This window comes from Pan troglodytes, chromosome 4 (assembly GCF_028858775.2).
Source record: "Pan troglodytes isolate AG18354 chromosome 4, NHGRI_mPanTro3-v2.0_pri, whole genome shotgun sequence".
Lineage (NCBI taxonomy): Eukaryota > Metazoa > Chordata > Mammalia > Primates > Hominidae > Pan > Pan troglodytes.
The window spans coordinates 96414511-96486599 of NC_072402.2; the positions used below are offsets into that span (position 1 = coordinate 96414511).

At 40.2% G+C, this 72089-nt stretch overlaps 1 protein-coding gene and 1 long non-coding RNA gene across 4 annotated transcripts; one reads left to right on the top strand and one right to left on the bottom strand.

Annotated features, from left to right (window-relative positions):
• Positions 1 to 32308: 32308 nt before the first annotated feature.
• On the top strand, positions 32309 to 59271 carry RGMB (repulsive guidance molecule BMP co-receptor b). 3 transcript variants are annotated; one of them, XM_016953549.4, is made up of 5 exons: positions 32309 to 32392; positions 33120 to 33440; positions 36741 to 36994; positions 42368 to 42876; positions 55864 to 59271. In XM_016953549.4, the coding sequence occupies exons 2-5, from the start codon at positions 33436 to 33438 to the stop codon at positions 56530 to 56532; spliced, it is 1437 nt and encodes a 478-aa protein (XP_016809038.1). In that variant the 5' UTR covers positions 32309 to 32392; positions 33120 to 33435; the 3' UTR covers positions 56533 to 59271. The 3 variants fall into 3 exon arrangements, with proteins under 3 accessions (XP_016809038.1, XP_517848.2, XP_063667502.1); XM_517848.9 differs by having other exon boundaries at positions 33365 to 33440; XM_063811432.1 differs by lacking the exon at positions 32309 to 32392 and adding an exon at positions 32971 to 33053 and having other exon boundaries at positions 33365 to 33440.
• LOC107974787 (uncharacterized) lies at positions 32385 to 36031 on the bottom strand. Its single transcript, XR_008548037.2, has 3 exons — positions 35394 to 36031; positions 33600 to 33956; positions 32385 to 33020 (listed from the first exon to the last, which is right to left on the bottom strand). It is a non-coding gene; the product is annotated as an uncharacterized LOC107974787 (long non-coding RNA).
• Positions 59272 to 72089: the final 12818 nt, after the last annotated feature.

The window sequence follows — 72089 nt, forward strand, 5'->3', positions numbered from 1 at the left end:
TAGGAACTGCTCCAGTCTACAGCTCCCAGCACGAGCCATGCAGAAGACTGGTGATTTCTGCATTTCCCACTGAGGTACTGGGTTCGTCTCACTGGGGCTTGTTGGACAGTGGGTGCAGTCCACGGAGCATGAGCTGAAGCAGGGTGGGGCATTGCCTCACACAGGAAGTGCAAGGGGTCAGGGAATTCCCTTTCCTAGCCAAGGGAAGCTGTGACAGATGGTACCTAAAAAATTGGGACACTCCCACCCTAATACTGCGCTTTTCCAACAGTCTTAGCAAAGGGCACACCAGAAGATTATATCCCGCACCTGGCTGGGAGGTGCCCACACCCACTGAGCCTTGCTCACTGCTAGCACAGCAGTCTGAGATCGAACTGCAAGATGGCAGTGAGGCTGGGGGAGGGGCGCCCGCCATTGCTGAGGCTTCAGTAGGTAAACAAAGCAGCTGGGAAGCTCAACGGAGTGGAGCCCATGGCAGCTCAAGGAGGCCTGCCTGCCTCTGTAGACTCCACCTCTTGGGGCAGGGCATAGTGGAACAAAAGGCAGCAGAAACTTCCGCAGACTTAAACGTCCCTGTCTGACAGCTTTGAAGAGAGTAGTGGTTCTCCCAGCACGGAGTTTGAGATCTGAGAATGGACAGACTGCCTGTCAAGTGGGCCCCTGACCCCTGAGTAGCCCAAATGAGAGACACCTCCCAGTAGGGGCCGACTGACATCGCATACAGCCGGGTGCCCCTCTGAGACGAAGCTTTCAGAGGAAGGATCAGGCAGCAACATTTGCTGTTCTGCAATATTTGCTGTTCTGCAGCCTCCGCCGGTGATACCCAGGCAAACAGGGTCTGGAGTGGACCTCCAGCAAACCCCAACAGACCTGCAGCTGAAGGACCTGACTGTTAGAAGGAAAACTAACAAACAGAAAGGAACAGCATCAACATCAACAAAAAGGACATCTACACCAAAACCCCATCTGTAGGTCACCGTCATCAAAGACCAAAGGTAGATAAACACCAGAAGCAATGGCAACAAAAGCCAAAATTGACAAATGGGATCTAACTAAACTAAAGAGCTCCTGCACAGCAAAAGAAACTACCATCAGAGTGAACAGGCAACCTACAGAATGGGAGAAAAGTTTTGCAATCTACCCATCTGACAAAGGGCTAATATCCAGAATCTACAAAGAACTTAAACAAATTTACAAGAAAAAATCAAATAATCCCATCAAAAAGTGGGCAAAGGATATGAACAGACACTTCTCAAAAGAAGACACTTATGCAGCCAACAGACACATGAAAAATTCTCATCATCACTGGCCGTCAGAGAAATGCAAATCAAAACCACAATGAAATACCATCTCACACCAGTTAGAATGGTGATCATTAAAAAGTCAGGAAACAACAGGTGCTGGAGAGGATGTGGAGAAATAGGAATGCTTTTACACTGTTGGTGGGACCATAAACTAGTTCAACCATTGTGGAAGACAGTGTGGCTATTCCTCAAGGATCTAGAACTAGAAATACCATTTGACCCAGCCATCCCATTACTGGGTATATACCCAAAGGATTATAAATCATGCTGCTATAAAGACACATGCACACATATGTTTGTTGCGGCACTATTCACAATAGCAGACTTGGAACCAACCCAAATGTCCAACAATGATAGACTGGATTAAGAAAATGTGGCACATATACACTATGGAATACTATGCAGCCATAAAAAAGGATGAGTTCATGTCCTTTATAGGGACATGGATGAAGCTGGAAACCATCATTCTCAGCAAACTATCACAAGGACAGAAAACCAAACACTGCATGTTCTCACTCATAGGTGGGAATTGAACAATGTCCGAATTGAACACTTGGACACAGGGTGGGGAACATCACACACTGGGGCCTGTTGTGGAGTTGGGGAAGTGGGGGGAGATAACATTAGGAGAAATACCTAATGTAAATGACGAGTTAATGGGTGTAGCACACCAACGTGGCACATGTATACATATGTAACAAATCTGCACGTTGTGCACATGTGCCCTAGAACTTAAAGTATAATTTAAAAAAATACAAAAATAAATAAATAAATGAAGCACATAGGATTATTAAAGCAAGTTTGCTTTTTAAAACAAAAATTATATAATTACCTTGTGACATTTAAAATATATGATGGACTACATATGCCTAAATCTAACCATAACAATAAGTTCATTAAAATGTATTAAATGCCCCAATAAAAGGCAGAGGTTTTCAGGATAGATAACACATAGTCTAAATAAATAAATGTATGTTATATTAAAAAATAAAGTTTGAGAATTATAATGTAAAGTGAATCAAAAAAGATATACTCTGCAAACAAATGACAAAAGAAAAATTAAGAAAAGGACTATTACCAAAGATAAGAGGAAAAGAAGTTTAATGATGATAAAGAATTTAATTCATCAGAAAGACATAATAAGTCCTACAAAATACATAAAGCAAAAATTGACAGAAATGAAAAGAAAAAAAATTCTACCATCTTAGTTGTTGATTTTAATACCCATCATAGCAATTGATAAAACAATCAGACACAAAAAATAATCAAGGAAGTCACAGTTGAAATGATTAACACTATCAAACACCTGGAACTAATACATATATAAAGAAATAACCATAAACATGAAACTAATGCCAGGAAAAATAGAGTATTATGTTTAAACAACTGAGAATAAAATGACTACCAATTTAAAATTTTTCACAGAGTTAAAAATCACCATTTACAAGTAAAGGTAACAAAAAGATATTTTCAGACACTCAAAGACTATGAGAATTTACCATTCACAGACCTATGCTAAAAAAATTAATGTACATAACCAAAATAAATATAAACAATAGAAGCTAATAAAATGTTCACTATAATTTGTGAGTTCTAAATAGTAAAAATAAAGTTCTAAATAATAACAACCTTAAGGAAAAATGCTTAATGCATATTTAAAGCATACTAACACTATTGTTGTATTCAGAAAAATAGAAATACTGAATAAAGGAAGAACTCTTTAAAAAGATTATAGGTAAAAATGTGTCTTAACATTTTAAGAGTAATACTAAATAAAAATATAATTTATAGCTTTCAATTAGCAAAATAAAAAAAGTTATCAATCTAACAGAAATTAAGGAAGGTGAAAAAAACACAGAATGTATAGTAGGATAACAGAAACAATCCCAAATATTTGCATTGCCACAAAACTGTAATAGTTCAAATTATAAAAATTACTGATTGATTTTTGTTCATTCTACTGTATACACTGCTTTCAAAAAACCTAACTGAAGCAAAACCAAACTGAAAAATCAAAAACAAAAGTAAAGAAACTGAGATACTATCCAAATACTACTCTTGTAAAAAGGCTGAGTTACAATATTAGGATAAAACAAAATACGGTTGGAAGTCATTAACCAAGAAAAAGAAGAGCTCTATATAATAATAAAAGGAACATCTACCAAGAAGATATAATATTCACTAGTTTATATGTACCTAACAACCTCAGCATAAATATATAAAGCAAAAGCTTTCAACTACTTCTATTAGAATACTGCATTAAAGACTTGTTTTCATTGCCACCTAAGAAACTGACTTATTATGAGTCACCTCAGATAAATCAGTTAAATTCTGTTCTCTCTTTGTGAATTGATGATATTCATGCTTATTTTACTAAGTGAAATATTTTTGTTTCTAACTAGGTATTAATAAAGCTTAATAATCAGATATATACTGTACACACACATATATGTATGTATGCACATTTATATATGTGCAAACTAGCAGACACAGAAGAGAGGGAGAAAAGAAAAAGCAAAAGAAATAGAAAAGGTTAATTATAAAAATGTAGGTATCATCAGGTACAGAGGCTTGCACAGAAGGAAATGGATAAATAAAAATTAGGGACAAGGAAGCACAAAAGTCATGATGGACATTGTAAAGAAAGAGCTGCTTACAAAGATCTGGATCCAAGGAGTTACAAATAATAGTTAAGATAAACAAAAAAATCATTTTTTCGGCTGCTTGTGTTATTTAAATCATACAGTTAATAGTAAGTAATCCTCTTATTTTATAAATGAATAGTTTATCAACATTAAAACAGACATAATCCTTGGCTCTAAAGTGTTTCCCGAAGTCTCTTTTTAAAAATAATAAGTTTTGGTTGGATTGTTTATCACGAAATCATGCCACAAGTCATTTACTTTGGTGGAAGCCTTTCCTAATTTTGAAGTCAAAAATGAGCTGCATCACAAAAATATGTAAATATGACAGTTTAAAGAAAAATGATGTACTTTGGTGCTTTGAGAACAGAGGGAGTTAAATAGTAATTCCATTCATGAAGATGGTTGTTGAGTTCGTTCTCATCACTTTGACCTGTCACCAATGTGTGTGACACTACTTGAAGCTAAACAGGTGAATTCATGATTCCCAATCTCTCTTTAGCTCTCAGAAAACAACGTACATTGGAAAACTCTTCACTGAAAAAGAGCTATCTGAAAGGCTGAGAATTTGTATAAAATAAGCTAAAAAATAATAATAATAATAAGTTCCTATCTTCCATAAAGCTACCATTTAAGGCAGACAATACTGATAAGGTCAAAATATTAAATTATATCAATAAAATGCAAGAAAATATGTTTGTTATTTAGAGATAAGAGAAATTAAATATTTCCTTGCTATGAGATTCTTGAAAGTAGCATCTATGTCTCTTTCAGCTCTGTTTTTCCAGAAACTAACACAGGGCCAGGCATAAAATAGGTACTCAATACTCCATTGTTGAGTGGGATTAAATTAAGAAAGCACTGGAGTGTTTAGCTGGATCTAAAATAAAAAGGGAACACTAGAAAAGCCACATGTGGAAAGGCCAAGAGGGATGACTAGAAACAGCTGTGGTCAGAGGCTCCCACTAAGAATAATAACAGTGAGTGAATCCTGCACCAGCAACCAAGGTATCCAGGTTCTCTCAGTGGAACTGACTAGGCAGTTGGTGCAACCCAAGGAGAGCAAGGAAAAGAAGAGTGGTGTGATGGCCCACATGGGAGCCACACAGGGCAAAGGGAGCTCCCACCCCCAGCCAAGGGAGGTGGTGAGTGATTATTCCACCCTGCCTGGGAAACGATGTTTTGTCCACTGATCTGTGCAACCTGCAGAACAGGAGATCCCTCTTGAACCTACACCACCAGGGTCTTGGGTTCCAAGCACAGAGCTGTGCAGATTCTCTTCAGTCACTCTGCTGGAGACTGCCTAAGACTAACAAGTTCCCGGGGGGAGGGTGGGCCATCATCACTGCAGCTGCCTGCTGCCTAAGACAACTGAGTTCCCTAGGGGAATTGTGGCAGCCATCACTGCAGCTCCAGTCTGCACTTTTTGCACTACTGGTGCTGGGTAGACTGGGTGGTTTGGACCTAGGAAGAATTCCTCACAGTGCAGCACAGCAGCTGTGGCAGATTGTGACCAGACTGCTCTTTAGGCTACACCCTGACCCATCCCTCCTCACTGGGCAGGTCCTCCCTTCAGGAATTTCAGCAACACCAGCCAGGAGTTTAGGGACAGAACTCTGATCTCTCTGGGACTGAGACCCCAGGGGAAAAGGTGGCTACAATCTCCGAAGATCAGCAGACTTAGTCTTCCCTTCCCCCTGCTGGCTCTGAGGAATGTGGGCAGCCCAGATGAGTGGGATTTCCCCCAGCGCAACACATCAACTTCACCAAGGGGAAGCCAGAGTGCTTGTGCTTTGTTAAGCAGGTCCCAGATCCCATGTCTCCTAACTGGGTGAGAACCCCCAAAGGGGTTGCCAGAAACCTTATAGAGGAGCATTCCCGCTGGCATCAGGTCAGTGACCCTCAGAGAAAGAGAACCCAGAGGAAGGAGCAAGCACCCATCTTTGCTGTTCTGCAACCTCCACGACTGACACCTCCAGGTGCAGGGGAGACTCAGGTGAATAAGGTCTATTGTGGACCCCCAGCAAACCACAGCAGCCCTTCAAAAGAGGGGCCTGTTAAAAGAAAAACAAACAGAAAGCAACAGCAGCAACAGCGTCAACAAAAAAGTTCCCACCAAAACCCCATCCAGAGATCAGCAGCCCCAAAAACTGAAACTACACAAATGAAGAAAAAAAATCAATGAAAAAACAGTGAAAACTCAAAAACCCAGAGTGCCTCTTCTCCTCCAAATGATGGCAACACCTCTCCAGTAAGCACACAGAATTGGACAGAGGCTGAGATGGATAAATTGACAGAAGTAGGCTTCAGAAGGTGGGTAATAACAAACTTTGCTGAGCTCAAGGAGCTTGTTCTAATCCAATGCAAAGAAACTAACAATCATGATAAAACATTACAAGAGCTGTTAACTAGAATAATCAGTTTAGAGAGAACTGTAAATGACCTGACGGAGCTGAAAAACAAAACACAAGAACTTCACAATGCAATCACAAGTATCGATAGCAGACTAGACCAAGTGGAGGAAAGAATCTCAGCGTTTAAACACTATCTTGCTGATATAAGACAGGCAGACAAGATTAGAGAAAAAAGAATGAAAAGGAATGAAAAAACCTTGAAGAACTATGGGATTATGTAAAAAGACCAAACCTATGACTGACTAGGGGGTACCTGAAACAGACAAGGAGAACAGAACAAATTTGGAAAACATAATTTAGGATATCATCCAGGAGAACTTCCCCAACCTAGCAAGACAGGCCAATATTCAAATTCAGGAAATCCAGAGAACTACAGGAAAATACTCCAGGAGAAGATCAATCCCAAGACAAATAATCATCAGATCTCCAAGAACCATCAGATTCTCCAAGGTCAAAATGAAAAAAAAAAAATGTTAAGAGCATCCAGAGAGAAAGACCAGGTCACCTACAAAGGGTGCCATCAGACTAATGGCACACCTCTTAGCAGAAACCCTGCAAGCCAGAAGAGATTGGGGACCAATATTCAACATTCTTAAAAAAAAAAAAAATTTTCAGCCCAGAAATTAATATCCAGCCAAACTAAGCTTCATAAGCAAAGGAGAAATAAAATCCTTTTCAGACAAACAAATGCTGAGGGAATTCATCACCATCGGGCCCACTTTGAAAGAGCACCTGAAGGAAGCACTAAATATGCAAAGGAAAAACCAGTACCAGCAACTGCAAAAACACACTGACAATGTGTGTTTGTTAACACTATGAAGCAACTACATCAACAAGTCTGAAAAATAACCAGCTAACATCATGATGAGAGGATCAAATTAACGCATAACAATATTTACCTTAAATGTAAATGGGCTAAATGCCCCAATTTAAAGACACAGAATGGCAAGCTGGATAAAGAGTCAAGACCCACCAGTGTGCTGTATTCAAAAGACCCATCTCACCTTTAAAGATACACATAGGCTCAAAATAAAGGGATGGAGGAATTTTTACCAAGTAAATGGAAAGCAGAAAAAAGCAGGGGTTGCAATCCTAGTTTCTGACAAAACAGACTTCAACAAAGATCAAAAAAGACAAAGAAAGGCATTACATAACAGTAAATGAATCAATTCAATAAGAAGAGCTAACTATCCTGAACATATATGCACCCAATACAGGAGCACCCAGATTCATAAAATAAGTTCTTAGAGACATACAAAGAGACTTAGACTCCCACACAATAATAGTGGGAGCATTTAACACCCCACTGTCAATATTAGATCACTGAGACAGAAAATTGACAAGAATATTCAAGACTTGCACTCAGCTCTGAATCAAGTGGACCTGATAGATATCTACAGAACTCCCCACCCAATAACAACAGAATATATATTCTTCTTGGTGCCATATGACACTTATTCTAAAATTGACCACATAAATGGAAGTAAAACACTCCTCGGCAAATGCAAAAGAACTGAAATCGTAACAAACAGTCTCTCAGACCACAGCAAAACCAAATTAGAACTCAAGATTAAGAAACTCACTCAAAACCACACAACTACATGGAAATTGACAGCCTGCTCCTGAATGACTCCTAGGTAAATAATGAAATTAAGGTAGAATTAAGAAGTTCTTTGAAACAAATGAGAACAAAGAGACAATGTACCAGAATCTCTGGGATATAGCTAAAGCAATGTTAAGAGGGAAGTTTATAGCACTAAATGCTAATGTCAAAAAGCTAGAAAGATCTCAAATTGACACCCTAACATCACAACTAAAAGAACTAGAGAACCAAGAGCAAACAAACCCAAAAGCTAGCAGAAGACAAGAAATAACCAAGATCAGAGCAGAACTGAAGGAGACAGAGACACAAAAAGCCCTTCAAAGAAATCAATGAATTCAGCAGCTCGTTATTTCAAAAATGTAATAAAATACATAGACCACTAGCTAAACTAATAAAAAAGAAAAGAGAGAAGAATCAATTAGACACAATAAAAAATGAAAAAGGGGATATCACCACTGACCCCACAGAAATATGAACAACCATCAGAGAATATTATAAACACCTCTAGGCAAATAAACTAGAAAATCTAGAAGAAATGGATAAATTCCTGGACACATACACTCTCCCAGGTCTAAAACAGGAAGAAGTTGAATCCCCAAATAGACAAATAACAAGTTCTGAAATTGAGGCAGTAATAAATAGACTACCAACCAAAAAAGGCCAGAACAAGACAGATTTAGAGCTGAATTCTACAACAAGTACAAAGAGGAGCTGGTGCCATTTCTTCTAAAACTATTCCAAACAATTGAAAAGGAGGAACTTCTCCCTAACTCATTTTATGAGGCCAACATCATCCTGATACCAAAACCTGGCAGAGATTTAAAAAAAAAAAAATTCAGGCCAGTATACCTGATGAACATCAATGCAAAACTCCTCAATAAAATACTGGCAAACCAAATCTGGCAGCACATCAAAAAGCTTATCCACCATGATCAAGTCAACTTTATCCCTGGGATACAAGTCTCATTCAAAATATGCAAATCAAAAAACGTAATTCTTCACATAAACAGAACTAAAGACAAAAACCACATGATTATCTCAATAGATACAGAAAAGGCATTCAATAAAAATCAACATCCCTTCATGTTAAAAACACTCAATGAACTAGATATTGATAGAACATATCTCAAAATAATAGCTATTTATAACAAACCCACAGCCAATATCATACTGAATGGGCAAAAGCTGGAAGCATTCCCCTTGAAAACTGGCACAAGACAAGGATGCCCTCTCTCACCACTCCTATTCAACATAGTATTGGAAGTTCTGGCCAGAGCAATCAGACAAGACAAAGAAATAAAGGGTAGTCAAATCGGAAAAAAGAAGTCAAGCTCTCTCTGTTTGCAGACTACATGATTCTATATCCATAAAATGCTGTCTCGGTCCAAAAGCTCCTTAAGCTGATAAGCAACTTCAGCAAGGTCTTAGGATATTAAATCAATGTGCAAAAATCACAAGCACTCCTATACATGAACATTAGACAAGCAGAGAACAAAATCATGAGTGAACTTCCATTCATAATTGCTACGAAGAGAATAAAATGCTAGGAGACAGCTAACAAGGGATGTGAAGGACCTCTTCAAGGAGAACTACAAACCACTGCTCAAGGAAAAAAGAGAAGACACAAACAAATGGAAAAACATTCCATGCTCATGGACAGAAAGAATCAATATCATAAAAATGGCCATGCTGCACAAAGTAATTTATAAATGTAATGCTATTCCTATTAAATTATCAATGACATTCTTCACAGAATTAGGAAAAAAACTAGTTTAAAATTTATATGGAACCAAAAGAGAACTGTATAGCAAAGACAATCCTAAGCAAAAAGAACAAAAGCTGGAAGCATCACTCTACCCAACTTCAAACTACACTACAAGGCTACAGTAATCAAAACAGCATGGTACTGGTACAAAAACAGATACATAGACCAATGAAACAGAATAGAGAACTTAGATATAAGACCACACATCTACAATCATTTTTCCTTTAACAAACCTGATGAAAACAGCAATGCGAAAAGTTTTCCCTATTTAATAAATGGTGCTGGAAGAACTGGCTAGCCATATATCGAAAATTGAAACTGGACCCCTTCCTTACACCTTATACAAAAATTAACTCAAGATGGATTAAAGACTTAAATGTAAAACCCAAAACTGTCAAAACTCTAGAAGAAAATCTAGGCAATACCATTCAGGACATAGGCATGGGCAATGATTTCATGACAAAAATATCAGAAGTAGAGGGGCATGGTGGCTCACACCTGTAATCCCGGCACTTTGGGAGGCCAAGGCAGGTGGATCACCTGAGGTCAGGAGTTTAAGACCAGGTGGCCAACCTGGTGAAACCCTGTCTCTACTAAAAATACAAAAATTAGCTGGACATGATGGCAGGTGCCTGTAATCTCAGCTACTCAGGAGGCTGAGGCAGGAGAATCATTTGAACCTAGAAGGCAAAGGTTGCAGTGAGCCAAGATCGCGCCATTGCACTCCAGCCTAGGCAACAGAGCGAGACTCCACCTCAAAAAAAGAAAAAAAGGAAAAAAAAGTCAAAAGCAATTGCAACAGAAGCAAAAATTGACTAATGTGATCTAATTAAACTAAAGAGCTTCTGGACAGCAAAAGAAACTATCATTAGAGTGAACAGACAACCTACAGATTGGGAGAAAAATTTTGCAATCTATCCATCTGACAAAGGTCTAATATCCAGAATCTACAAGAAAGTTCAACAAATTTACAAGAAAATAACAAACAACCCCATTAAAAAGTGGGCAAAGGACATGCACAGACACTTCTCAAAATAAGACATTTATGCAGCCAACAAACATACGAAAAAAAGCCCAACATCACTGATAACTAGAGAAATGCAAATCAAAACCACAATGAGATACTATCTCATGCCAATCAGAATGGCAATTATTAAAAAGTCAAGAAACAAAAAATGCTGGTGAGGCCGTGGAGAAATAGGAACACTTTTACACTGTTGGTGGGAATGTAAATTAGTTCAACCATTGTAGAAAACAGTGTGGTGATTCTTCAAAGACCTGGAACCAGAAATGCCATTTGACCCAGAAATCCCACTACTGGGTATATATCCAAAGGAATATAAATCATTCTATTAAAAAGATACATGCAAATGTATGTTCATTGCAACACTATTTGCAATAGAAAAAACTGAATCAACTCAAATGCCTATCAATGATAGACTGGATAAAGAAAATGTACATATACACCATGGAATACTATGCAGCCATGAAAAAGAAAAAGATCATGTCCTTTGCAGGGACATGGATGGAGCTGGAAGCCATTATCCTCAGCAAACTAACACAGGAACAGAAAACCAAACACCACATTTTCTAACTTGTAAGTGGGAGCTCAACAATTAGAACACATGGACACAAGGAGGGGAACAACACACACCAGGGCCTGTCAGGCATGGGGGCCAGCGGGAGGGAGAGCATCAGGATAATTAACTAAGTATACAGGGCTTAATATTTAGGTGATGGGTTGATAGGTGCAGCAAACCACCAATGGCACAGGTTTACCTATGTAACAAACTTGCACATCCTGCACATGTATCCCAGAACTTTAAATGAAAGAAGGCAGGCAGGCAGGCAGGCAGGCAGGCAGGCAGGTCGGCCAAGCCACGTGTTGTGAAGAATAGTGAATACCCCTAGTTGGTTATTTCACCATCCAGCATCTATTCATGTTCCTCTGGGTAACAGTGCCCTGATGCTACCTCTCCCTCCCTCTCAGCACATAGGCTCCAGGTGAGCCTCCACATTTAGCTTAGGGATGTCAACACATTACCCTGGGATGTATTGATTGGTTCAGTGATGGGCACATGATTCAATTAGAGACAAAGAAACATTTCTAGGAACCCTGAGACAAAGGTTCTTACCTTTTTGCATGGGATTTGAAAACCAGACCACAGAAACCAGAAAAATCTTGGAAAGATTTCTAGGATTATAAATTTAAAAACAAAAAAAGTAACATTCCTGCTGGTCATGAGGAGAGAGCCATCCTGGGGTCAAAGTCAACCAAGACAATGTGGACATGAGAGATAGGAAGAAAGCCCCCAGTTCCAGTTGTCATGGATTCAGCCTCCGGATGCAGCTGGCCTATGTATCTGTTGGTCAGTGTTATTTTGAAACACAGCTTACAGAAAATAAAATAGAACCACAGGAATTTTTCTCTATATTATATAATCTTGTATTTTCTCTACTGTCACCGGAACCTATTACTATATCTCTTCCCTTTTTCTTCACTCATCTGTGAATCACAATCATCTTTATTTTCTGTGAGTCTATTCATTCTACCCCTTTTCAAATGTACTTATGATGCAGAATTGTCTTGTTTGCGGGCCTGTCTCCCTTCTGAAATACGAGTTCCCCCAGGAAAGGGGTTATGCCTCATTAATTTCATATCCACCAGCCTACATAGTTTAATTTACAGAACATAGTAAGTGCTCACACTAATTTTGGGGACAGTGTGCAGTGTTGTGGAGAGAAATTTGAAGCAAGCACACCTAGGTTCAAACTAGCTACTTGTCTAAATTACAAAACATCTTAACACTGCAGAATCCTCATGTAAAAAATGGGCATAATAATGTATCTTCCATCATTGCTGTGAAAATTAAATAATGTTTGAAATATCTCTATATGATGCCTAGCTCACAGAAAGTCCCCAATAATTATTAGTTTTTGCAACCCCATTCCCAAAAAAAATTGTATAAGTTGATAATTCAAGGAAGAGATAATGAGAATATGATAAAAGACTGTTATAAGCAAAAAGACCAAATTTAGGAGATAATGTGAATGTAAAAACAACAATTTTGGGCAAAGGACTAAATAGAATGAAAAACACAGATAATTCAATGTAATCTAGAAAAGATTTGAGGACTCAGAGATGCCAGTGACAATTTCATCATGATGTGGAAAATAAGCACAGACCATGTTATCAGGTTGTTAAGAAATTCTTCTCTAAGGTTGTAATGATATAACTAGCAGTAGTAATGGTAAACCGTAATTTAACTGCCGTGAACTTCTTAATTAGTCAGAGGCTAATTCTCTGTTAGGGCCTCCATCAGCCATTCCAGTAATCAATTGCCCAAATTAGTTGTAATCATTGAGCTCATTGATAAACAATTTCACGATAACACAGAGCACAGGGCAACAAGAACGAAAATGAAACTGCTAAATATCCAAACTAAGTGTATTAGTCCATGTTCACACTGCTTTAAATAAATAACTGAGACTGGGTAATTTATAAAGGAAAGAGGTTTGGCCAGGTGTGGTAACTCACGTTTGTAATCCCAGAACTTTGGGAGGCCGAGGCAGGCGGATCACTTGAGGTCAGGAGTTCAAGACAAGCCTGACCGACATGGTGAAACCTCATCTCTGCTAAAAATTCAAACATTAGCTGGGCATGGTGGTGCACACCTGTAGTCCCCAGGAGGCTAAGGAAGGAGATTCATTCAAATTCGGGAGGCAGAGGTTGCAGGGGACTGAGATCACACCACTGCACTCCAGCCTGGGCTACAGAGCAAGACTCAGTCTCCAAAAATAAATAAATAAATAAGGAAAGAGGTTTGTTTAATTGACTCACAGTTCCACATGGCCAGGGAGGTCTCAGGAACTTAAAATCATGATGGAAGGTGAAGGGGAAGCAAGGACCTTCTCCACCTTATGGCAGGAGAGAGAAGTGCAAGCAGAGAAGTGCCGGATGCTTATAAAACCATCAGATCTAGTGAGAACTCACTCATTATCACAACAACAGCATGGGGGGAACCACCCCCATCATCCAATCACCTCCCTCCCTTGACATGTGGGAATTACAAGATGCGATTCAGGTGGGGACACAGAGTGAAACCATAGCACTAAGATGGAGCTACCCAGTAGAAATTACCTTAGTACTGCTTAGTTGATACTATTCTCTCACTAACTACTTGAGGTCTCAAGTCTTCCTGTGAAATTTCCAATGAACCCTTATAATGAGGTTTGCTGACTGGAAACATCAAAAATAAGTCTAAATATCAAAGTGAAGTGTAGGGTGAAACATCTGTTCAATGCATAGACAACGCGGATCAATGTGTGAGCTATCTTAGCCCATTAATTTCTTTTTTATTATTAGAAAAAAGTTAAATTTAACTATGACAATGCATTTCCACTGAGGATGCGAGCAGTGCCAATAAGGGCCAATGAGATCATTTATAGATTAGCTATAGTATTAACCACATCTCTATTCAATCAACATAAATACATATACACGATTTAGACAGAGTTAACATCTTGGCTATGGAACTCTTGACGAATGTGTATTTATGGATGGCTAACATTTCTTGAAAATTAACTTCATACTTGTACACAGCCAAACTCTTTTAATTTTATTAGAATCATTTCCAAAATAAATCACTTACTTGCCTGACTCTTTCAATGAAGAATATTAATAACTCAAGTTTATCATTATGATTATTAAAGCCTTCATTTTCATAATCATGAGATTTAATAGTAAGTCAGTGACCACTGAAACCAATCACCTTCTAAATGCTTAAGTCACCTGATTGACAACCTGCCAAGATGCCATCTCCCTGAACCTGTACCCATTTACTTATGACAGCTCACTTCTTTCTTTGGCTGCCTATTGATTTTTTCAGTTTTGTGAATTTCTCGTGTATATTAAATCAAAATCAGTACCTTTATACTGGTTACCTTTCGGTTTTAGTGCTAACGTTCGGGGCCATTCAAATTTAAACCCTTTTCCAATTAGAGTTCTTCAAATATCTGAAAATAATTATCATGGTACACAAAGTCTTCTCTTTTTCTTCATTTCTCATTCGCTTCATGAATCATTATTGTCTACTTTGTGCTGGACCCTACTCTAGATGTTGGGAATATATGTAGTATTAAATAAGACCAATAAGTTTCTGCCTTCATCAAACTTACTGGTGTAGAAGATAATAGACAAGAAAATAAATAAGCAAACAAGATCATTACAGATCACAGGAAGTATCAAGAAGACACTAACTAAATAGGCTTCTGCTCTGGAAAGTTACTGGGAGACACTGAGTGCATAGGGAAGGCTCCCTATCTGAGCAGAGACCTGAACGTTAAAGCTCCACCCAGAAGAAAAGCCAAGAGAAAAGCCCTTTAGACAGAAAAAACAGTAAATTAATTCACTGTCAGAGAAGGAAACTCTCAAAATCATCAAGGAATATGAAGGAGGCAGCTGTGGCTGGAGAGGTAAGAGTGGGGGGGTAAAGGGCCTGAGATAAGGGGGAGAGGGAGGCAGTACCTGATCAGGTAGGGACTTGGTAGAAGCCTTCCATTCCCTTCTTTCATGCACGTCCGTGTGATGAGACCACCAAACAGGCTTTGTGTGAGCAACAAGGCTGTTTATTTCACCTGGGTGCAGGCGGGCTGAGTCCGAAAAGAGAGTCAGTGAAGGGAGATAGGGGTGGGGACGTTTTATAGGATTTGGATAGGTAAAGGAAAATTACAGTCAAAGGGGGGTTATTCTCTGGCGGGCAGGTGTGGGGGTCACAAGGTGCTCAGTAGGGGAGCTTTGGAGCCCGGATGAGCCAGGAGAAGGAATTTCACAAGATAATGTCATCAGTTAAGGCAGGAACAGGCCATTTTCACTTCTTTTGTGGTGGAATGTCATCAGTTAAGGCAGGAACTGGCCATCTGGATGTGTACCTGCAGGTCACAGGGGATATGATGGCTTAGCTTGGGCTCAGAGGTCTGACACCTTCCAAATGCAATGGCAAGTGACAAACATGAGAGCAATAAATCTGAGGTACATTTCTGAAAATCACTCTGGCTTCCTGAACCTTACAAATTCCTGTAACCATTTCTCACAGGAATGCTTGCTTCTCTAATCCTGCTCTAGGTATTCTACATTCTCCTCCAGAAGGGAGTCTGTAAATGAAGGCAGAGCTTTCCATGTGATCTGATCATTCAAAGTTAGGTGAAAATAATTACCTCAACTCCTTTAATGTTCTCCTCCTTTACTTAATACAACTCAAGATTAAGATTTCCTTCGGGGTATTCCAGGGATAGAAACCAAATAAGCTTATCAGAATCTAAAGTAAATAAACCCTGTTTGAGGGCTTAAAGGCAGCAATTCTCAGTCTTGCCTGCCCATTGGAAATATCCAGGGACCTTCTAAAAACCCCTAGTGTGCAGACAACATCCCAGGCCAATTAAATCAGAATCTCTGAGGGTATTCTTTTTCAGATCCCAAGATGATGTTATTATGCACTCAAAGGACAAACACCACGAGAGAATGGCTAGCACTGTGCTCCCCAAACTTTAACATATAGACAAATCATCCGAGGATCTTGTCAAAAACATATCCTGATTCAGTAGGTCTGGGGTAGGCCCTAAGAATCTGAATTCTTAAATAGCTTCCAGGTGATACCTTTGCTACTCATTTAAGAACTAAACTTTGAGTAGCAAAGGGCTTAGCCCAAAGGTTCTCACAACATGCACCAGAATCACCTGGTGGCAGGGAGTGGGGGAGGGGCAGTTGTTAAAACACAGGTTGCTGGGCCCCATCCTCAGAGATTCTGATCCAGTAGATCTGAGATGAGGCCTGAGAATTTTCACCTCTAACAAATTCTCAGGTGATGCTGATGCTGTTGGACCAGGGACCACACTGAAATCCACTGGACTAGTTGATTAGCAAAAACCACGTGAACTGTAGGCTTTCAAGTTTGGAGCACAGACTTTATAATTTTAACTTCCATTACCCAGGATGCTTTTCACCTATTTTCATTCTTCCCTGAATTCCATTTGGGCACACTGTTATTGTACATTCTCCTGAGGAAAATGCTAGCTAAAAGGAGTTTTATTTGGGGAAGGAGAAATGTGACAATAATAGGCCAGCAAATGTGCTTTGGATGAGGAAAGGGAAATGTATCTGAAACACTGAAGCTTCCCCTGATATGTCTTATCACTAAAAGCAGCTTAGGCTAAATTTTGAATTGTCTCTTTCTCATAGATTTTAGCTGTAGTGTGCAAACAGTTTTCCCATTTAACAAAAACTTTAATGTTCTGCATTATGTTTTCATTGTGTGTCTGCCTCTCTGATTTCTTGTTTGCTTTGTTCCAATGCATCTTTGTGTCTCTTTCTTGTGAACATGCTGCATAATGCAAACTAATAAAAATATATGCCTTCAAAGTGTGGAGAGTTGAGTGCCACAAATAGAAAATAAAGTGAATTGTTCTTCCAACATAAGTGCTTCTGAGGAAGCATTTTTTTTTCTGAAGAATATTTTTCCCTCAGGCTGATTTGCATACCAGGAAAGTGACATATATATTATACTTCATCTGTTATATATATTTCCAAGGTGACATCACTTATTGTTTTCTTTGTATTATGGTAGGACAATTATTTAAATTGTTCTATTAATAAAATGTGTTTTAAGTAATGAACCAGGGCATCTCTATTTTCCCTATATAAATGTTTATTTACTCAATAAATTTTTGTTCATGTCTAGGACTTCAAAATAATATGTGATAAAATATCTATAAAGTAGATATTTTTAAAACTACCACACTTAGCAATTTTCTGTGCATCAGTTAAGAATTCATATGGTTATGATATAATCAAAACCTTTTTTAAAAACCCTAAAACAATTATGATACAATTCACCTCAAAATAGCATAGAATCTTATAGCTCTAAATTGTGGTATGACAATGGTAGCAGCAAACTTGTCAAATCAGATGAGAGAGTGCATGATTAGAAAACTCCAAGTGTTCTATCAATCACTTATTATTCCCAGAAAAAAAGGGACAATAATAGAAGATATACTGAGACAACATAACAGGATTTTTTTCTCCTATTTAATTTAAAATGTCAAATTACTTTTTAAAACCCTCTCAATTAGAAATGTACTCTGAAGGATAACCAAAAAAAGTCCCTTTGAGCTGTATTTTATTGTTATTTTTAAGAAAATAGAAACCAAAGTTTTGGCTTGAAGACTTACCTAGAGTAAATCTATTCTGGCAGAAACCCAAACAGATACTAGAAGTTTCACATCAGAAAATGGGATTTGATTGACATCCCGCTTGAAATCCATCTTGATAGTTTAAGAAAATCATTGAGTTAACAGAGAGTGCCTTGCAAAAACAGTACAGAAAAACCAAGGAACATTCCGAGACTCAGATTCCATGAGATAAATGTTAAAAAGGTAAATTTTGGGCAATGAGTTCAAGATACGTGGCTTCATTATTTCTTTATTGACTCACTGGGATTACCCAGTATTGACCAGCAGCAGGAGTCATAGCTGGAAATGCATTCCCAAAGTCACTAGGTTATGAGTATTGCAGGTGCATGCGATCTGTTTGTTTGTTTTTAAGTGAGTTTGTATTTGCAGGCAGCCCTTGGGGACAATTAGAATTTTGGCAGCTGAGAAGGCAAAAAGACTAACAGGCCCTGCAGCCAAAATGGCTTTACATAGAAATTCTTATTAAAGCCAATACTAAGTATACACAATTTCGTCTATGACTAAGATCCTAGAGATGGAAGAAACAAAAATTAAATTATTGGTTAGAATGACATTGCTATAAAAGAACATGGCATTTGGCCCCCCTGAAAAAAATCAAACCCCAAAAGTAATTATAAATGTAAGGTATCCTGACTGGGAGAAAATGCTACTTAGAGTTCCACAGAGGTCCTTTAGAACCCAGTATCATTCAACATTTTTATTAAAAGCTTTGAGTGGAGATGTTAACACTAATCAAACTTATAAATGGTTAGAATTACAGTGTTTTAGAAAATTAAGATTAAAGTCGAATATAAGCATGAAAAGTTTGAGAAATGGGTGAAAAACAATAAAATGCAACATTCAATAAAGGAAAAATGTGAAGTGGTTTACACAGAAAATGGTGAGTACTACAAAACACTAACAAGAACAAAACACCGAAAAGTATGAGAAAAACGAAAGATATCAATAATGTGTCACTAACACAAAAATGCTATATTTTATTCTTCATTTAAAATAGTATTTAATACATTGAGTGAATTTCATTTGCATCTCTTTGCTTTAGGACAAGTGAAATTTGAAGTTCATTGTGGCAGAATTATGTAATAACAGATAGTCCAATTACATCATTCAGAAGAGAATAGAGGAATTAATAAAAGGTTAAGAAAGAAATACCTTCATGGCAAAAGTTATAGAAAGTTAGGCCGGGTGCGGTGGCTCACGCCTGTAATCCCAGCACTTTGGGAGGCCGAGGCGGACAGATCACGAGGTCAGGAGATCAAGACCATCCTGACTAACACGGTGAAACCCCGTCTCTACTAAAAATACAAAAAATTAGCCGGGCGCGGTGGCGGGTGCCTGTAGTCCCAGCTACTCGGGAGGCTGAGGCAGGAGAATGGCGTGAACCTGGGAGGCGGAGCTGGCAGTGAGCCGAGATCACGCCATTGCACCCCAGCCTGAGCAACAGAGCGAGACTCCATCCCAAAAAAAAAAGAAAAGAAAGAAAGTTAATAGTCCAGAAAAAGAAAAGGCGGCAAAGGGGAAATTATAGAACTCTTGAGTAATATATAAATAGAAAGTAGTAGTAAGTGTAATGGTTAAAAGACTTTTTAGAGCTATACCTATGGGTTTGCATCTAATATGGTTTGGCTCTGTGACCCCACCCAAATCTCATTTTGTAGCTCCCATAACTGCCACATGTTGTGGGAGGGACCTGGTAGGAGATGATTGACTCAATCATGGGGGCGGGTCTTTCCTATACTGTTCTTGTGATAGTGAATGGGTCTCACAAGATCTGATGGTTTTAAAAGCAGTAGTTTCTCTGCACAAGCTCTCTCTCTTTGCCTGCTACTATCCACATAAGATGTGACTTGCTCCTCCTTGCCTTCTGCCATGACTGTGAGGCCTCCCCAACCATGTGGAACTGTAAGTCCAATAAACCTCTTTCTTTTGTGAATTGCCCAGTCTTGGGTATGTTTTTATCAGCATTGTGAAAACTGACTAATATATATCCTACCTCTTCAACTTCTTACCATGCACAAAAAAATGAAGTCACGATTTAGTAAGTTTCCTCAATTCTCTAAATTTCCTTATCTGTAGAATATAGAAAATGAAGGTATCTAGGATTGGACAATTATTGTGAGAATTAAGTGTGATAATACATTTAGTGCAGAGTTTGCATTGGTTTCTGGGTCTCATTTCCTTCATTAATTAATCAAATTTAGTTAAAATGATGCTTTTCTAAAGTCGAAGAGAGACAATGCTAGAGTAGATCCCAAATATGAGTGTTTTGTTTGTTTGTTGTTTATTTTTGTTTTTAATTTTCTTTCCAGAAAAACCAAAGGAAGGAGATCACCAAATATAGAAGACCAAGTTATCCTTTCCCTCAAAATAAAGGGAATGTTCTAACTCAGGTTCCCAAATTTGCAGACAAAGCTTGTTTATGATATTTTACCTTTCAGAAGTGCCTTTTGTCCTTGGAATATGGATTACTCTTACTCTTTCTATCTTCTGTGCCTTAAATTAAACTTCTCAACACATTCTTTCCTACCTAAACCCTGTATATTCTCATCTTTTCTCATTCCAAGATACATATAATCTGCGGTCTACTTTTTTTCCAGCCTCTTCCCTTAAAGGTCCACATTTCTTATCACTTCTCTGACCACTTTGATCAAACTTTGGCTTTCCTGGATGTCATATGAAATATGAGATATTCTATGAGGGGTGTTGAGAGGACTTTGGGAGAAATCTAGACCAAGAACCTGTAATGTTATAACTAAACACACCATTCCATGTATTTTATTGTATGTAATTATCAAAAATATTTTCATGTAACTTTAAGAGAATTTACTAAAGAAAGGTATAATTTTCCTAATTTAATGTACATCTAAGTGTCTAAAAGGGAGAGAACACATCATATATGTAGATAGGTGTGAATATGATGTCAATCATGGTAAGCGCCTTGCAGTCTTTCATGATTCATGAAGCCTATCACTGAGATACAGGATATCTGGTGGCAGGTGAAGGCTCCAATTTTGTTGAAATAGATCGTTTAGTAATGTGAAGACTGTTAAAAATGAAACTATTTATATAACAAAAAGAAAATAATTCATTGCCTACATCTGTCTGCTGAAATTTAATAAAAATTGGTTATTCAAATGACGTATTTTTACATGCAATGTGAGAATTCAGGGATGGATGCAACAAACACAAAGAAATAATGGAGAAATTCTCACTAGGAGTTCGAACAAATCTTAAATTTAGTAAGTCCAAAATTAAACTCGTGCTTTTCCCCTGACAATGTTTAACTTTATCTTAGCCCTGTGCTCTCACTCGCTTGTGTTCAAATAAATGGGGAACCACAAAGAACCATCCCGCCCTTTAATATTCCAAGATAACCCATCTCTACCTTCCTGATGACTCAGTTAAGAGCCCTCTCAACTCCTTCTCACCACTCTCAGAAGATAACCTGGTGACATTCTTGCCTATCTGCCCTTCATGCAAGGCCTCTTTTCTTATCTTTGAGATCATCCTAGTTAATGAACTATCTCCCTGTTACAACAGACTTTATAAAACCGTCCCCTTAATTGTCTGGTGCATTTTGTCTAGAAAAACCTATTTCAACTCTTAGTTGATGGCAATTCCAATTTTTTCTTTTTTTTCTTTTTTTTCTTTTTTTTTTGAGAGAGGGTCTTATTCTGTCTCCCAGGCTGGAGTGCAGTGGCACAGTCACAGCTCACTGCAGGCTCAACCTCCCTGGGCTCAGGTGATCCTCCCACCTCAGCTGCCCAAGTAGCTAGGAACACAGGTACACACCACCATGCCCACCTAATTTTTGTTTTTTGTGGGTTTTTTTTTTTTTTTTTTTTTGTAGAGATGGGGTTTCACCATGTTGCAGAGGCTGGCCTTGAACTTCTGGCTCCACCTTGGCCTCCCAAAGTGCTAGGATTACAGGTATGAGCCATAGTGCCCAGTGGCAATTCCATCTTGATGGCAGCTCAAGCCAAAACCCTGGAAGTCATTCTTGACTCCTCTTTTTCTCAAGCATCCCCATCCAATCTACCAAGGAATCCTTTTGGTTTTAACCTCAAAATACATCCAGAATCCTATCACTTCTAACCAATTCCATTGCTAACCCTATGGTTTGAGCCATTACCATCTCTTGCATAGATTATTTTAAAAACCACCCCACAGGCCTCTCAGCTTCCACTATTGCCTGGCTATAGTATATTCTCAACAAAATTACATGAATGAACTAAAATTCAGATCATGGCATTTATCTGCTCAAAATTCTCCAAAGGTTACCAACTTCAGTCAGAGTTCTTACAATGGCTTAGAAGTTCTCTATGTTGTGGTTTCTCCATGACCTCTCTGAACTCATCACCTACGAGTCTCACTTGAATCTGACAAAACTAGCCTCTTTTCTCTGTCTTGAATAGCCAAGGATGCTTCCACCACAGAATCTTTGCACTGGCTATTTCCTCTGACTTAAATTCCCTTTTTTCAGATAGCTACATGGATCACTCTATCACCTCTTTCAAGTGTTTGCTCAAATGTCACTTTCTCAGTGAAGGCCATTCTAACCACCCTTTCAAAACTTGCACATACAAACTGGCATTCTGCATCCCATTATCATGTCCTATTTTTCCCAAAGCACTTTACACCTTTTAATATATTATAGAATATCCTCATGTCTATGATTATTGCCTATCTCCTCCTCTAGGAGGGAGAAGGATTTTTATGTTTTATTCATTAATGCATATCTCAGTTCCTCTTTTCTGTTTCATTGCTATATCCCTAGTGCCTAAAAGAGTGTCTGACACAGAGTAGGTAGTTCACTAAACATCTGTTGAAAGATTGATTAGCCAAACAACTAATTGATTGGTTGAATGAATGAATAAATGAATATAATAATACTATCTGTTTAAAGTAATAATAAGTGCTGCAGCTGCAGCTGTGCACTGATAATCTGAATTATTTCCCATTCTGATTGTATTCAACTTTTTCTCAATACCCCTAGTTCTCTTTCCAGGCTCTGAATGTGGTAAGAAACCATTAGTATTGCTGTGTTTCTAGTACCATGGACACCACACATGCATTACCATAATCACACAGCCCTACACAGGAAAATAGTGAGGAAATGGCATAAGCTAAGCTGTGAAGCAGACAAGAATATGTCCATCAGATAATTCTGATTGTGAATTCATTAAAAACTAGAAGACTCCGATGAAATCAGTTGGAGTGTATATCAAAATTATACTCTCAAGATCAAGCCATAGGCTGCTAGGCATTTAATCAAGCCAAGAATATTCATTCTTGACAAGTACTATATAAACTGGCAGAATGTAAATTGAGGAAATAAGAGACTCTTTAGCCCTCTCTTTTATTGAAAAGAGATTCTTGATTGGTCTAGGAGGGGACCACAGGATTAATTTAAAATTTGTAACAATAATTCTTAAGGCCTTTCTTTTAACTAGTTCATTTTCAATTTCCCTATTAATTACACTGACTTGATTTATCATTGCCTCAAAACTTTTATGACGAATCTCTGTGCATTTTAACATTAGAACTCTCCAGTAAGTAATATAGAACAAAGAAGTCTAGTGGAAACAACTGTACTTTAGAATCAAAAAGACAAAGTTCAAACCCAGTACTAACCATTTATTGTGTATCTTTAGGAGGTTATTTTTAATTGTGGTAGGAACATTTAACATAAGATCTACTCTCTTGACAAATTTATAACTGTACAGTTTGTTAATTATAGGTACAATGTTGTACAGCAGATTTCTCGAACTTATTTGTCTTGCTCAACTGAAACGTTGTACCCGTTTGACTAGCAACTCTCCATTTCTCCCTCCCCCTGCCCCTGGCATCCAACTTTCCACTTTGATTCTACGTATTTGAGTATTTTAGACATTTCATGTAAGTGGAATCATGCAGTATATGTCCTTCTGTGACAAGTTTATTTCACTTAGTATAATTTTCTAGAGGTTCATCCATGCTATCACATATTGTAGAATTTCCTAGTTTTTTAAGTCTCAGTAACATTTCACTTTACTTATACACTACATTTTCTTTATCCATTCATCCATCAATAAACATTTAGCTGTTTTCACATCTTGGCTATTGTGAATAGCACAGCAATGAACATAGAGATGATAATATCTCTTCAAGACCCAGATTTCAGTTCTTTTAGGTGGAAACCCAGTAGTGAGATTGCTGAATCATATGCAGTCCTATTTTTAATTTTTGAGCAATCTTCATACCATTTTTGATAGCAGCTGCACCATTTTGCATTCCCACCAATAGTGTGCAAGGGTTTCAATTGCTGCAAATCCTAGCCAATATCTCTTGTCTTTTTTTTAATAACAGCCATTTTAACAAGTGTGAGGTGATATCTCATTTCTCTGATGATTAGTAATGTTGAGCATTTTTCGTACACCTATTGGCTATTTATATGTCTTCTTTAAAAAAAATCTATTCAAGTCTTAAGCCCATTTTTTTCATAAGATTATTAGGACTGATTTTGCTATTGAAGTGTAGTTCCTTATATATTTTGAAGATTAACTCCTTATCAGATATATAGCTTGCAAATATTTTCTTCAATAGCACCGTTTGCCTTTTCACTTTGTTGACTGTTTTCTTTGCTGTGCAGAAGCTTTTTAGTTCAATGTAGTTCCACTTGTCTGTTTTTGCTTTCATTGTCCATGTTTTTGGTGTCAGATCTGTGAAATCATTGCCAAGACCAATCAGTAGTATAGAGCTTTTTCCCTATTTTTTCTTCTAGTAGTTTTACAGTTTCATTTCTTATGTTTACATCTTTAATTCACTTTGAGATGATTTTTGTGTATGTTGTGAGATAATAGTTCAATTTCTATCTTCCCATGTAGATATCCATTTTTCCCAATTCCATTTGTTGAAGATACCATTCTTTTTCCATTGTGTATTCTTGGCACCCTTGTCAAAGATAAGTTGACTGTATATTTGTTGATTTATTCCTAGGCTCTCCATTCTACTCCATTAGTATATATGTCTATTTTCATGTCAGTACCGTATTGTTTTAATTATTGTTGCTTTGTAATGTACTTTATATTTATGTATTATATGATATATTATATATACTAATATTTATATATTGTAATATATTGGACAGGTTTTTAAATCTTTCAACCTAAATTTTTTCATCTATAAGAACAATAATCTGTGCTTCAGAGAGAGGTTATGAGGATACACTTAGATCTCCAGGAACCAGACACCAAGTGGATTTAAATTAAATAGATTTAAATTAAATAAATGCCCTTCGGTTCCTTATTTCCGGGCAGTTTGGAAACAATAAAAAAAACTCCTTCATTCAAATGCCAATTGGAATTAAAGGACTCTGCCTTAGATTGCTAAAAAGTCTTCTGGGTATGGTACTTTCTGCCATAGTTTTTTCCTATTCCTTGAACACTCCAAAATTGTTTTCACCTTGAGACACTGCCCTCTACCTTGAATGCTTTTCCCCATTTTACTACATAACTATCTTGTACTCAGGCCTTAGCATGGGATCTCAGAAATTTATTTCCATTAACGGTGGCTCTTTCTCCCCCTTTTACTCTCTGTCATAACACCCTGTTCCTTAAGCTCTATAGCATTATTGAATATTGACTTGTTTGCCTGCTTATATTTCCTTTTTTTATTTTTATTTTTCTTGACAGAGTCTCACTCTGTTGCCCAGGCTGGAGTGCAATGGCACCATCTCGGCTCACTGCAACCTCCACCTCTGGGGTTCAAGAGATTCTCCTGCCTCAGACTCCCAAGTAGCTGGGATTACAAGCATGCACCACCACGCCTGGCTAATTTTTGTATTTTTAATAGAGATGGGGTTTCACTATGTTGGACAGAGTGGTTTTGAACTCCTGAGCTCAAGTGATCCACCCGCCTCAGCCTCCCAAAGTGCTGGGATTACAGGCGTGAGCCACCTCACCGGGCTGCCTGCTTTTATTTCCACCACCAGAATGTACATTCATGGGAGCCTTGTTGAATTGTTTACAGCAGTATCCCCAGGACTTAGATTGCCAGGACCATTAGTCAGTGCTCAAAAACATTACTTAATGAAAGAAATTTAAAAATTTCTATTTGAGGATGAGTGAGCATCAGATTCTTTTTTGACAGGGAGCAAGTATGCTGGATGCTGACTGCTTACCAGGGGATGTAGGGGCAAGAAGCCCCATCCTCTCTGCTAGTCCCTACCCCCCAGGGCCAGGGGAAAAGGAAACTTCATCTATTTCACACAGAACTCTGCACCAGTCATGCATTCCTCACATTCTTCATTGATGGACAGACCCAGCTGGGACAGCTGAAGAGCGCATTAACAACTCGATAGCAAGAGTCCAAACCTTAGAGAATCCCTTCCTCCTCCCAAGTTATCCTCTTCTTTTGAAACCAGCCCCACTCCTAATTCAGCCGGATTTCTGTCACATAAATTTCTGACAAACATGCGCTATTTTTATTCCTGAGTTCATTCTCAGGCTTGAGTTTAATCTTGCTTCTGGAGCAAACCCTACCTGAGCCTTCTCATGTGGCTCAGACAATTTGAAATGATAAGACAATGAAATACAAGAAGACAAGAAAAAAAAATTTAATATGTTTGTACTTGTAATTATTTGACCACTGATTTCTTGGTCCTATTATTTTTTCAATTTTGTTAAGTTGTGTTAAAACATATCTCCTTGGAAATTTTGCTAGTATTGGTAAGATATAAATACCTATTATCTGTATATTAAAATATGCAGGGTTTTTTAAAATGTAAACCCTTAATTAGGAGTATTGGCTATAAGAATCAAGAGTATTCAATTTCCCATATGTCTTAGATTTCATGGTACTTTAAGGATTGCTGCATATTCCATTCTGTCGTGTTTTTATAATATTCTTGCCATTGTATATACAGGTGAGTGCGGGAATACAGATTTTGCCTATGAAAGAAACTATGAATTACAGCAATAGGTCCAAATTGGTTCTCATATGGGCACCTTCAGTTATTTACTTCACTGAAATGGTTCTTTTCTAACTTCATGGAGTTCATTTTTATAAAGCAAATGTAATGGAGAAATATGGATATCTTTGGGATGTATAAACTGCCTCTTTAGACTTAAGATCTAGAAAAGACTGTATATGTGTGTGTTCATATATCTGGGTGTGTCTACATGATTGCATTGTATCTGGAATAATCAGCAGATACAATTAAAAAAAGTCCAGTCCTTGCTGTTTTATGTTCTACTATTTTAAACTGTGCTGAATGGCTAAAATGTTTTCACTTTGGGTTTTTTTTTTTCCCTAAAAAAAATGAGACTTATTAGAAAAAAAAAAACTAAGCACTGGAAAGGGAGAGAGGCCAAGGAAAGAGGGGTGTGTGTGTGTGTGTGTGTGTGTGTGTAAAAGGAAAGCATGGTGAAGGAGCCCCTTCCAGCCCTTATTCCATGAATGCAAAGAAGGAAAGATGCTGGAGCCATTTTTTCCTGGCCAGCCTGACAGAAAAGGAACCACTAAGCTGAAGGTACATGGAGGATAGGGGTCAGGTCTGTTTTATTCACTGTTGTATAATCAGTGCCCAATTACAATGCTTAACAGCTGGGAAACATTTGTTGAAGAATGAAGGAATGAAGAGAGGGAGAGGAGAAGAGGGAGGGAGAGCTTCTATATGCCAGCCAATGATGGAAAGATGAAGAGAGAAAGTTCTTCATGAGAAGAGCTTTTCTAATACTAAGTGGACCAAAAATAAACCTTTTATCCCGCTACTTCTTTATAAATATTGACTTTACTAATTTAATGTGTATTCATGTGCCTTTTCCTTGTACACATACGTAGGAATACTTTAGAACTGCAGGATTTCTCTTGAAAATCAGGCTTGCATTACTGATAGAATATAATAGTGTTCATCTTCTACAGGATATCCCTTTTTTTTCTTTTACTTTTCTTTGTTCATTGGGCTTGTGGTTAGACATTTTATTTTTTAAATTTGCAATTTACCAGAATTCCTTTCCTTAACTATCACATGAGCCAATCGTTCAAGACAACTGTCCTGTATCTTTGTTTGAGGGTGGGGAGGAAGCAAAGCAAATCCTCACCCTTTTAAAAGTACAAGTAGGTCTTAGATCTTCTGTTTTCACTCTATTTAAACACTGATCCTATAAAACAAAACAGAATTTTATGAACTTCAATGTTTAATTAAACAAACATTTATTAAATCACATCTAGAAAGCAACATTTTCTTCTAATATTATTTTATAAGTATTCTTTTTTTTTTTTTTGAGATAGAGTCTCATTGTATTGACCAGGCTGGCCTCAAACTCCTGGTCTCAAGGGATCCTCCTGCCTCAGCCTCCAAAGTAGTTGGAACTGCAGGCTCATGCAGCCAAATGTAGCCCATTTGATATTCTGTTCCTTGCCAATAACACTATTAGTGCTACTAATATTTAAAATAGTGTAATTTATTAACAATAATAATTCTCAAACATTATGAGTAAACAAAGGAATTATTAAGTTAGGCATCAATCTGAAAATAATTTAGAGAATAATTTTTTAAAAAACATGCAAGAAAAGTAAAAAAAGGAAAACTAGAAAATGGATTCATATGCTTCTTGATAATTAAGATAACTTCCACAATTGCAAATGAAAAAATACTTAGGAACATCAGGAGTAAGCAAGCTATGATCTTGACAACTGAAGGGTTAGATGTACACGTTAGCTGAATGTTCTAAAAGCTCAAGTGCTATCACCTTTCAGTGAATATTCAGAAGATGGTGCATATACATGTTGTATCAGCAAAAAGTTTCTTTATAGTCAATAGAAAAATGCTAAGTCAACTTTACTGAAAGGGGACTTTTTGTCCCTTCTCTATTCCCAACTTTGTTCTATTTTGCTTGATGTGACGAAAAAGAAAGATCAAGGCCAGGCGTGGTGGCTCATGCCTGAATCCCAGCAGTTTGGGAGACCAAGGCCAGTGGATCACCTGAGGTCAGGAGTTCGAGACCAGTCTGACCAACATGGTGAAGCCCTGTCTCTACTAAATACAAAAAATTAGCCGGGCGTGGTGGTGCATGCCTGTAGTCCCCGCTACTTGGGAGGCTGAGGCAGGAGAATCGCTTGAACCCAGGAGGCGGAGGTTGCAGTGAGCCGAGATTGCACCATTGCACTCCAGCCTAGGCAACAAGAGAGAAACTCTGTCTCAAAAAAAAAAAGAAAAGAAAGAAAAATCTAAATGAGATAAGGTGGCAATGTTGTAAAGGATTGAGCAAGATTTTTTAACAATGGGGAGAAGAAACAAGCCATGTCCTTTTGCCAATGAAACATCCAAGGTTTATTTAGAAATGTAAATGTTTTAGCATATTTGAATGAGGCAATGGGAGTGTTGAGATTGATACAACTGAAAGCAACAGAATACTGTATAACATTTTGACTATAGTTACTAACAAAGTATTCTATTCTTGAAATTCACTGAGAGTAGATGTTAATTGTACTCACCACAAAAAAAGATAAGTATGTGAAGTAATGCATATGTTAATTAGCTTGATCCAGTCATTCTACAATGTATACATATTTCAAAACACTATGTTGTATACCATAACTATATATAGTTTTATTTGCCAATTAAAATATAACTTCTGTTTTTAGAGACAGGGTCTCACTTTGTTGCCCAGGCTGGAGTGCAGTGACCAGACCACAGCTCTCTGTAACCTGAAATTCCTGGGCCCAAGTCATCTTCCTACTTCAGCTTCCCAAGTAGCTAGGACTACAGGCGTGTGCCACCATGTCTCCTAATTGTTTAAAATTTTGTAGTAACAAGGTCTTGCTATGTTCCCCAGGTTCATCTCTAACTCCTGGACTCAAGTGATCCTCCAGCCTTGGCCTCCCAAAGCACTGGGATTACAGGTGTGAGCCATCATACTGAGCCTAAAATATAACTTAAAAAAAAAAATGAAAGCAACAGAATTAGACAAGCTCACAATATTTTGCCACCACTATTGTTTAAGGAAACTTTTTTTCCCAAAAAAGTATCCCAAAGGGATACTTAAGAATCCTCTTTAATAGATAACTTTTAACAGTGTGCATTGTATGAAAGCCAAGCCATTCTAAAATTCTGTTGTTGAAATTGAAGCAAGAGATTTGTAATTTAAAAGTTAGTGCTTCATTATGAGATTTTACCCTTTTTTGCCTTAGTTGCATAGAAAGTTCTCAGAAAACAGACAAGCTTACCCAGAGGGAGAACTAATGTTCAAGTTTCCAAAGTGGGTGGTGAATTGAAAATCATGAAAAATATTATGAAACTAAAGAAAAATTAAACGTATGATTTGATGAATGTATTTATGTGATGATTGACAAGTTAGCATCCAGGTTCCACTGAGCAATATTTATGGGAAAGGAGTGGAGGAGACAGGGAATTCTGGCAGCTTGTGCCTGCTATTTATGTACCGTTCAGCTTAGCAGGAGAGGGAGGAAGGACTGGGGCTGCATTAAAAAACATCCTCTGGGCTGGCTCACTGGGCTTGCTTTGAACTCTTGTTCATCATTATTTTATGCTGCAGCTTGTCTTTGTGTTGGTGGAAGGGAAAAGAAAAACACAAGAGACTAGCCTTTAGTTTCTAAATCAAAGCTGTGCTTTGCTGACTGCTGGAGTGGCTTTTCAAAAGCAAAACAAGTGGGGACATTAAAATTCCTTGCTTTTGTGAACCAGGAGCTGAGTTGGGTTTTTTTTTCTTCTTCTTCTTTTTAAATTCTCAGATGCAAAAGGGTATGTTTCAATGTGTCTTACATTTACCTTGAAACAATCTCAGTATTTTTTTTTCCATTTGACTGGCACTTGGAGAAGATAAAGCAAGGTGAAAAAATACTAAGGAGGAACCTGCAGAGGTTTGGAGGAAGGGCGTTCATTGTCATCGAATTTAAGAAAGAGAAGGATATGTAAATTTTACTAATTATTGCCTCTTACACATCCTTTCTTGATAGTGACCCCAAGGTCCAAAGACGTTAAATCAGTTGCCTAAAGCCCAGACCCAGAAAGTCAGGACTAGACCTTCCTCTGTGGATTCCCACTCGTCCTCTTTATACTGCCCTATGCTGCCTCTAGCGTTAGCCGGAGAAACTGTAAGGAGGGGTTGGGGAGGAGAAAGCAAAGCAAAGCTGGAGAGGGTCGTAGATTCTTGCCTAAGGAGGCAAGAAGTGACCTCCCTGAGTCAGGATACTTGAGCATTTGACTTGACTAAGAGAAGTAGCCCGCTAGTTCCAGGCGTTGAACGCGCCGATTAGCTGCCGCTGAGTATCTGGGATGTTTTTTGTTTGTTTGTTTTTCTACTTTGGAAGATCAATGTAAGGTAGAAAGTTAATCGCTTTCTTCTTGCCCTCCACGCCTTCCACGCTGATCGAAGCGACCGTCCTCCCTCGAACATTTCATGGGCTCATTCTTTGTAACACACTTGCTCTGGGCCTTAGGTGTCTCTTTAAACCCTCTCTCCCCTCTTTATTTCCAAATCTTTATCTTTGGCTTTCTTAAGCTGTAAAGGCACACTGGCACCTTAGGTGGTCAGGTAAGATCGCTGGATTCCTTATTTCGGCGAAAGTCCAGCGGACCATTCCCGCCACTGTACCCATTTTAGAAACACTTGGAAGACCCTTAAGGATCATTTACGGAGAGAAAGGGGTGCATTCTGCGGCTGCCGGCGGGCAGCTAGAGAACGTGGCGGGGGGGCAGCGCATCTGGCGCCTTGGCCGGGGCGCGGAGTGGGAACAGCCCGCACGCGTCCGCTGCCGCCCTGCCTGGCGACGAGTGGCACAATCGCCCACCAGGAATCGGCTGGTGCCGCGGGTGGGCGAAGGCAGCGCCGCCGGCCCGGAGGGCGGCGCGGAGGGTGGCGCGGAGGGTGGCGCTGGCGGCGTGAAAGGCGTCTTTGTGCAAGATTGAGTGTGGTGGGGGGAAGGCGAAGAGAGAACTGATCCAGGACCTGGACGCGGGGGTCTGCGGCGCCCCTACGCCCCCAGCCGTCCGCAGGGCCGGAATGAGCCGGGTAGCGCCGGCAGGGGGCAGTGTGGCGATAGAGGGGTTGCTAGGGGGAGGGGAGGGTCTCTGTTCACCTCTATTTGAGGCTGACTGGGGAGAAAGCTGCCTGGAGGAAGCTGCTGGGGTGCGGGGGGCTGAGGGATTTGGCTCCCCGCCCTCTCCCCTGGATGGCGGAGAAATCGGGCTAGCTGGAAGGGCGCAGATCCTCTCCCAGAGCTCATTCCGGAGTCGGAGAACTGGGAGAGCGGCCCCCGAGGCGGAGCCTCCCTCCCGCCCCGAGTCCCGCTGCCCCCCACCTGGGGGAGAGGGGCGGGCGCCGCGCTGCCTTCCCTCCGCGCCTCGGCCGCGTGGCTTGCGGCTTATTTTCCCAGCTGGCAAGCGTCGCGCTGCAGACAAGGGAATGCCTGTGGTGAGTTGTTTATTTTGTTGAAGTTTGCGGTGGGCCCGGGGGACGTGGGGGGCGAGCGGCAGGCAGCGGCAGGGACTGTTTTGTTTAGGTCTCCATCCACCTGTGTGGTATAAATCTGCCAGCCTCAAGGCGGCGGGGGGCCGGAGTGAGAAAGCTCTGACGCTCCCAAAAGCCCCTTTTCGCAACTTACAGATCTAGGACCACATTTGATTCTCCACGCCTGGAACCGGCTAGATCCTAGTTTACGCTCACCCCGCCCTCCAGCCTCCCATCAACGCTTCCCGCACCCGCTGTGTGCAGGGCTGGCGCTCCGCAGAGCAAACAGCGCCCACGACCCAGGGACAGCTGGCCACCGAAGTCCCTCCCCGGCGCCCTTCCCCGTTCCTTGAGGATAGGGGAGCTGAGGTTTTCATGTGAAGGGCGCCCATGAAATTCGTGGGAACTTGTTCTGGCGTCTTCTGGAGTGGAGTTCTTTCAGGGGTTTCGGGTCTGCCCGGGACTACAAAATGGGATCCTGGGTTGGCTGGAGTTTCCCAGACTAGGCTGGAGAGAGGTCGGCTGTTGGCTCGCGGGAGAGCCCAGAGGAACCCCTTGGGTGATGGCAGTCAAGACCGGCGGCTGCGTTTGCCTGGAAGAAAAGCCTAAATACATTAGCGAGCTGGTAAAGCTTTTAAGGCCTTCTTGGGAGCGAGTGGCTGGCTAATGAGAGGTTAATTTTGTTTCGAAGGGAAGGCTGCACTGGTTTCCTGAGATAAATGGACAGGAAGCGCATTACCTCCGCGCGCTGGCAAGCGGCTCCCAAATGCTTTTTGCACCTGCCGTTTTGAGCGGTGAGAGCAGCGGCGGAGCCCGCAGGGATTGCGGGGGCCCGTTGTCTACGAGCGAGTGATGAGCCCCCCGCAAGCCCCGGGCTCTCTCCCTCCGCGAGTGCATTGCTCACGCCAAGCTCTGGGACTCTTCTCTCACACCCAGGTCCTGCGTGTTCCGAAGTTCAGGGGCCCCCTGATCCCGCTGAGCCCTCTCCAGGAGCGAAAGGGTTAAGAATGATGTAAGTACAGGCACTCGATTTCTCAAGTCGCCCGCTTGGCCCTCTTCCAAGTTGTACTTTCCTTATTTTCTCTCCTTTCCTTTCCTTTCCTTACTGTTCTAACGCTTTTTAATAAACTTTCACTCCTGCTCTGAAAAAAAAAATGATGTAAGTACAAACCACGAGCTGCTTGACGCTGAGCTGTTGGACTCCGGGCTATTTCAGCCGCTGCTTTGGGTACACAGTGGCCGGGGAGCAGCCGGGGAGCCCTTACTCTAGAATGGATTGCACAAATCGCAAGCTTAGGTGATCTGTTAAGCAGTCAGAGATTCTCCTGTTAGATTTCTGGAAATGGAGACATATTAACTGGAGAACAGTTAAAAACATCACGTATAGGCTCAGGAAATGAAACTGCATCTTGTTTAGAATCCATTAGTGTTTCTGGCATGTGTTTTAATTCTGTCCACTTGCATGTTCATGCCGTGGTATGCTTTGCTGGATTCTCTGGATGTACTGTTCAGGTTTCCTCCTTCCTTTCTGAAAACAAAGAGGAAGGGAGAAAGAGTACCAGTGGCAAGAAACAGGGTGGATGTGTGAATTACACAAGTCATCAGTCACTTCATGATTTTTTTTCTGATTAAAACATAAAACTTTTATAAGTCACCGATTTTTTGTTTGTGTTCTAGCTCCCTCCCCGATTTTTCTTTGTACAATCTAAAATCGTTTGTAACTTGCAGCTCACGGGCTTGAGGAGTGGCTGCGGTATAAGCGACTATTCACTACGCTCTTGCTTTCCAAGCCAATTCCTGATCTTGTGAACAGTACGAATTTACCCGCGAGTGTGTCAACTGACCTATGTCTTGAAAATAGGAACCACCTTGCGGTTTAATTGTGAAAATTAGCATTTTCCTCTAGCGGCTGAACACTTATGCAGCAATAAAAAGTGAATTGTTAGGCTTATAAATCTCGAGCTTGTCAAATTTTACAACAGAGGAGCAATAAAGCACCTTATAGAGGTGAAGTTTTTCCTCTGAAGAACAGTTCCGTTTAACGACACCAGGATTTGCAATGACTCGAGGACGCCCTCTATTGATAGGAAAATCTAGAGCACCCGTGTACTTATGGAACAGGATATAGGGGGAGGGGAGTAAAAAATCATAGAAAGTCACCAGTGGAAAGACCCAAACCAAACAGAAATTATTGATCCTTAACTATTGAGTATATGTTTTGAAGTATGATCAATAAAGTGAGATGCTTTTATAGGGGTCGAATTAAATCTTAGATTAAGAGAAAAAAATTTAGTCTTTGTTAGCCAAATACTTTGAAAATCAGTATTATGTTTGATTACTTTTTTAAGATGCTTCTTAGTATGTCATGAACTGTATCTCACTAATTATATGAAGTAATTGCAAGATAGTAAATTTTTGCTCTAATAATACTTAGTCCGCAGCATTATCTAAAAATGTCATATAACTTCCTCCCCAAAAGTCATTTCTCCAGGCAACTGTGAAGCTATTATTAAGCATATTATGGATATACACAGGCTTGGATTATATTGTGGATAGTGAAAGGTGTGTTTACCCCTTAAGTCATCATAGTATGTAACAAGTAAGTAATGAAAAGTTACAGTAAAAACAGATAGGCATCCTTCATTAGGGACCTAGTGGTTTGGGCAATTCAAAATGTGTCTAATGAGTGAGCTGGTGAGACCGAAGGTTTGCCCCTCAATTATCCTAGTCCATTGATTAGCTCATTTAAACATGTGTGGAATATCAGCATGTCCGTGGTTGATAAGAAATTCCTAATTAGAGATTCTGAGTAACACAGCGGGTACAGTTGCCAACTACGATTTGGATGTTAGTGGATTTTAAATGGCAACCCTGTGCTGTTTGGGGAAAGGCAAAGGCGACGGCGGTATCAAGGGTCTCTCAGCCTTGAGGTCATTCTTGAGATTAGATACCACTTCACACCTACCGATAACAAATTGGAATCTATCATCAGTCTCATAACTGCTTTTCTGTCTCCACTTGGCAGCCTCTTTCTTTGTAGACAATTGTCTTTTTCCTCACTTTTGGACACATCCGATCATAAAAGGAGAAAGTGAGCTGCCATTGAATTAATCCGTAGAAATTTGTGGAAAATTTAAATAATCTGTAGAAATTTCTGAAAAAGCCACTGAGCAACAACAAATCGTGGCATAATTACACTGCATAAAAACTCACCACTCTCATTAATTACACTGTAACCGAACGTTGAAGTTTGCCCACTCTTAGACCTCTCCTTGCCGCTTTCAGGAAGGGAAATGTCAAAGAAACTAGAACACCTGAGCCTCGCACAGCTGCCAGCGAATTCCGGCGGCAGTTCGCGGGTACCTTCCCAGCCCATCCTATCTGCTCCGGACCGCGGGTGACATTCAGATTTCCAACACCTCCCCGAGCTTGCTTTACCAGACACCCTCAAACGACTCGGAACGCGGTTCCGCAGATGTGATTGGCTGAAAGGGGACCTGCCGCGCGGCGCTCTGTAAAAGCGCCTGCTTCCTCCAAGGAGGTGGAGCTGAAGCTGGCAGAGCCAGGGCAGGGAGGGGTAATTAAATTAAAAAAAAAAAAAAAAAAAAACCTTGGAGGGAAGATGAATCGGATCACATTAATTCAAGGAGAGGTCAAAGGCCGGTACCTTTGTAACGCCGGCGAGAGTGAGACTTGCGGTCGCCCATTTCTGTTGGGCGCGAGGAAACAGTAAATCGCGGAAGGGGGTAGAGGGGGAAGGAAAGGGAGCGCGAGGCAGCTTGCGGCGCAGGAGAGAGGACTTGCAGTCGATGGACAGGGAACTCGAATTACACTGAGCGGGCGGGGGAGAGGGCCCTCTGGGTCCTGCGATTGGCAGGCTGAGTCGGGCTGACGTGCGGTCACAACCAATGGGGAGGAAGGGAGGGACGCGGCGGGGGATTATGGCGTCGTGGATTGGCGGGCACAGGGCGGGGCGGGACGGCAGTGCGGGACTGAGATTGATCGACCGCGGGGGCTGCCGCGCAGAGATATCCGGGCCGCCGGCGGGTGCTCGCTAGGGCTGGGCTAGCCGCTTGGAGGTCCACGCCCGCCGAGCCCACGCTGGCTGGGGCCGGGGTGCCGGCGCGCTCGGGACTCGTTTCCGCAGTCGCTCACGGTCTTTGTGTCTTCTCTTCCGCCCCTTTCCCTGCCTGCCGCCTCCGGCCGCCACGATGCCCCTGCGCCCCGCTGCTGCCGCCGCGGACTGGCTGCGCCGGCTGCGCGCTGCTTGCTGCGGCGGTGGTGGCGCCCCATCTGCTACACGGGCCTGAAGAAGGAAGAAGAGGAAGCGAAGCGCGCCCCCCGGCCCATGCCGCAGCCACGGGCCCAGACCCGCCACGGCGCCCGCGCCGCCGCCCTCGCCGGAGCCCACGAGACCTGCATGGACGGGCATGGGCTTGAGAGCAGCACCTTCCAGCGCCGCCGCTGCCGCCGCCGAGGTTGAGCAGCGCCGCCGCCCCGGGCTCTGCCCCCCGCCGCTGGAGCTGCTGCTGCTGCTGCTGTTCAGCCTCGGGCTGCTCCACGCAGGTAGGACGGGAGCGCGCGAGGGGAGCCAGCCCCGGGGCCTAGGGCTTTGTTCCCAAACAGCCCCAGGTCTCGAAGGCGCTCGCCGGGGCGGAAGGGCGGCGTGGCGCAACGGGAAAGGCCTCCCGAGCCCCTGACACGCACCTCTGTCGGGCTCCGGGCCACAGTAACGCAGCCACCCACCGGGCGGCCGCCGGGCGCAGAGACGAGCCTTCTCTCCACCCTCCCCGCCTTCGGCTCGGACCGCTGACAAATCTCCCCTCCGACAGCCGCTTATCAAACATTTAGCGGGCGGGGGCCGCGCGCCCGAGACAAATGTTCCGGATGCTTTATTGCTCTCTGCACTGGTGTTTACTGAAAGCCAGGCTCGGATCAGGTTTCCGCCGTCGCAGCCGCCTCGGAGGGAGACGAGGAGCCTTGTGCTGCTTTTCTGGAGTTGGGGGTGGCGGCGAGGCGAAGGAAGCACACCAGATGGAAAGATTTTCACCAGATTTTGCAAACCTGGGAGTTAATCTCGAAGTAACGTCAACTTTTTTGAGCAGGGATTTCTTTCGTTTTGGCAAAAGCTGCTTTTAATTCAGCGATCAGCCTCCCGGGAAAAGCTCGTGTTTTGTGACTAGCCGGGTGTCTTCGGGCTCCGTGAGGGGTTGACAGATAACCATGCTGCCTTCTGGAGGTCGGCGCTTCCCCAGCCTTGAGGAATATGTTCCTAGGGAAGTAAGCCTGCAAATGAGCCTTCTACCATGTGATACCTATTTTTCTTTTTAAGAAATCGTTTCATGAAAATTCAGGACGCTCTTCACACTATTTTTTTCTAGGAATTTGCCTAGACAAAGAATTTTTTTTAATGCTAAGGTTGAAAGGGTCATTTTCTTTTAGTCTTGAGAACAAACAGAGCATTAGATAAGTTTCTTTTCCTTCCAGACCTTTTTTGTCCTGTATATATGAGACACTTCACAACGTTCTGGTCTGGAGAATCCTGAACTTCGATGCCACCCAAGTGTGCGGAGTAATTTTTACTTATTAAACCATACCCGCCATGCTAAAAATCAGGGAGGTCTTTTAAGTAATGGGGGGGGGGGGGGAAATGTGACATCTGAGAAGACTTAATTGACTTTGCGTAGCTTTGCATTATGATGTAATAGCTGCTTTTTAACACCGACAATTAGGGGAAAGACGGCTTAATAAAAAAGTGTAATAGAAAGTTTTAGGATGATTACGGCTTTCAATTAGTAACCTAAGAACCTTAGAAAATAGTGTCAATCTGCATGTAGTTACGTGGAAAATTTTTCTTGACATGTTAAAAGATGTATTCAGGAGTGTTTGTGCGAAAAATATGCGTCCATAATACCAAAATGTAAGTTTCATGAAATGGAAATTGTGCTAGGTGGGATTGTGTCCCCCTTGGCTGCTTGGATATTGTTTCCCATAGTTGCCATAGGATCCTGTGACAGAATTGGAATGTGGTCCCTGAAGGTTTCTTTGCTAGCCCTTGAAAGGCATACTAAGTTGGCTTAAAGGTTTAGAAAAGTAGGGTGTCTTCGTTCAAGAATTTGGAATGTGAAGCTCTCAGTATCTTCACGTGTCCTCATTTAAGTCACCATTAGATTCAGCCCAACAATGTGGTAAGCGATTTCTATGGACAACTTGTTGGAGTGAAGCGATTAATCCTGTTAAAGAAAAGAACGCTCCTTTTGAGAGATTTCTTTGAAGAGTGGTGCTATTTAAATGCCCGGGTTGTTTCTCAGAGAAGGGAGCCCAGCAAGAGTGCCAGTGCTCTTTGCAGATGGACTACTATATGTTTTATGCCTGGATCCTTATCATCTGCCTCAGCACCCCATATGGCTCCACATTTCACTTAATTCAGCTTCAGAATACCTCATTTCTTTTATTATAAACTGGTGATTGTGCTGCAGATTCACACGTGTAGTCCTGGTGTTAAAGAAACTGTCTTGAATGATGAGGTCTTTATGTCTGATTCATTTAAAAATGATGAAATGAAAGCTCTAGACCCACAAATGCTTTAGCATGTTCAGTAACTGGTATGAAAATACTGTCACACTGATCACAGATTATCTGACCCAAAAATAGAGAAATCTGTAACTGCAGAGTTTTAATTCTGCCCTTGGGGAATGAAAAGAGTACCTTTAGTTGCTTTATTTTATTTTATTTTTTTAAGCAAACCTCTGCAATTCCTGAATGGAGATCCAATATGGGAGTTACTTGCTTACTCATGCACTTCATGGCCTTCTTGGCTACATCCTTGAGATTGTTTCTGCTCCGCATTGTCTTGGCATTTTGACAGGAGGCTTACTTTACCGCCTATAACAGGCAAAGTGCGTTGTCGTTATAAATTCATGAAGCCTGGATATTTCTGGGTGTATGCTACAAATTAGTCATTATATAGAAGCCCACAAGGCAGCTGAAAATGCTGACCCAATCGCACTTTCTATTTAGCCCTCTTCGCTCCCATCATCTCTGTAGCAGAAGGCTGTTGGAAGCCTTAGCCAAAGCAAAAGAACCCCGGGAGATCTGTTTGATTCGAGATTTGTTTAAGCAGTCAGCACCTACCTGCTTTGAAAAAGGGAAAGGTTTAGGCCGGGCGCTGTGGCTCACGCCTGTAATCCCAGCACTTTGGGAGACTGAGGCGGGCAGATCACCTGAGGTCGGGAGTTCAAGACCTGCCTGACCAACATGGAGAAACCCTGTCTCTACTAAAAATACAAAATTAGCCGGGTGTGGTGGCGCGTGCCTGTAATCCCAGCTACTGGGGAGGCTGAGGCAGGAGAATCGCTTGAACCTGGGAGGCGGAGGTTGCAGTGAGCCGAGATCGCGCCACTGCTCTCCAGCCTGGGCAACAAGAGCAAGACTCCGTCTCAAAAAAAAAAAAAAAAAAAAAAAGGGAAAAGGTTTGGGGGGTTGCAAGGAAGGTATGGAAAGGGAGCTGGGAATCTAAATTCCACTTTTCTTTCCTTCTGAATGGTTCCATCTGCATTTCCATACTGTTCGTTTGATATTTTATGACTATTTGAAATAATTATAAAGAAACGTATGCTCGGATAGATTTTATAGACCATAAAAAGAACAAATAGGCACTGCAAGTTTAGCGGGAAGTTCTTGTGCTGTCATTTATCCGTAGTCTTAAGAGCTCTTCATTACTGAGATCTTGGCCCCATATTTATTTTCTTGCTTTCTGTGTATCTGATTTTAAAAGAAAAAAAAATGCAATAGCTACTTAAGTCTTTTTTTCAGCCATCAAGTACTGTCATTACAGTTAGGAAATAAGAGGAGACGTGACCTGTGATGGAAGAACAACAAGTTTTGAGGGAAGACACCACATCCTGGCTTAATGATGCTAGCTGTTTTATGATTCTGCCAGAACAAGCCCTTTAATATCCCTTTGCCTTGGATTTTCCATCTGCAAAATGGCTTTAACGCCTTTTGGGGTTGTTGAGTTGGTTAATTTCTGTTTTGGTTTGATTTGAGTTCTAGTGAAAAATAGCTGAAAATTATTTGATCTGCTTTGGAAAGAGAAATTCAGTAAATATTGGAGCTACTTTTGTCAGCTTTGGAATGAGCAAACATAAAATAGATTCCACACAAAGATGTTTTTGTAACTTTTTTTTTGAAAGTATGATTTGATGATGGCTGTAAATCCATAGCTCCAACATATTAAAATGTTTTAATCTTTGACTCAGGTTAAAGTGAATACCAAGCCTAGACTATATAGTATTTTCCCCTTTTTGACCCAAACACACTTTCTCTGTATTTAGCCCTCTCCCTCCCATCATCTCTGTAGCAAAATGCTGTTGGAAGCCTTAGCCAAAGCAGAAGAACCCAAGAAGATTTGAAATTTAAAATTTAAAATTTAAAATTTTGCAAATTTAAAAGTGGTGACAGAGTTGTCTTCAGAAGTTGTCTTCTCCCACCTGTTTCTCCCAGCCAAAGCCAGAAACAGAGCTTACAAGCTACTAAATTCAGATTTAAGAGCAGTTTACTAGTGAAAATGTTAAAATAGCTTTCTAAGACAATATTAGGCTAAATTTTAAATCTTTATCAGATGGAGTTCCCTAAATCTTGATATCATCCTGAAGTTTATTGCATCCACATCTTGAAATAATTATATATTTAATAATAATCTACTGGCCCTGAATTTTTTCCCCCATCCGGAATACAAATCATAAGATACTTACTGTCTGGAAAAGAATACAAAGTTCGTCTTAGGATAGCTTCCTCATTTCTCAGATGAGGACCCTCACATTTAAAGAGATTAAGAGACGTCTCCATAGTTTAAAGACCTATAAAGATTTTATGTAACACAAATATGTGTTACAGTTCATTTATATAAAATTTGCAGTTGATGACAAAGAACAGTGTCTCTTTTCACTAAGTCTGTTGTTTCCATTTTATGGAACAGAATATTAAATTATGTGGGGACACACAACTGACCTAGTATTGGTAGTTTTTGTGCTTTAGGAGATTTTATAAATTTTTGTTTGAGAAACTAGTGGTAAAAAGCATCATTTGGAAATTGATTTTTTTAAAACTAATAGGGCAGTGATACTTTGGTTTTTCATAATGTTTATATGAATTGTTTTTATTTAGTGTGCTTTTACTTGTGATCTGCTTGGGAGCTAGGATCCTAGGGTAATGGAGATAGACAGTAAGGAAAAAGTAAATATATAGCTTGGTCAAGTGAATCTTGTTTTTTTTTTTTCTTAGAGCATTTACATTTTGTAGAAATTAGGAAATTGTGTCAGTTTATTTACAGTTTCTTGGTAAACGTGCCTCAGGAGAAGTAGAATGACAGTACCTGGATTTTTTTTTTTCTTATTCTGTAGCCATACAGGTAAATCAAGTAAAGGTGTTTTAACTAATTATACTATAATTTAGGATTTTACACCTTCCTGAAGTGGGGAGGTTTTAACCATGGTTTTGTGCCTAGTGCTGCTTTTCCAATGCTTTCTGAAGGAAGTTATGCAATTTTGGAAAATCAAAACAATGTTCATGTTTTTGGCGTAACCTTAGAGTAATCTTTTTCAAAACCTATAAACAAATAGCAACATTGATAAAATATTTTATTTACTATTCCCTTGTAATCTCAACCTGTGATCACTGGACTAGACTCATGTTCACTCACAGTGGCTCATGCTTTAAAGTTGTAAGTTAACTAATTGCATGCAGTTTTTCTTCCAGTGGCTTAGTTTGAGAAAGACACAGGAACACAATGAAACCCTGTATCTGAAGGCTTCTTAAAATAGGAGTACAGTGTATAAAATAGAACAAACAGTTCCCAAAGAACAATGTGATTTTCTCATGTAGCTCAGGAAGTTATGAAGAGTTTACAAATGTTTGGTCTTATCTTCTTTCCCATAGGTGACTGCCAACAGCCAGCCCAATGTCGAATCCAGAAATGCACCACGGACTTCGTGTCCCTGACTTCTCACCTGAACTCTGCCGTTGACGGCTTTGACTCTGAGTTTTGCAAGGCCTTGCGTGCCTATGCTGGCTGCACCCAGCGAACTTCAAAAGCCTGCCGTGGCAACCTGGTATACCATTCTGCCGTGTTGGGTATCAGTGACCTCATGAGCCAGAGGAATTGTTCCAAGGATGGACCCACATCCTCTACCAACCCCGAAGTGACCCATGATCCTTGCAACTATCACAGCCACGCTGGAGCCAGGGAACACAGGAGAGGGGACCAGAACCCTCCCAGTTACCTTTTTTGTGGCTTGTTTGGAGATCCTCACCTCAGAACTTTCAAGGATCACTTCCAAACATGCAAAGTAGAAGGGGCCTGGCCACTCATAGATAATAATTATCTTTCAGTTCAAGTGACAAACGTACCTGTGGTCCCTGGATCCAGTGCTACTGCTACAAATAAGGCAAGTATACCTTCTTTTTTCCCTCTCCCTACTCAACTTTCAAAAGATGTTTGATTCTTCAGATAACTTTTGAAATGTGCTATAAAGGGCCTAGTTTAAAAGGAACTTCTTTTTTAAAAGCAATTAACAGTTGATAAAGGGTTAAATAAAAATTATTTAGTAAGGAATTTCTCATTGGAATGTAAACGTGGTTCTAATTTTAAATAGACAGTGATATAAAGAATAAAAAGTAAACAGTGAAATTGAGTTCTCCAGGGAAAAGGCAGACCTGTTTAGTAAAAAAAGGATGCTTTTTTCAGTGATGTCTTTTTTTGAGTGCATATGTGTGTGACTCTTGAAGAAATCCATGTTCAGATTTATCAGATGATTGAAGTGGGTGTTCTGAATAAAGAAAGCTGTGAGGCCTGAGGCAGTGACCTATCAGGAAACATATTTTATTGGAGATTTGGAATCTATAGTAAAACATAATGGCAATAAGCCAACTTCCCAGTGGTAAACCCACAGTGGTGGTTTAGTTACTAACCTCTTGATGACCGAGGAGGTAAATAATTGGATATTGCAGAGCAGCAATATGTAACCTGTGTGTAATCTCAGGGCCTCAGGTTAACAGTTTCAGTCAGAAGCTAAGAGAAACACTGACAAAATTTAGCTTACCATGACTAGCTGCCAGTTTATGTGGTCTGTGTTCATTTGTTTTAAAGAAACTAATACTGCACAGAGATCTTTGACACCAACTTCAAGGCACCAGTGTTTAGTGCAAGCAGGTAGAGAGGACCTATGAACTAGGTTTCTAATTGGCAGTCAGTGCTAATGCAGCCATTAGTAAGTAAAGTCACTTTTCCACTAAAATAGTGTCCCGACTAACCACCTCCTTCCGTGTCTTTTCCAACCACAAAACCACACACATAGACCATCTCATCTTGCTTTATTTCTTGCATTTATTGTATCCAAAAAAATTGGTTTAGTTTTTTAATGTAATTGACAAGACTCAAGCTTTTGAACTACTTACGACTGTTCTCTTGATTCCAGGACACCCTCCCCTGCGTCTAAACATGTGTGGCATACTTTTTAAATAAATTAAAGCTTATTTTACTTGGCATTTTGTGGAGGGAATTTTACAACACCTCGGGAGATATCTGCAGACACCCTGGGGTGTCACAAATTTAAGACTAGAAGTCATTGCCCTAAACAAAGACGACTGTTACACTGGTCTAGACATCTTAGGGGAACTCCAAAATGTTTATACTTCAACTCTCAGTAAAAGCTCAAGCTTGTCTTTTGCCTTACCAAATTCCATATCTCAAAATAAACTTTTCTCCCTCTGGTTTTTGTATGTACGCAAATCATTTTTTTATAAATATCTCAGAATATGTATTTGCTATAAGTTATATATAAAGTTATAGAATTATGAAGTTATAAGAGAAATGATGGCCCCAAATCCATCATTACTGCAGAGTCATATGGCACATGAAAGCTGGGAATAGTCTTTGGGTAACTGAAAGAAGGCAGTCCATTGAGAATGGAAAAAGTCATCAATTGTGCAAACAATTGAGGACTTGGCAGAGTAACCTTCGAACAAAACTATAGAGATTAATCAGAGCTTGTACATGGGGAAATACTCATTCTCTTCACAAGAAGCAGTATTCAAATTTTATTCTTCATGCCTTCCATCCAGTCATGTCACTTCTGTTATTCAGTCTTTCAGAATTCTATTGTTACTGATTATGGTGAAAATATGTGAGGGATAACCTTATGAATATTGCTATATATATGGAACAGTTTACACTGAAGTATTTAAGATCATTTTAGTTGAATTCTGTTGTAATTTTTAGCAAATAAATAAAAAGGACAATCTTGTTTTCTCCCTCAGTTTGGAATAAGGATCAAAGGTTTTACCCATTCAAAAAAAGTTGGAGAAAGTGGTCCTCTGACATAAATTCAAGTAGATGATGAGAATGCTTGGTCTTTAATTGCACTATTGGAAAGTATTTTCCCACATCTGGTGACCATGCTGTTCAGCAGCAAACTATTCTGTAGCCTCATTTCACAACCTCTAGGAGTTGTTGGGTTTGGTTCCCCATCCCCCTTCTCTTTGTAACTCTCTCCAAAGCCCCATAAGCATCTGGAAGGTTGCTCTTGAAGACCTGTCTCAATACTAGTATGACGTGTGCTGGTGAAACCAAAGAAAGGCCTAAATCTTGCAATATGATTTCTTTTTACCCAGCCAGGACCAAAATAAAACCTTTAAAAACCTTAAGCACAAAAAAGTGGTGGTGATAAAAATAAAAACAATAAGAGGCATAAAAGTGCTTATAAAATAAGTTCTAAACAAGATCTGAAATTTTCCCTTAATGTCTACCACCATACTTTCTTTAAAAAATCTTTTGAAAAATTTTTTCATGGAAATCCCAGCTTTACTGAGAATATAAGCAAGTGCATAGACCAGTTGTTGGGTAGCCTAGTACTGTGCCTTGTAGATACCAGATCATCCTTGTGTGGTCAAGTGTTTTTAATAACCCACGTGCTCAGTGCCACTAGATTGAAAGACTGATGTTATTGGCTAGCTGGCCAGCTGTGATACTGAAATTTTCGGAAACATCCATTCATTTCGCTCCCTTTAACACTGCACTGAAGCACTAGACCCCAGGGTATTTTGCTCAATGAGGCTACTAAGACAGCTTCTCAGTCCTGGGAACCTGGCCTCTTGAGCAAGCCGTCTTCAAGCCCAACTTTGTGAGCTCTGCCTGTTCCTAGGTACCCCCCTTTTCCTTATCACAGAAAGACAAAGTGGGGGAAAAATCTAAACACCATAGAATGAAATGAAGTCACCTGGGGCCATATATTAGCTAAGCCTTTTCTTTTTCTCTACATGGCAAGCAGTGAGTTCAAGGCAGACATGCCTGCGGTGCTTAATGATGTTGCCTCATCTCCCCTGGTCTACTGTTTTCTTCCCCACCATGGCCCTCTCCTCCCCTTCCTTGGGAAAGGTAGGGCTTGTTTTCCTGTTGGTCACGGTGTGCACAGGTATGCTTTCTCAAGGCCTCTGTGTTTTTAGTTTTGCCCTGTGCCTGCCTCCTTCTCTTTGGAGGAGCCTGTGCCAGTTGGCTACCTTGCCAGGTAGATGTGTTTCTGAAGGGGAAGCCAGGGCTGGTTTTTCATCTCTCCACCCTGGGGGCTGCAGGGGTGTCTGGCACACACACATACCTCGGCTGACATCCACATCAGCTCTGGGCCATCTTCCCCACCTTTGGCTATGAGAGGCGGCTACAGGCATGTAGGCACTCAGAATGAGATGAGAGGGACAGGCTCTGAACTGGCAGTTAGCTACACTGAGAAGAAAGGCAGGTTTTGTTTTGCAGGAGGAAGTAGCCCACCCTTCACAGGCTCCAGAGAGGGCACATGTCAGTAGTTGTCCTGTGCCTCACACACTCAAGATAAACCCAGATGATCTGTTTTGAGGATGCTTGACTTCTTCCATGTTATTTTTGCCAACCTCTCAGTCTCAACTCTTGTTCATTCATTCTGTGGATCTTTATATCTCTGTTTAAGTGGGTTCAATAAGAATCTGTATATGCCATGATCACAGAAGGTGATTGGGGAATAAATTTTTTTATGAAAGATTCTGCACTTTGCAAATGTATTCCCAATAGCATATATTAAAATTGCCAGTCTCCAGGGAATTCAGAAGTATTCCTTTTTCAAAAACAATTCAGAAATTCATTTATTATTAAGTTGCATACCTAAACAAACAATGGAAATGTTTTTAGTAATTATTTTTGTACAAGTAGTTTGAATGCCTTCATTTTATTTTTCCTTTTGTTTTAATGTGGTTGTATCCTTTTTCACCACTCTTGCTTTCTTATTCTATCCTTCCACCTCAGTAACACAAAATAAAAAGTAGGAGTGGAGACTGGGGATGACAACAGGTCCTACTGCAGATCTTCTGCTACACATTTTACTGTGCCTCACCCTTGAGTGAGAGAAGGTAGTTTACCTTAAGGCGTTTGAATTTGGGAAAGGGCTGTGCTCATTGTACTTGACCAAGCCAGATGACTGTTAGGCAGATGGGCAGATGCTCTGAGGTGCCTATCTTGTACGTTTTTGGTGCTGCCAACGGCTACCAGCTCCTGGCAATCCTATGGGCAGCACTCATCGCCTGTCCAAAGCATAGTAGCATACCCATCATGCATTATGGATAGTCTAAATTCCATACTTACCCCTGAATTTCAAATTCTGTAGCTACTTTCTTGGGAATTCTTGAAAATTTCCGCTGGTTGAAGATACTAGAGATGTAGAAAGACTTAGTTTGGTTTGCTCTTGGTTAATGTCTTCTTCAAACTCTATAACCTACAGTTTTCCATTGTAAGAAACACCATTACCTTGTAGGCTCCTAGAGCATGAGGTAGGTCTGCTTTCTGGTGCCCCTTAGCAGGGAGTTATTGTTCTACAACAGCATGTGGGCATGTAAACCAGTGTTCTGGGTCATTCTTTGTTGGTTACAAAATCAGAACCAGACATGCCTGCATTGCAACAGCTTTCAGTTGTCATTTTAAGTATATCTCTGCATAAGGTTTGGAAATCTGTTCTCTGTTGACCCCAGACCTAGTACATTTATTGTAGCTAAGTTTTTGCAACCCATTATGTTTTTAGCATCTTTATGGAAACCATGTGAGCTACATAGTGTTTATCATTATTTTTCTGGACTAAGGGATATGGTTCTTCCATTGATAGGTCTGTGTTTTGAATCTATGGACACTGTTCTTGCATGCAGTGTTATAAAGAGGGGGACGCATGGTATTTGTGGGGGAAAAATAGACCATTTTCCCTCCACAAGGAAACTGCAACTCTCTTGGTGATACACTGTAACTAATTCTTATAATCTGAGATCGCTCTTTATTTTTGTTACAATTACATTGTTGCATGGGTAATTCTTGGCATCTCTTTGAGATTTGCTCCTTATTGTGACCCTCCTTGCTTTATGAAGATGCTAAGAAGTTCTGACTGGTTGAGGCATATTGGGAACAGATGGAAAGGATTTTGCAGTTACAGCTCCCTGCTTAATGTAATTATTTCCCTGATAATCATTCTCTGATAAATGTATAGTTAATTTGGTGCTGCATTTGAAACAGAAGGTACTAAAGGGCCCACTGTGGGAGATGTAGAGGTGAATGCAGCCTTTGCCTCAATCTAAGCACATAACTAAAATTTGCAGCAGTTGGTGGGAAAGCACGGGGTTTGTGTGTAAACCCAGCATTTTCAGGGTTCTTTTCACATTGACAAGCTGGTTCCAATTGATGTTATTCATTTAGCAAGTTGGCAGGGGTGTCAAGAAGAGCCAGAAGAGTGGGCTGCTACAAAGGCCTGTCCCACGCTAACACCCCTCCTTGCCAAATCATTGTCTTTACTCCTGGGATTTGGCACAGTCTCTTTCCACCTCCCACAGTAAGAATGCTCACCTGCATCTGTATTTCCTCATCTGCATACAACCTAGCAGGGCCTAGAACCCTGGCTCCCACTTTTGAAAGACTGCTGATCTTTGATGTTATACCAAAAAGCTTTCTAGAATTTGACTGTCATAGTCACCAGTTCTTAATTAAATTCATTTTCCAGAGCCTCATTTCATCTTTAAAATTCTCATAAAAGCATATGTTAGCTATTTTTACCTCCCTGAATTTTTTTATTATAGAAACAATATTGAAACATTAAAAGCCAGGTTTTCAAAAGAGCAGAAATCAGCTGTAGTTCCAGGTGGCAGTCTTCTTATTTGTCCTTTTCTATTTATCATGCAGCTCTTGTGCATACTGGATTATAAGATCTTAGGCCCAGGAAGTACTCAACTTTGCTTTATATCATTTCAGTAAATTGCCTGGAGGTGAAAAGGTTTCCAAGTGGATGTGGGGAAAGGAAGCAGAGAAAAATGGGGCAATTGCTAGCTGTGTAATGAACCTATGTCTGAAAAATCATTTTGTAAGATAAATGAGCTACCTGTTTATTCTTTATGCTATACTTTTCAAAGAAGATATGCCTTTGTTTCATTCATACGCATTAAAAATTCTGGGTAATGAGTCTTTTACCATCTTTCTAATCTCCCTGACTGTGCCACTCCCTCTGTCCCAGATGTGGTTTGGAAGGAGGAAGAGACCTTCAGAATGCCCCCCATTTGTAAGTGAAATTAACCCAGCGCCTGTCCCTGTGTGAGCCAGGCAAGATTCCGTGAGGGTGCTATGGGGCTCTGCTGCTTTAAAACAAATCCACACTCTTCCATAGTTTAAACCAGAGGCATGAGGCCAAGTCTGATACACAGCTGAGAGTTAGAACTTGTTTTTCTGTCACATTTCCAAATGTCTCTGCCTGGTTAAATTTTCTTTGAGTCAACATTTTGAGGGGAAGGGGCGTGAAGGAAGCATTGGATGTTTGGTCCTTTTTTTGTTGGCTTCTATTAATGCTAACCAGTTTCTGCTCATGTGGAATGTGGCATGTAAAAAGTTACCTACATTGTTGAACAATGAAAACTGCTACCTTATCCATTTTGTTTTTATTTGTTTTGACTGCAGTAGAACTTGCTCTTCCACTGTTTCGAATTTTGTGTTCTTGTGGGTGGGGTAACTTAAGGACTTTTCATACTGACAAGGAAGCTGGCCAACTTGTCAGTAAGTAATAAAAGAAAAGCTAACATACATCTAAGTTACAGACTTTAACTGGACAGCCTTGCAGTGAAATCACAGTGCTATTGGGTCTAGAAAGAAGTTTAGGTGAAACTGGTTCTATGGAGAGAGGAGTTTTTTATGCCCCAGTTAACTGTTTACTTTAAGAGTTGGAGCCAAAAGAACATGGGGGTTCTTTCATGTTGGGACATAGCATGTATACTGTGAATAGGATGATATGACACCATCTAAAACTCACTTCTCATCTGCTCTGCATGTGCTCCTGAAATGGGGGTCAGTTTCCATTTAAGACGTGTGTGTGCATGCACAGATGTACATGCATGTGCTTTTACATGGTATCGAGGTCTTCCCCTCACCCTACCAAGGAAAATGCAGACATAAAGATATTGTTTTGTAGGATTTCGGTTAACTCACTTCTTGAAATGCATGGTAACCATTCTAACCACTTCATTCCTGAGTTCTCATGGGCCTTTTCTTTTTCAGAGTGTGAGTGTATTGTGAAGATCTTCAAGCCCTTTTACTTTTTTTGCTCACCTCCCAAAGCTGAAAAATGATCAAAGAGCCTGTGGTTTTCTAATCCCATTGGTTTGGAGAACAGCTGTGCTGAACCTAGGCCCAGAGCAAGGCCTCGGGTCTGTAGTCCTGCCACCTCTCTCTACCAGGAGGGGTAATGCCTGAAGGCAAGACCTGCTAGGACAGATTCGGCTGAGAGTTACTACCACCAGCCCTGGCTCTCACCTTTCAAAATATTTTTAGCCTCTAGTCTGAAGCAAGGTGGCAGCCTAGGCCTATAATACTGTCCACACAGGCCTGCCTTCATATCTGGGCATATAGTGAGTTCCTACACTTGCTGGCCTCCTCACAATGTGGAGTCCGAACACAACAGACAAGCTAAGGGAGAGGTTCCATTTGGAGATTTTGGAGTGACCAAGACTTACAGGACAAAGGCCTTTCCTCATGCTCACCCTAATACAAGGAAGTTGGCCAATTTGCCTGTCTCTGTGGCTATTTATGCTTCCAGCATTCATTGTCTTAATTGTACAGAAATTACTCTTGGGAAGCAGCATTTTTGTGCCTGTTCCTTTTATGTGTCTTCCTGGGCCAGCTTCCCTTTCATTCTCGTTTTAGCCACTGAGCTTGATGCTGCTTCTCTAGACCACCCTAGCTGCCTTCAGCTCTGCGTGTCCTTCCCCTCTGGTTTGGTTTCTTCATTCTCTATCTGCTGCCAAGTACCCCTTCAGCAGCCAAGGCAGCCCCTGTTTTTGCATGTATTTATTACCTAGGGCAACACTGAAGAATAAGTTTGGTCCATTCCATTTCTCTGGATCCTGTAAGTGCTCCAAGCTCTGTGGAAAGAGACATGAGGATAGAGAAACTGATACCTCTTTTTAAGGTAGCTGATTTTTTAGTCTCATTCAAGCCCTAAAAGGAGTCCACAGTATGAGTTTTAATCTGCCACTCACCTCGTAAACACAGGTACTGTCTTACTGTTAGTATCTTGTCCTAGTCCAATAAAATTGTTTAACAAAATGTATTTTTGTGGATCTTAAGTTGAGCTTCCTGTAGATATTTGTTTTATAAGATATTTGATATGTAGGCTGAGTGGTGATTGTAAAATTACATCCCAGTTCATTGAGTTCATAGCTTCCTAACAGTTTTTTTCATAATTTTTAAAGGAAAATTATCAATGACATCAAGTATTTTCTAGTCCAGTATTTTTTCTTAAATATGGCATATATAAAAACTCTCCTGGGTTTTGCATGAAATTGTTCAGAAAGAGTTATTCTAAATCAATATACCTCTTTTCCCCCCTCGAGAGAGAGACAGAGTTCTCCCCAGTTTTTATGTAACCAGGGGACAGTTGCCACCCTGCGTGGACAGAGTACCTCTGCTCCGGCCAAGATCCACACTTCAGAATTACCCTGGCGGGTAGGGAGGAGTGGGACCAGGGAAGACACTTGAAGGAAGGTGCTTTCAAAGGCCTCTACTTCCTTTAGGTGCTTCAGAGCATCCTAGTCTCTGACTTCGTAACATTTAGAAAAATTGACCCTTGGAAGTAAAATTTGGGTTTTTTAGGAATGGAGAGAGAGCATGTATATGTTTTTCTCCTTTGAAACATGTGCTCTTGTTGGAATGGTTTCTTTTTTGTTCACTGGGGAAGACTGTAGAGGCTGCATGCTGTTAACCATGTGTTAAGAGTAAAAGGGGCTGTGAGCACCATGGGCTTATTCTCCCTTAGAGTCTTCTATTTTTCAACCTATCATTGCACCCAGAGGATATGGCAAAGTAGACACATCAGCTAATTATATGAAATAAAATTCATCGACTTCTTTGACACTGCAGAATTTTAACCAGGTGCATATCAAAATTATGTTTTCATGTTTCAAGCTAGTTTCTGTGCCTCTTCAGTTTAGTTTACTGACCAATCTAGAGTCCAGAGATGAGAGCTCCTAAAGTCTGGCTCTCATGTTTTGAGGATTCCAGAAAAGTCCTACACTCACAGTGCCAAATGGCGTGATTAAACACAGATAAATGTTTCTTCACAATATATTACGCACAAGTAGTCAAGGTGCACAGCCATTTGAGAAGTCTGCTGTTTTAAAACCTGTTTGTGGCACTTTGCAAGGCTGCTGTGCTTTGGATAGATATCTCTATCTCTTGGCGAGGCAGTACCTGGGTATTTCCCTCTTTGTTGGCTACCTAATTTTCATTTAATATGGTTTTTTTTTTTCTCCTGATGGAAAGGAGAGGCAGGTGCCTCTTAAAATTATTTCACAGCAAACCTTCGTAAGTTCTTATTGGCTATTTCATGTAGAAAGGTTGATTTGTAGCTGCTGTCTTTCTCTTCCTAATAAACCTTGTGGGTGGTGAAGATCTAGGAGAGTGAAACATTAAAAATGAATGAAGAGAACTGGAGTAGTTTGTCTAAGGTGGGGGTTGAGAGGGGCTGGGTGGAGGAGGTTTAACAAAAGGCATTGATGTTTTAAATGCACAGAAATGCCATCTGTCAATAATAAATGGTGTGGCATAGAACAGATGTGCCAAATTGAGTTATGACAGCATATAGATTAGTTCATAGAGGGGAAAAGTAAGTAGCATAGCTAGCGTTTTTAAATTATCTGTAAGCTTTTGAAATACAATTTTATGTATTCAGTTTTTACTTTCTAGTGGCTGCTAGCTGGAAATATTAAAAGTTTGGTGTTTTTTAAAATTCCAATTAAATTGTGCTTGTTTCTAAAGTAAGAATTAAGAATGAATCAATTTTGCTTTTCTGAAGAGGAAGACAGTCTGAAATGAATTTCTTGCCCTTCATTGGCTGAGTACTTGCCTTTTAAAAGCTCATGTTGTAATTGTTATGAGGAATGAAATTGCATTATAAAACTTAAGTCATGTGAAACTATTACCCAGTGTTTTCTAAATTTACATTGATTATATCTCTAGGTGCCTGCTCAGTGCATATTTAAACTACAAGGGACTACTCAGGAAAGCCACTCATGCTTTACAATCAATTCATCCCCCTCAGCATTTTGATTCAAGGGATAATTCTACACATATGCTCTGTGTGAGAATTACCTTGCTTGGTTGGGAAACAACAAGAGAAATATCCACTTGTCTCACAGCAAATCACTACTAGTAAATTGGAAAGACAAATCTTTTAGGTTAACTAGGATATTTTGTAGGTGTAGATACTAGAGCAGAAAACAAGTTTTGAGCTTCTAGATAGGTAGGAGTTATTGTTAATGTCACTGGCATAGCAGAGGACAATACTGTGGGAGGTGTTTGAAATGAATCCTGAGTTCCTGAGTTGGAATTGGTGTGCTTAATGAAAAAAACAGCCTTGGTGAGACATATGGAACCATTCCACTCATCTCAATATGGACCCTTGCTTGCTTTTTGGAAACTTGTTTGGAATCGGTTATCTTTGCTTTGTTGGCCCCACACAAGTAAATTCTCTTTGTTTTTCCTAAGGTGAACAAAAAAGTAGTTCTTGCAGATAATATCAAGTTGGTTTAAATTTTAGGTTTGTTAGACTAGAAAGACGAATTATTTAGCCGTTATTGAAGAGTTTAATCTTTGAGTAGATGTTACAGGTGAAAATGAGCATAGTGATTATATAAAAAGTCTATTACTAACTCTTATTTTAGCCATCTGTATTGTTAACTTTCAACTTTTTCAGGTGCAAAATTTTCTTGAATCAATCTTTTCATCTCCAAGGGATCCCAGCATGCCTTAAAAAAAACACTTGTCAACGGATTTTAGAGCCACCAAATAAATCTATTTTATGGTCCCGTTAGATATCTAGCTCAAAACCCCCATTCACTCTGAAAGGTCCTATGGTTGGATGCACAACAAATTTCCTGAAATCATCTCTGATGCACCTCCTTTGGGTTGTTAAGAAGGTGTTGAAATGTGAGAAGGCTGGTAGTGAAATCAAGTTGTGGCTCAGGGTAATTAGAAAGGGAGAAAACCCAGCATTTTCATAGTACATTGTCTGGCTTTTAGTTGCAGCTGCAAACAGCGGATATGAATTTAACCGGTTGCTACAGTGCAGCTGGTTCAGATCTGGCTTTATAACTGGCTGAAGTAAAATGAAATGGCTGGAAAATTCCAGTCAAGTAACACCAGTGGGAACATGTGGAATTAAATAGTGTGAGCAAATGCTGGCCGAGTTGGAGAAAAACTTAAGACATAAACTTGAGGGTGGTGGTGAGGACTTCGGGTGGGCAGGCGGGGGGAGGGCGGTGCATTTTCTGGTCTTTTTCACAAGGGTCTATTGTTTTGATTAGTTTCCTTCCAGGAGGTAGAAGGTTTCCTCCATCCCGAGTAATTCATAGAGTGTTTGGCTTGTCTACCTTCCTCCTGACTGAAGTCACCTGATACTTTTTGTTTTTTCAAGAAGGAAGAGAACCCTGTTGCCTCAGTTACTAGCAATGATACAATTCTCAAAATGTGGTCTTTTTTTGTTTCTTTGAAATAGTTTCTCCATGTTGTGTGACACAGCAGCCCCTGTCTTATCATAGTTATCTTCCCTCCACCACCTGTACCAGAGATGTTGGATATGTTGGAGGTGAAGGTGTGCAAGGTTTTTAACTAACTGTTCTAATTAAAGGATTCTGCAGGAAAGAACATGGGTTTACAAAAGAGAAGCTTTTGTATTATTAGTAATTTTTTTTCTTTGATGAATTTATGTGCTTAGTTTGGAGAATCGAGAGTTGGCTGGGAAAAGATTTCTGAGGAGTTAAGGGACTCTGGTGCTGTTTGGGAAAACATTTGCTGTAACTAGGTTTAGGGTATTCAGTCTCTGCCAGTGCTTAGGAGCGATATTTGCCAGGTGATTTCCCTGTCGCAGGGATTAGCCAGTGATGTGAAACATTTGATTAAGGGACTAATAGAAATCTTTCCTGGGGTACATGAGTGGTGGCTGTTACTGGGGTGCCCCCTCCTCAACTCTTTCTCTTTGTATTTCGAGTAAGTTTGTAGTGGTGAGTCATGGGATACAGTTTTTTAATCCTATGAAGAATCTTGGTAGGAAGCAAAGTTCTGTTAGGTATATTGTTAATTAAGCCCTTTAAAGTTTCTGCATAATAACTCAGAAACGAACCTTTTTCTTTTCTCAGAACTATGCCATGACTCATCCACTTTGGAAGCAGACAAGATATAAATTACCAATAAAAATTGCCCATAATCTGGCCTGGCACAGTGGCTCATGCCTGTAATCCCAGCACTTTGGGAGATGATGGTGGGAGGATCGCTTGAGGCCAGGAGTTCAAGACCAGCCTGGGCAACGTAGTGAGGAACCCCCGACCTCCGCCGTCCCCCCCGCCCCCCACCAACCCCGTCACTTCAAAGTTTTTTAAATCAGCCAGGCATGGTGATATATGCCCTTAGTCCTGTGTACTCAGGAGGCTGAAGTGGGAAAGTCCTTTGAGCCCAGGAGTTGAATGTTGCAGTGAGCTATGAATGTGCCACCGCACTCTAGCCTGGGCAAGAGAGCTGACCCTGTCACTTTAAAAAAAAAAAACAACAAAAAACCGATTTTCTGATAGCAACACTGCTCACTCGCTCACTCTTTCTCTTAGGAAAGTAAAAAAGTTTTGATGCACAGATTTATTTAAACTTTAGTTCTAAATATATAGGACTTTAAAAAATATTTTCTGAAAGTGATATCATCCATTTTTGAGGTGCAAGCAGTTGGGTCCATTTTGGAGATTCCGCCTTAAGCCATTCAGCTTCAAAATGGCGGGGAGCTCTTGCTACAGAGGGTTGCCCCGTTCTGCTTCCTTCCCATTCTGTTAAACCTTGTACATGCTCCTTCCCACAGATCACTATTATCTTCAAAGCCCACCATGAGTGTACAGATCAGAAAGTCTACCAAGCTGTGACAGATGACCTGCCGGCCGCCTTTGTGGATGGCACCACCAGTGGTGGGGACAGCGATGCCAAGAGCCTGCGTATCGTGGAGAGGGAGAGTGGCCACTATGTGGAGATGCACGCCCGCTATATAGGGACCACAGTGTTTGTGCGGCAGGTGGGTCGCTACCTGACCCTTGCCATCCGTATGCCTGAAGACCTGGCCATGTCCTACGAGGAGAGCCAGGACCTGCAGCTGTGCGTGAATGGCTGCCCCCTGAGTGAACGCATCGATGACGGGCAGGGCCAGGTGTCTGCCATCCTGGGACACAGCCTGCCTCGCACCTCCTTGGTGCAGGCCTGGCCTGGCTACACACTGGAGACTGCCAACACTCAATGCCATGAGAAGATGCCAGTGAAGGACATCTATTTCCAGTCCTGTGTCTTTGACCTGCTCACCACTGGTGATGCCAACTTTACTGCCGCAGCCCACAGTGCCTTGGAGGATGTGGAGGCCCTGCACCCAAGGAAGGAACGCTGGCACATTTTCCCCAGCAGTGGCAATGGGACTCCCGGTGGAGGCAGTGATTTGTCTGTCAGTCTAGGACTCACATGCTTGATCCTTATCGTGTTTTTGTAGGGGTTGTCTTTTGTTTTGGTTTTTTATTTTTTGTCTATAACAAAATTTTAAAATATATATTGTCATAATATATTGAGTAAAAGAGTATATATGTATATACCATGTATATGACAGGACGTTTGTCCTGGGACACCCACCAGATTGTACATACTGTGTTTGGCTGTTTTCACTTGTGTTGGATGTAGTGTTCTTTGATTGTATCAATTTTGTTTTGCAGTTCTGTGAAATGTTTTATAATGTCCCTGCCCAGGGACCTGTTAGAAAGCACTTTATTTTTTATATATTAAATATTTATGTGTGTGCTTGGTTGATATGTATAGTACATATACACAGACACCCATATGCAGCGTTTCCTTTGAAGGTGACCAGTTGTTTGTAGCTATTCTTGGCTGTACCCTCCTGCCCTTTCCCATTGCTACTGATTTGCCACAGTGTGCAGCTTTTACTCGCCACCTTCCGGTGGAGCTGCCTTGTTCCTTTGAACTATGCCCTCACCCTTCCGCCCTCACTTGATTTGAAAGGGTCGTTAAGTCTCCCTTACAGGTGCTTTGACTCTTAAACGCTGATCTTAAGAAGCTCTCTTCATCTAAGAGCTGTTACTTTTTCAGAAGGGGGGGTATTATTGGTATTCTGATTACTCTCAATTCTAATTGTTATATATTTGAGCCCATGCAGTGTATTAGGTTGAACCATAGAAACTGCTATTCTCGTAGGTCAAAAGGGTCTAGTGATGGAAGTTTCATAGATAAGTACCAGGCATCTCAGTAACTCCTAGACTTTTTCTCATCCCATGCCCCTTTTTAAATTGTCAGTTTTCCCTCTGACTCTTCTGTGTTAAAACATGAAACTATAAATTTAGTAATTATCATGCCTTGCTCTTTTTAATCTATATGACTGATGCAAGCCCCTCTTCTTAACCTTTTCTTGGCTTTGAGCCCAGAAACACAGCTCTCCCTGTCTCCACCTCCAGTAAGCCCTCCTCAGCCTCACCTTACGAATCCAAAGAAATGGGGTTTGTTAGGTTCTTTCTCTAATGTAGAGGCCCAGATCCCATCACAAAGTTTTTCATTCTTCCTTGTCCACCATGATCTTCATCACAGTCTTTGATATGTCTGCATGCAAAGTGGAACAGAGTTGGGCGGCAATGACAGAAGAGCTTCCTTGGCCTGACTCGGTGTGCGGCCACTTCGGCACTGCTTAATCCAGATATTCTTGTTAACTAAGCATTGTGCTTCCCAGGTGGTCTGAAGTCAGGTACTCTCTCTCTCATCACCTGTAGTTGAATATGATTTGGTCAGTTGCTCGTTGTAACTTGGAGAAATTCCTATAAAGTAAGATCTCCTTGCCTCTTCCATCCATTGTTGGCACCCCCTTGCAAAAGGAAAAGAACAGCAAAAGTCAGGAGCAGTAATCTGAGAAAGTTAACTCCAGGATAGGTAGGTTTCTATTGTTATATCTAGATGTAAATCTTTAGTTCCAAGAAGTGATAGAGTTTGTGCTTTAATAATTTATTGATAAGTTTACATAAACAGAAATAAAAGGTACTAACTTTACCGTAGTAGTTCAGGCCAAGATTATGCTTAGTTTTAGTTCTCCAGGTAGTTACTTTTGCCATGTCCTATTGATCAGTGACACTGCCAGAGGCCCATACCGGCAAGAGGAAGAGGACGTCATTTTGTAAAGTTTAACTTCTTAGTGAACTGATGTGCCACCCAGTCACAGAGTGGAGTTGCGAATTCATGTAGAGGTGGCAAACCTCTACCTTGTGTTGATGAGAGAATAATCTTGGGCAGTCTGGGAAAATAAGGAAGGCATCTGCTTCTTACTCATGGAGATTCAACTATAGAGAGTTGAAACCTAAACCCGCCTTCCTTTTATAGAAGCTGGACTAGGGACGGACTGACCATCAGCTCTGAACTGTGGCTTTTTTTGTTCACCTATGATGCCATGTACCAAATTCAGAAGCTATCGTTAATAATTTGTTTTATAATTGAGTAGTACAAGCGAGGAAAAAATACGGAGGGTAACCACTATTTTTGTGCAAATAGTATGAAAGTGAAGTAAAAGCAATAGAAGAAATTTCTATAGGATCTGGGTTTAGAGTGTGTATCATTAATAAATATACCTTTGCTCTTTTCAGGGAAAATAACAACCACCCTTACTGATAGTTGGGAAAAGAAGATTGGGTTATTTTGCCATATCATTTAGCTGGAAGTGACATTTAAAAGCACCCTGCATCACTAGTAATAGTGTATTTTGCTATTCTGCCCTTGTAATCGGTGTCCCTGTAAAACAATCCCCACAGATTACTTTCAGAAATAGATGTATTTCTCTACGTAAGGGCCAGGTTTATTTTCTCCTTTTCTGAGATTTCTAGAAAAAATGCTGCTTGCACATGTTGGTTCTTGAAACCTTAGCTAGAAGAGTTTCAGGTCATACCAACATGTGGATAGGCTATAGCTGTTCAGAGGTCTCCTGGGGGAGCTTAAAACGGGGGAAACACTGGTTTTCACAGATGCTCCACATGGCTGTCTTTAAAAGACTCAAAACTTTTTTTGTCCTCTTTGTTATGCTTGGAAGCCCCCCCCCCCCCACAGTGTGTCGAGTCTTTGCAAAGAAACCTTTAGATGTGGTTCATAGATATATGAATACGTATCTGTGTAAAACAGTGAGTGTGCAGTGTGTAAATACTTTAAATTATTATGCTAGAAAAATAAAGTTACATACCTTGCTGTGGAATGTCTGTTCTGTGATTATAGGGACACCTGCTGGAAGAACTGAGAGCTGCAGAAGAAAGGGAGTCGGGGGAGGGGGAATTGTATAAAATCCCTAAAGGTTACTGATAAGTCATGCCACCTGCCCACAAATTCGCTGATTTTCAAAACTATAGCATTACTGTCATTTTTTTTTTCTTTTTAAATTTTAAGTAGTTACAAATCCGTATCAGTGAGATTGGTCCACTAGTATTGTCCCAAAGTTCTGTCTTTAGTAACAGTTTTGGTCCCTTGAAGACATACAGCCTGCACTCTAGTTCTTTTTAAGGTGATGTGAACAGTAACGACTTCCTCCTGGTGGGGAGGATTTGGGAGGGCAGGATTTTCTGGCTTTGAAAACAAATCCTCACTTCTTGGGTTTTAAAAAGACATCAAGAGATCACAAGTTGGTCTTTGTTCAAGAAACACACCAAAGGGTAGAAAAGTTAGGAAAATAACTGAAACAAAAGGCACAGAGAAGCACTGTTACTTGTATTAGGTAGAATACTAAATGGATCAGATTCTGACTGGGATAAACATACCTGTAATCATTTCTTCTTCTTTTTTTTTTTTTCTTTTGGAGACGGGGTCTCACTCTGTCACCCAGGCCAGAGTGCAGTGGTGCAGTCTCAGCTCACTACAGCCTCAACTTCCAGGGTTCAAGTGATCCCCCCGAGCTGCTGGGGCTACAAGTGCATGCTACCATCCCCAACTAATTTTTGTATTTTTTGTAGAGACTGAAGGCAGGGTTTCACCACGTTGCCCAGGCTGGTCTCAGACTCCTGGACTCAAGCAATCCGCCTGCTTCAGCCTCCCAAAGTGCTGGGATTACAGGCATAAGCCACCACACCTGGCCATAATCGTTTCTTAAAGAAAAAAGCTTAACCATTGCAGTTGACTGTTTACATGTAGCAGTTCAGAGCAAAAAAAAAAAAAAAAAAAAAAAAAGACAATCATATCAGCTGAACCACATAAAATAGGATGAAATGACATAGTCACTGAATACCCAGTGATGTGTCTGTGCTGAAAGAATGCAGATAATCTATAGCACAACGAAATGTGCTATAGACTATTTGACTTTTATGCTTAAAGTCAAAAATAATTCTTTACCATTCTGTCTTCATTCCCAGAACTCCAGCTCTTTGGGGACTGAAATGTCAACTCCAAAATCCCAACAGCGACATCAACCCTAAGAGTCCTGTTATCTGATTTATTTTTTATCTTGTTTATTTTTAATTTTGTAGCATTGGCAGTATTCTATTGTCTGGAACTAGCTGGGATAACAGTCTTGGATTGCTGCTGTCCTTTCTGAGCAAAGATACCTTGCTGCAGATTTTCTCCCTGTTCTATTTGTATGTGAACCAATGTCTCCCCCACAGAGAAAGTAATCAGGATGTTCAAGGAGCAGTTTCAAAGTTCTTTATTATTTCACTACCTAACCATATTGTTACGTAAACCTAAACCATATTGTTTCTTTCTGCTTCTATCCCTTTTCTGTATGTCTTCCAAATGGACAAGTCACATGAAAGCAATTGTTATTATTTAGATGGTATTTTCCTTTAAATTTACTGCTCTTTGGCTGGGCACAGTGGCTCATGCCTATAAACCCAGCACTTTGGAAGGTCGAGGCGGGCAGATCACTTGAGGTCAGGAGTTCGAGACCAGCCTGGCCAACATGGTGAAACTACCATCTCTACTAAAAATACAAAAATTAGCTAGGTGTGGCGGCGCATACGTGTAATCCCAGCTACACGGGAGGCTGAGGCAGAAGAATCGCTTGAACCCAGGAGGCAGAGGTTGCAATGAGCTGAGATCATGCCACTGCACTCTAGTCTGGGGTGACAGAGCGAGACTTAAAAAAAAAAAAAAAAATTCTGCTCTTCTTCCCCCAGGTACCTCTAATAAGCATGCCATTTGATACTATCAACTAAATAATAGAATATGCTGTCCTTTGTACCCAAAAGGTTATGTCATGGCTCCCTGACAGTGAAATAGGTGTGAAATCCAACACCCAGCAGGATACACTAACATTCTACAAAGCCAGAATGGATGCCCTCAGCCTCCTTGGAATGATGTTAAACCAATTGAGTAAACTGGTCCTGCCAACTGCAATGTAATAAAGTAGGTCTATCAAACTTCAGCAGGAAGAAAGCAACAGGGCAATGTTTTCTGAGTTCTTCATGAGTAATATTTCTATGACCCATTTTTTATTTCAGTAATGAAAACTCCAACTCCAGAAGGAAAAAAAAAAGCATTCTGCTACCAGATTGAATATACAAGACCTAGCCACAGATGAATTAACCAAGTAGGAATTGCACCTGCCATAGATGACATTTTCAGAAGATAACATTATCTCAATCAATAGTGTAACACCGCCAAGGGAAATGGTGCTATTTGATAACCCACAGGGTTTCCAAAGCCTTCTAACAGGAAGCAGTAAGGTGGGATTCACTGAAGGGGGAGATGGAGGGGGACAATAAATTTATTTTCTAGTGAGCCCTTCTTTTGCGCTGCTAAATAGCAATGCCATTAATGCAGTGTTGGTCATCAGCACAGTGAGGACTGTGGGTAGAGCTATTGATTGGCTCACCCTAAGTGGAAGGGAAAGATTCTCGGCCTGAGTCAGCTCATGAATGTTCATCTTCCTTCTTGGGAAGGAAAAGGAAAAAGGAGTGAAATAATTTGAGGCAGCATGCCATACAAGATCCTCAGCATCCTGTCAAATTGGAAATCTGGATGACATTTGAAGGTTGGGGAAGTGTACCTGGGGAGCTGGGAGGAAGGGTAGCAACAGGACAGGAAGAGCTCACAAAGCAAAATGACAAATATGGAATGCATTCTGGTTACATTTTGAGCCGCAGGCCATTATGAAGGGTTCATCTGTGCATGGTCATTTATTTTATATGTTCTGCCTTGAGGCAGCATACCATAGTGGTCAAGATTTTGGGCTGTGGAGTAGACAGTTCTGAGTTTAAATCCACCTACTTTACTAGTTATGTGGCCTCAGACGTGCCAAGCTGTACTTAGGCTTCAGTTTCCTCATCTTTACAGTAAGAATTCTAAAAGAAATTCACACCTCCAACATTCATTGTGAGGTTCAATTTGCTGCATTTTAAAGTTTTTAGCATGGGACCTGATACAAACCTAGTGTTCAACCTGCATTACTCAGAAATGGACCTAAGATGGATAGTGAGTTGTATGTTCACCTTTGGGAACTGGCAAACCTATAAGCTATTCCTAGAATGAAATTTGCATGTATGCCCCTGTGAACATCCAAGAATTTAGGATGGGGCCACAGTTTTGCAGAGTTTATTCACATCTATGAGGGAGATGTGCTGTGCACATGGTTCCTAGGAGAATGCATGAGACCAAATGCAAAACCTGTGCATATCAGGTGCTTCCTACTGGCCCCCTCACTGCAGCCACCCCAGAAATCCAGCATACGTTCTTTAAAGCACCTACTAAAAAAATAACACTGACTTGTGAGTAACCATTTGCCCTGGACATAACTTCAGGAATTAGGGATAAACTGGGGACAGAAAGAACTCTGAGGAAAAGCTGCTACTGGAGAAATTATTGCTAGCGACTGCTGGTCATGTATTGTACACCTTGGCAAATCAGAGTCCCAGCATAGAGAGCATCGAACTTTGGGAAAGGACACTCTGAAATGTTTCGATAGACAGGGTTGTATAAAAAAGGTGTGGAAACTGGGCTTCCAGTGCTCACATCATCACCGTAACTCTCATCCACAGATCCCTTCCCGCTCAGCCTAGGCTAACGATAGCATTCTTATCTTCTCAGAATTGCTTGAAATAGACAATGAAGAAAAGAAAGAGAAGAGGCCATCTGCCATGAAGGCTGACAGATTTAAATTGGCCCAATTGAGCAATGCCCTTCTCCTCTCTGATCTTAAAATGGTTTCAAATGGGAGAGGTGAGAGGCGTTGTGAGAAATTTTACACGGATGCTCAATAAAAAGGCAACATGGGAAAAAATTAATGAAAAGATGTCAAAAAAACTATAAAAATAACAGAAATGGGAAAGGGAACATGGAGCAAGTGACAGAGAAGGGTGGAAGAGAGATGATTAACAAAGTTGTATACAGCTAATAGAAACACTGATTAGGGAGACAAAAATACAGGCAATGCTTGAGGTGTTTATGGAGAAGAGCAGTGACAGGGAGCAACCATGTATCCTTTCATATCATGGCTTTTAAAATTTATTTTTATTTATTTATTTATTTTATTATTATTATTTTTGAGACAGAGTCTCACTCTGTTGCCAGGCTGGAGTGCAGTGGCACCATCTCGGCTCACTGCACTCTCCACCTCCCGGGTTCAAGCAATTCTCCTGCATCAGCCTCCTGAGTAGCTGGGATTACAGGCACATGCCACCACACCCAGCTAATTTTTGTATTTTTAGTAGAGACTGGGTTTCATCATGTTGGCCAGGATGGTCTCAATCTCCTGACCTTGTAATCCGCCCCCCTCGGCCTCCCAAAGTGCTGGGATTACAGGCGTGAGCCACCACGCCCGGCTTAAAATTTATATAGATCCCTCAGGCATTAGAGAGCATAACTGGCCAAGACTGGTTTTGTCAATAAAATCTAATTTGAACTATCTCCAGCATGAAGGGAGGAGGGAGGGATTTATTTTATGGTTACGGAGGTACCTTGTGGAACCCAAGGGCGGGAATGGAGCCTGGGAAGCTGTTAGGATCTCATCTTTGCTTCTGACTCTAAAGTCACTTTATCCTCTCGAACTTGGCAAGCTGACTTCTCTACCTCGCAGGTACCCATGGTGGAACATGGCCACCTCACAGAGTTATAGTTTCGTCCACCTACAGAGAGTTCACATCCTCAGGGGAGAATCCCTTTGGCTTAGCTTAGGCCAGGTAAGATAGCATAATACAAAAAGAGCAGTGGGCATCTCCCTCATTTCACCACAGGCCTCCTTGAATTTTTGGCACTTTGGGGCTCTAAGACATTGGTGGTGTGGCGCAGCAGGAGAAAGCAAAGCACCAGCGCCCAGCAGTGCTGGGCAACAGCATCCAGGACAGTCTAAGCTCCTCAGGAAAAGCAGCAGTCCAGCTGGGCACAGCAGGAGGAACACAGGCACACTCAGAGGAAGTGGTACAGGGCAGAGGCACCACCCAGTTAGCAAGATGTATCCAAAAGCCCACATAATTCATCCCTGTAGCACTCACACCTAGGTATCTGAGTGGAATCTATAGGAGGCAGATGGGGCAAGAATCTTGGAAAGTTGTGCTAGTAATGCTAATAACACTGTATTTGTTGAGGTTTGAGGGTGTTATGTATATATAAAGCTCCTACCAAATTACCTAGCACATCAATGGTACTTAATAAAGGTAGGTATTCTTGTTATCAGTACTGAGATTTAGATAGTTTGCTTTTCCAATCCCAGTCTCTCACCTGAATTCCAGCCTTGTATTTCCAGCTACCTACATATCACTTCCACATTAATATCTCATAAAGATCTCAAATGTAACAAATATAAAACCAAACACTTGATTCCTGTCACCCACACACAAACACTCTCTGCTCAACCCACAGCCTCCTCCTGTCTCTAGCGATGGCACCACCCTTCACCAGGGCTCAGGCTTAAATAGTGGCTCAGAGAATTGGCCATGTCTCTTTTCGTCTCACACCGTACATTAAGTTCACCAGAAAACTCTGTTACACATATTCCAAATCTGACCATTCGAAAGGTCTCCCTGCTGACTCTTTCTCCTGCCCATGCCTCCATGGACTCTAACCTGGACTATAGCAAGACACTCTTCACGAGCCTTCCTGCCTCCACACTTGCTCTTCTGTGGGCTCCAGCTCGCCATGTGGCAACCAGATAGAACCTACAAAACATAGTAGAATCACTCCCTGCTCAAAACTCCCCCCTGGTTTTCATCACATTTAGAATAAAATTCAAAACCCATAGACAAACACAAATTGATGGACTTTCTACAAAACTATTGACTTGTACTCTTCAAAAAGAGCAGTGTCATAAAAGACAAAGCAAAGCTGAGGATCTGTTCCAGACTAAAGAGACATGGCAGTTAGATGCAGTCAGTGTAGGATTCTGGACTGGACCCTGATGAGGGGGAAAAATGGTTCTTAAAGGACATTATTGGGACAACGGATAAAATTTGAATATGAGCTCTTAGATTATAGTGTTATACAATGTTAAATTTTTATGAATTATAAAAGAGAATATCCTTGTTCTTAGAGGCATACACTGAAATATTTTGAAGTAAAAGGTCTGCAAATTATTCTCAAATAATTCAGCAGATAATGGTAATGTGTATGTGTATACATAGCTAGATAAATAGCCTGAATGTGGCAGAAATTTAATAATTAATTTAGGTGACGCATATACAAAAGTTCATTGTACTATTTTTACAAGTTTTCTGCAAGTTCAATTTTTTTCCCAAAAAAGTTAAAAACAATCCTTAGCCCTATGCTGGCTGATATGGTCTAAATTTTCGGCCCACCCCCTTTCTCACTGTAACCACATCTATCTTTGCTTCTTCTAGGACAGGTATGCTTCTGCCTCAGGACTTCTCATCCACTCTCCTCCCTCAGATATTTGCAGGCATAAAGCCCTTCTCTTTGTTCAGGCTCTGAGAGGCCCATCATGACCACTCTATCTAAAATGATACCCCATCCCTTGCACCCTGCTTTGTTTTTCTTCATTATCTTACTACAGTCCTTGTTTATGTGTTCATTGTCTGTCTCCAGCATTAGGATGTAAAGTCCATAAGGAAGAAAATTTTTCCTATTTATTGTTTTGGGCCCAGAGAAGACAGTTGTGCCCACTATGTATAAACAGAAGAAGGAAGGCAGGAAGGAAGGGAGAGAGAGAAGGAGGGAGGGAAGGAGGGATTCAATTTGGTAATGCTTCAAGAGTATAAGTAGAACTGAAACTAGAAGAAACAAAAAGTGAAGGAGTCAAGAGTAAGCTGACAGATGTGATTTTATAACCAGAAAGGCTTTAAGCTTATGGTAATCACTTTTTCTGATACTTGCCTGTTAGAGATATCAGTAATGGAGGCTGTATGGAAGGGAGGGAGTTGGTTCTAGAACTAGACTGATCCTGTATCCAGTGCAGGGGAAGCAAAGGGATCTAATATCTATTGATCACCTACTATGGCCAGACACAATGCAGGCACCTTGCAAACTCTATGAGATTTGAGGAAACTGAGGAAAGTGGTTGAGTAATTAGATTGATCACCAATCAGTGAGGGACAGAGCTTACATTAGAATTTAGACTCCTTGGGACTCTAAAACTCATGCTCCCCATATGAAGCCATGATCCTGCCCAATAGTGTCTTACTGTTGCTATAAGGTTTACACTGAATTTTAGTACCTACTTGAAAGAAAATACTAACAAAGTCTGAACAAATAGCCCTATTAAGCTAACTCCCTTTTATGAATAAATAAACACTAAAAATGACCATTTTAATTGTTTGCTAACAGGGCATCTAAAATATTTGAGAATACTGTCATTAAAATGTAAATGTTTATCCTATAATATTACTTATCAAACACTTGTTTAATTATTATAAAAATGAATTTTTCCCCTTGTCCATAGCAAATACAAAAATGAATTGTATTATCTTTGTTTAAATCAGTGGGGTCAACAAATCGGGCTAAAGAATCTATAGCCTGTTTTGTGCGTAAACATCTGTATAAACACATATGCATATGTATAATGTCAATAAAACCTTATGTAAGCTTCAGCATTACTAATCACTGCATTAAAATGTGCTGAAACTTGTCCACTCATCAGAACCACATTCTTTGGCAATCACAAGATAGTATTATGAATTCAGTTTATAAAATAACTACCTGCAATAGAATAGAGATTTTAGTGAGTAGAAAAATTGGACTGAATGTAGCATAAAATGGAAAAGTAATTCATTTAACAAACATTTATTGAATACCTACTAAGTACAAGCCACTCTGTTAAAAACTGGAAATTCCACACTAAATAGGCCCATTTTCTTTCCTGGAAGAACTTATGGTCTAGCAAAAAGGAATATTATGTTCAACCTTCAGTGCTCAACTTTGAAATAAAATGTTTTAAAATGGACTAATATGGTTTTAATATATCAACAATAATTTATTTCTATAATGCCTATCCATAATTTCAATAAAGTAAAGTAATTTCTCTCATGGTGTGTGCACTGACTGCACTCAGCTGGGTGGGTCTTCCTTGGGATCTCTCATGAAGTGGTGGTTAGAGGTCACCTGAGGGCAGGAGTGATCTAAAGTTTCAGTTGGGCTGGACATCCAAGGCTTTCAGTCTACTGAAACTTGTAACTTGCATTCATTTAGAAACAGGTTCAAGCATCTTATTTGCCCATCTTTAGAAACAAGATCACTTTTAAAGTCTCAACATTTTTCCCTAGTGCTTCATATAAAAGAGAACTATGATAATTTTCACAATAACTAACATAAATTAACTTTGGGAAATTGTTTTCAATTCTTCATATTTGAATAGGTAGGCTTGGAAAACCCCCAAATACTCTCCCTATAATTAAAAATTTGTAGCTCTCCATGTGGTTTCGTATTCTCAAAAAGATAAGTAAGGAAATAAAAAATTCCAGATGGCAACATGAGAGCATCCAGATATATAATTAGGTCTAAAGAGAATTAGGCAAATATTAGGTCTAAAGAGAAAGATAAACCCCCATCAATAATAGATGGGGATTCCAACACCCCACTCTTGGCACTGGACGGATTATCTAGATCTAAAACCAACAAAGAAACATCAAATTTAAACTGTAGCATGGACCAAATGTACCTAACAGAGATTTACAGAACATTGCAATCAACAGCTGGAGATACACCCATTTTTCTCATCAGCACATAGAACATTCTCCAAGATAGACCATATGTTAAGATACAAAACAAGTCTAAAAAAATTCAAAAAACTTAAATCATAACAAGTATCTTATCTAACCACAGTGGAATAAAACTAGAAACTAACAGCAAGAGAAACATTTAAAACTACACAAACGGGCCGGATGTAGTGGTTCATGCCTATAATCCCAGCATTTTGGGAGCCCAAGGCCAGAGGATCACTTGTGGCCAGGAGTTCGAGACCAGCCTGGGCAAACATAGCAAGATCCCATCTCTACAAAAAATTTCAAAAATTAGCTGGGGATGGTGGCACATACCTGTAGTCCCATTTACTCAGGAGGCTGAGGCAAGAGGATTGCTTGAGCTATGATCATGCTACTGCACTTCAGCCTGGGCAAGAGTAAGACTGTGTCTCTCAAACAAAAAACAAAAAGAAAAACAAACAAAAAATACTATACAAATACATGGAAATTCAACAACATGCTCCTGAATGGCCAACGGATGAAGAAAGAGATTAAGAATAAAATGTTGTAACTTCTTGAAACAAATAGAGACACAACATATCAAAACCTACTGGATACAGCAAAAGCAGTATTGAGAGGCAAGTTTGTAGTAAATACCTACATCAAAAAATAAAAAGATTTTAAATAAACTACTTAATGATGCATCTCAAAGAAATAGAAAACCAAAAAAAAAAAAAAACCCAAAAGTAGTAAAAGGAAAGAAATAATAAAGATCAAAATAGACAAAATTGAGACAAAAAATACAAAAGATCAGTGAAATAAGAAGCTGGTTTTTTTGAAAAGATAAAATTGACAAACCATTAGCTAGACTAAGAAAAAGAGATAGAAGACCCAAATAAATAAAATCAGAAATTAAAGATAAAGAGATGTCACAATGGATACCACAGAAATAAAAAGAATCATTAGAGACTACTTTGAATAATTATATGCCAATAGATTTAAAAGTAAAATGAATAAATTCCTAGACACATATAATCAACAAAATTGAACCAAGAAGAAATAGAAAACCTGAACAGATCAATAACAAGTAACACGACTGAATCAGTAATAAAAATCTTCTAAACAAAGAAATGTCCAGGACCGAATGGCTTTCTTGCTTAATTCTATTACACCTTTAAAGAATAATTAATACCGATTTTTCTCAAATTCTTCCAAAAAATTGAAGTGGAAGAAACTTTTCCTAACTCATTCTATGAGGCTCAGCATAACCCTGATAATAGACAAGGACACAACAACAAAAGAAAACTGTAGGCCGACATCCTTAATGAACATAGACACAAGAATTCTCAACAAAATACTAGCAAACTGAATCCAACAATATATCAAAAAGATAATACACCATGATCAAGTAAAATTTATCCCAGGAATGCAAGGATGGCTCAACATATGCAAATAATAAATGTGATACATCACATCATCAGCAGAATAAAGGATATAAACCATATGATCATCTCAATAGATGCAGAAAAAGCATTTGCTAAAATTCAATATCCCTTTATGATAAAAATTCCTAATAAATCAGGTATAGAAGGAAAGTGTAACAACACAATAAAGGCCATATATGACAGACCCACATCTAACATCATATTGAACAGGAAAAAGCTTTCTCTAAGAACTGGAACAAGACAAGGCCCACTCTCACTACTCTTATTCAACATAGTACTGGAAGTTGTAGCCAAAGCAATAAGGCAAGAGAAATAAATGAGGGGCATACAAGTTGGAAAAGAGGAAGACAAATTGTCCATTTGCAGATGACATGATCTTATACATAGGAAACCCTAAAGACTATCAAAAAATACCCTTAGAACTGATAAACAAATTCTGTAAAGTTTCAGGGTAGAAAATCACATACAAAAATCAGTAACAGGGCCAGGCATGGTGGCTCATGCCTGTAATCCCAGCACTGTGGGAGGCCAAGGCAGGCTGATCACCTGAGGTTGGGAGTTCAAGACCTGCCTCACCAATGTGGAGAAACCCCATCCCTACTAAAAATACAAAATTAGCCGGGTGTGGTGGCACATGCCTGTAATCCCAGCTACTCAGGAGGCTGAGGCAGGAGAATCACTTGAACCCGGGAGGCAGAGGTTGCAGTGAGCCAAGATTATGCCATTGCACTCCAGCCTGGGCAACAAGAGTGAAACTCCATCTCAAAACAAAAAACAAAAAAAAATCAGTAACATATCTATACACAAATAGTGAACTAGCTAAAAAAAATCAAGAAGGCAATCCTGTTTACAAATGCTACAAAGAAAATACAATGATTAGGAATAAATTTAACAATAATAAAAACAAAAACAACAACAACAAAGGAATAAGTTTAACCAAGGACGTGAAAGATCTCTACAAGGAAAACTATAAAACACTGATGAAGGAAATTGAAGAGGTCAAAAAAAATGAAAAGACATTTGCATCCATGTTCATGGATTGAAAGAATTAATATTGTAAAAATGACCATACTACCAAAAGCAATCTACAGATTCAATGCAATTAATATCAAAACTACCAATGATATTCTTCACAGAAATAGGAAAAAAAACCTTAAAATTGGTAGGGAACCACAAAAAAAGCAATCCTAAGCAAAAAAGAACAAAGCTGCTGACATCACACTACCAGACTTCAAAATATACTACAAAGCTGTAGTAACAAAACCAGCACAGTGCTGTCATAAAAACAGATACATAGACCAATGGAACAGAATAGTGGACTCAGAAATTAATCTACACATTTACAGCCAAATGATTTTTGACAAGGCACCCAGAATACTCATAGGGTAAAGGACAATCTCTTCAATAAATGGTGCTGGGAAAACTAGATATCCATATGCAGAAGAATGGAACTACCTGTCACCTATTAAAAAAATCAACTCAAGTGGATCCAAGACCTGAATGTAAGACCCAAAACTATAAAACTACTAGAAGAAAACAGGGGAAATGCTTCAGGACACTGGTCTGTAAAAAGATTTTATGTATAAGACCTCAAAAGCATAAGCAACATAAACAAAAATAAACAAATGAGAAAGGGGCTTAACATCCAAAATACACAAGGAACTCAAACATCTCAATAGCCAAAAAAAAAAAAAAAAATCTGATTAAAAACTTGGCAAATGATCTGAACAGACATTTCTCAAAAGAAGGCAAACAGTCAATAAATACATGAAGAAGTGCTTGACATCACTAATCATCAGGAGAATGCAAATCAAACTACAATAGTATATTATCTCACCAGAGTTAGCATGGCTATGATCAAAAAGACAAAAAATAACATGGTGGCAAGGATGTGGAGCAAAGGGAACTCATACACTGTTTTGAGAAAGTAAACTAGTGCAGCCACTATGGAGAAGAGTGCGAATGTTTAAAAAAAAACAAAAAACTACAAATAGAGCTACCACATAATTCAGCAATCCCATTATGGGCATTTATCCAGAGGAAAATAAATCAGTATATCAAAGAGACCTCTGCACCCCCATGTTTAATTGCCACACTATTCATATTAGCCAAGATATTAAATCAACCTAGTTGTACAACAACAGATGCATGGATAAAGAAAATATGGTATATATACACAGTGGAATACCATTCAGCCATAAAAAAGAATGAAATTCTGTGATTCACAGCAACATGAATGGAACTGGAGGATATTGTGTTAAGTGAAATGAGCCAAGAACAGAAAGTTAAACTCCACATGTTCTCATTCTTATGTGGAATCTAAAAAAAGTGGATATCACAGAAGTAAAAAATAGAACAGAGTATACTAGAGGCTGGAAAGGAGGAGAGCTAAGAGGGAAATAAGGAAAGATTTGTTAAACGATACAAAATTACACCTAGATAGGAGGAATAAGTTCTAGTGTTCTATACCACTGGAGGATGACTATAGTTAATAATAATATGTTACATAGTTTCAAAGA

Excerpts from the sequence above, each read along its gene's own strand:
- RGMB (XM_016953549.4), top strand. Across the intron at positions 36,995-42,367 it reads CCTCGGGCTGCTCCACGCAG|GTGACTGCCAACAGCCAGCC; the intron begins GTAGGACGGGAG and ends TCTTTCCCATAG. Across the intron at positions 42,877-55,863 it reads GTGCTACTGCTACAAATAAG|ATCACTATTATCTTCAAAGC; the intron begins GCAAGTATACCT and ends TCCTTCCCACAG.